The sequence below is a fragment of the Rattus norvegicus genome, chromosome 2 (genome assembly GCF_036323735.1).
Source record: "Rattus norvegicus strain BN/NHsdMcwi chromosome 2, GRCr8, whole genome shotgun sequence".
In the NCBI taxonomy this organism is placed as follows: domain Eukaryota; kingdom Metazoa; phylum Chordata; class Mammalia; order Rodentia; family Muridae; genus Rattus; species Rattus norvegicus.
The window spans coordinates 239,498,345-239,570,433 of record NC_086020.1 but is presented as its reverse complement, the minus strand read 5'-3'; the positions used below and the strand labels follow the sequence as shown (position 1 = coordinate 239,570,433).

At 41.9% G+C, this 72,089-nt stretch overlaps 2 long non-coding RNA genes across 2 annotated transcripts; one reads left to right on the top strand and one right to left on the bottom strand.

Annotated features, from left to right (window-relative positions):
• Positions 1–29,236: 29,236 nt before the first annotated feature.
• LOC120100968 (uncharacterized) lies at positions 29,237–62,761 on the bottom strand. The gene is made up of 5 exons (XR_005501398.2): positions 62,646–62,761; positions 41,648–41,785; positions 40,171–40,346; positions 37,984–38,025; positions 29,237–30,431 (listed from the first exon to the last, which is right to left on the bottom strand). It is a non-coding gene; the product is annotated as an uncharacterized LOC120100968 (long non-coding RNA).
• Positions 58,296–65,449, top strand: LOC120100969 (uncharacterized). The gene is made up of 4 exons (XR_005501399.2): positions 58,296–58,421; positions 59,163–59,244; positions 64,701–64,805; positions 65,285–65,449. It is a non-coding gene; the product is annotated as an uncharacterized LOC120100969 (long non-coding RNA).
• Positions 65,450–72,089: the final 6,640 nt, after the last annotated feature.

Below are 72,089 nucleotides of genomic sequence, written 5' to 3'. Positions count from 1 at the left end.
CCTTTTCAAGATGACAAGGTGTGAAATGCATAAATACAGGCCACAGTTTGATTCTGCAAGGCAACAGTTTGGCAAAGCCATATAGGTTGGGAACAGCAGAAGTCATAAAGCCAACACAGTGTCTTGACAAGGATCCTGCAGAGCTGAGCCACATGACACAGTTGCTGTCATCCTGTCTCTCAGTTTTGGTCTTGACCTCTATGTGTTCCCTGCTTAGGGATTTTTAATATTTATATAACTTGGAGATATTGCATTGATGGGAATCTCTTATGAATCATTTATTCCTTCTTCCAAGAGTACTGCTTCTAAGCTTCCCTGGGAAAGTCCTGAGTGTACTTCCCTTCCTGCTTTAAGAGAGATATCCTTATCTGGTCTATTTGAACGCCTTCTTCGAGCCCTTGAGGTTGTGACTCACCGGAAAATGCCAGAGATCTCCTTATGAGACTCTGAGTCCAAGTCACTCTTGGAACATCTGCTCTTTTCCTTAATTCAGGAACAAGATAATCAGAAGAAAGCAAAATTTAAAAGGTAAACAAGATTTGGTGAGCTATAGGAGTTAGTCCCAGATCACATTAAAAACATTTCTCCTATATATACCCAGGTGATTGAGTGGCATATAAGATTGGGGGCCCCACATGGTATGACCATCAGTGAAAAGGTGCAACAACAAAGTTAGATTGACCAGAGTTATCTCTACCCTACACAGACAGACAGACTACCCTACCATATACAAACAGACAAAGAATGGTATGGAAAAATAGTAAAAGAATGAGGTATCAGGACCTCTCTTTCTTAGAAAAGTTACCTTGTACAGGACCCCTGTGGTGCTGCATGGCCAGGGAACAAAAGATTACCAAGATTAGACCTCTAAATAAATGCTAAAAATATATATTAAAAAATAAACTGTATTATACCACACACTGAATAGTAACTATGGCAGCTTTGGCCTGAAGACTTTCCCTGGACCTACTGACAATTAACACTCTGACCATTAAAAGTTGATAATTCCCTACTTGGGACATGACAATCTGCCCAGGCGGGATTGGAGATTTTCTTTCTGTCTGGTGCCCTTGGAACTTCAAAAACTACCAGCCTGAGAATGGTTGGGCATGCTTTGGCAAAATATGCCTCTAAATTCTCACACATGGGACCATGGGGTTGATGAAGTAAAGTGACAGTGAAAGCTAACTTTGTTTTGTCACAGTTTATCAATAATGAGTAAACTTATGACCGCGATGAGATTAAAACATGTCCAAGGACAAAAATGATAAGATCTCTATTTTGAAACATGAATCTACACCTGCTTATGATTTCTGTATAAATGAAGCCCCTGATAGCCAGTCAGCCAAGCTGCAAGATTTTCCTGGACCCCATGAGTGACGGTCTCCTCTCTCACAGATTCCTTATCTCTTCTGTGGGACTTAAACCATAGCTGGGACTGGCCCCCAGTAAATATTTGCTTAGGAATTTACCTTTCCTGTGACTTCCTACTTTGCAGATGATCTGGAGGGATTATGAGAATATTCGGATATTCACAACGAGAACAGATATCAAAGCTGTGGTGGCAGCTTTGCATGACTTTTGCATCAGTAACTTAGTTTGACTTCTGTTTTTATGCCATAACCAAAAGCAACTTGAAGAGGGAAGAAATCATTTGGCTTTACTTATTTCCATTCCCATCACATTCCATCATGAAGAGAAATCAAGGCAGGAAGGCAGAGATAGGGACTGAAGTAGAGATCATGGAGGGATGCTTCTTGCTGGTTTGGTCTCCTTGGCTTGACTGCCTGCTCAGGAGAAGCACCAACCACTGTAAGCTGGGCCCTTTCCCAGGAATCATTAATCAAAAAGGTTCCCCTTGACTAGCCTACAGGCTAAATTGATGAGGGCATTGTCCAAACTGAGGTTCCCTTTTCTCAGATGATTGTAGTCTGTGTCAAGTTACAAGAAATTAATCAACAGAATGACTTGTAGAGACTCAGCAATGAAGAGAAGCCAGACACTGACATAAAGGGAAAAGGCAGGCAAAACCAAATTCTTGGTGTTCCAAGTCATAGCACCGGCTTTCCATGGAAAGGGAAATAGTGTAGAAGCCTGGATGAGTCCATCACATGTGATAATCTCCATGTGTCTCTTAAGCAGACACAATATATGTAACATATAGAAAACTTTTAACGAGAAGAAGGGAGGTGGGCATGATGTCTCACCCCTAGCTAAGGAGATATCAACAATTGATAGCTGCAGGGAGAGAGAATCAGTTTTCTTTTGAGACTACAGCCTCTCTGTGTTGACCAGTAAATACCACAGAGTACACAGGTAGCAAAAATTGGACCCTATGTGTTTAAAAACAAATAAAGAAGACACAGTTGCTTGAGTTAGGAAGGAAAGAAGGATATAGAAGAGATGTGGAGAAAGAGATGTGGTGAGTATGGTCAAAATACTTTTTAAATGAGAAAGATAATTACAAATTAAATTAAAATTAAAACAGGAGAAGTCTGGATATGAAACATGGGACTAGTGAGTTAGTTCCACAGATGAAGTAACTACTCCTTGCCCCCACACCCTTAGTCTAGTGACCCACACAAAGTATCCTCTGGCCTCATGTGCAATGTAGCATGCATAAATCACCACACACACACACACACACACACACACACACACACACACACACACGTAAAATAAATTTATAAACACTACAACTAATATCTCCCTGATTAAATCAAATGACTGTAGCATTGAAGAATTCTAGAGCAGTATACATGTTCATGTAATTAAAAGTCAGAATTTCATCTTCATCCTAGGATTTCAACTCCTGGGCATGAACTGAGGAGAGCATGAACGACTCTGTGTGCTCTAACGCTGATGATATGAAAGCCTTTCTATCTGCGTACACAGAGCCAAGACAAGGTGGTCAAGCACCTGAAACCTCAAGACATGTAACCTTTCCACTTTTCAAGGGGCTGAACCATCAGGGTATGTCAGGTGGCAGCCTGCTTCAGCAGGTTTAGAGGGAAGGAAGAATTGAAGAAAGTCCAGAAGGAAGTGGGAGAAGGGGATAAATATTCCAAGGGTAAAGAAAAAGAAAACAGCCTCTTTATTAGGCAGGAAACAGTAAGGTGTCATTCACCATCAAGAAGAGTGACCAACAACCCTCAATGCCTTTTTCCAGGAGGGAAAACATATATTGCTCAAAGCTAGATTCTCAATCTGGTTTTAAAAAGGAGTTTCTGCCCCTTTACACTCAGCATCTGCTATTGTTTGCCTGGCAAGGTCATTCTGTTTCAAAGGCAGGTTAACAAGATCAAAGTAGAACCTTAACAAGGTTAATGTGGCTTTTATGGGAGGAGGAGAAGCCCTTCCCTGAAGATGATACTTCTCTCTGTCCCTCTCCCTCAGAGCTCAGCGCTTTCCCCTAGCCGGAAGGTTAACTGCCTCTGGCTCCTGGGATTCAGTAAACCTCAGTCACAGCCTCCTGTGTTCCTTTCATTTATTTCTTCAAAGATGGCCTCATCCGATCCAATAGTTATCACCTATAAAAGGAAAAACTTACCTGTATGTGTGAAACTTTAAAAACACTGGGGTTGACCCAGAGTGTAGTGGCTCATGCCCTTGGGAGGTAGAGGAGGGGCTCTCGAAGTCCAAGGCCAAGTTCTACTACAGAGAAAAGTTCAAGGCCAGACAGAACTTCATGAGACACTGTCTCAAAACCAAGCGACCAATCATTAAACCTAAAAAGAAATGGGAAAGAAGAGTAATATAAATTGGAGAACACCAGGACAAAAATAAAGGAACAAACAGACGGCAAAATTCCTAAATGTGTCTGCCTCCCAGACTGCTGATTTTTCCGGCTCACTGTGCTCGAATTACAGATGATAGTTGTGACTTTCGCATGTGAAAATATTCTTTCAATGTCCAAAATGTTCTTTTCCGATGTTGAAAAGAAAATGAATATGGGGGAAACATAAAATAAGCAATAATTATAGCCATCAATCTTAGATGCTGAGTCTCAGAAATGCATTAGCAAGACCCAACCAAACAAGTTTGAACATAGGTAAATTGTCTTAACGCACAGCTGTAGGCATGGTCACTTCTCTAATGCACAGCTGTAGGTGTGGTCACTTCTCTCTTCCTACTTTGACGAATACCTGAGATAAACCATTTAAGGAAAGGGATTTCAGCTTGCAGGGACATCGGGCCATTCCTATGGACCTGTGGTGAAGCAGAGAACCCTGTACTAGGTGCACGTGGTGAAGGAAGCCTCTTACTTCATGACATAATCACACAATGTGTTCAGCATTGCCAAAAGTGCAATTTTGTTTTGGTTGTTTACATGATATTCATCCCATGTCTCCATGTAACACAAAATACAAGATCATGTCTGTGGTCAGCATTGTATGACTGGTCACAGAGATTAACACACAATAGGGATTCACTTAAAATTGTTGAAAGAATGAGCAAGGAAGGGCTTACAGGATTGTACAGAGGATGGAGGTGCTTGCTGGGCTTAACTTCTGGAGTTAGGCTCCAGGAACCATCTAATAGGACAGACTACTGCATGTAGGTCTCCTGGCTTTAGAAAGTTTTCTGTAACACATGTGTACACACAACATAAACATAATGAAGTAGAGAGCGTGGTGTGTAAAATATTGTTTCTACAACAGGACTGTAGTTAGATGCAGTGTAGGTGTTTACATTTAAACATTCTTCAGTGCCAACCTTGGCAGGTACTTCTGCTGTTGCTTCTTGTTCTTCTTATTCTTCTTGTTCTTCTCCTTCTCCTTCTCCTTCCTCCTCTTCCTCTTTCTCTTCTTCCTCTTTCTCAATTGAAAATAGTTTTTTTCATACATAATATATCCTGGTTACAGAATCCCCTTCCTCTACTCCCCTCCCCAACCTGTTCCTCCCATCCAGATCCACTCTCTTTCTGCATGTCTTTAGAAAAAAGCAAGCTTTTAAGTGATACTAACAAAGCACAACAAAACAAAATGTAAGGTAAAATGAAAACTATTACATTGAAGTTGGACAGGACAAATGAACACAATTTAAAAAAAAAACAGCCGAAGAGAAATCATAAGCATCAGAGACCCTCTAGTTTGGAGACTCGGGAATGCCATTAAAAACACAACTGGAAACCATGATATATACACAGAAGACCTGATGTAAACCCACGCGGACACGGTGCATGCTGCTTCAGTGTCTGTGAGCTCATATGACCTTTGTTTGTGTTGATTGAGAGAGCTGTGGGCTCTTGGTATTCTCCATCCCCTCTAGTTCTTACACTTTCTGCCTCCTCTTCCTCAGAGGTTCCTTGAAATCCAATGGGAGGGGTTTGATGGAGACACCACATTCCATGCTGAGAGTTCCAGGGTCTCTCACTCTGTTCACAATGTCTGACTGTGGGTCTCTGCGTTTGTTCCCACCTTTTCCAGGGGGATTCTTCTCTGATGATGGCTGAACACAGTGTAGAATCCATGAATATAGCAAAATATCCTTAGTAGTCTTTTTATCTCTATAATTTTTCTTGCTATGTTTTTGGTTTTTGTTAGTAGTGTTATAGTTGTGGTGGTGGTTGTGTAGTTGAGTTACTGTTGTTGTTTTGACCAGTAATATTTGGTTTGACTCTAGGTCCTTGGGTTATCTAATCTCCGATTATTGGTCACCCAAGCAGGATTGGGTATGTGTTGCATTTCCTGATTGGTTACTCCCACAAGAGTTGTGTGACCACTCCCAGGTATCTTCCAAGCAAGACGGTGTTGTAGTTCAAATGGGTTGTCCCTGGATTACTGTTTATATTTCTCTTTTGGGAACATATAAACTACCTTCCTGTAACAAAGACCTAGGACATAGGCATGAAGGCCCTATATATGGCCCGGCTCATCTATGTTCAGTGAGTTATGTAGAGGCTGCCCCCAGCAATTGGACCTTGCTGTCCATTTGTGAAGAGCAGCCCACTTGGCAATAGTCTGGATAGTTTGGGGATTCCCATGGGACCCCTTTGGCCAAAAACTCAATTACATGTAACCCAATCCCTGTACTAAAAGCTTCATTTGGTGACAAGAGAATTATTTGGCAATTAGATTCAGATCACCTGCATAATGTATATATTTTAGGAAGCTTCTACTGTATTAAGTTCCCTACAGTCCTTTAAATATCCCTTAATTTTAGCTATCTTTCTCCATAATCCCTGATTCAATCCATTCTCCCCCGCCAACCTCAACTCCCTACTTGACCCTCCATTCCTGCTTCTCTCCCCATCCATCCACAACTCTCTATTCTACTTCCCTTTCCTGAGGAGATCTGTTCCTTTTACTTTATGCCTATACTCTGCAGTTCTTGGTTATAATTGACTTAAAAACTGATGCCCACATGTAGGCCAACACATACCGTATTTGGGTTTTTTTAGGGGGGGGGTACCTTCCTCAGGATGATTTTTCGACTTGTATTCATTTGCCTGCAAATGTAATGGTATCATTTTTTTAAGTTGAGTAATATTTAATTGTGTAAATGTACCACATTTTCTTTATTGAGTCTTATGTTGATGACATCTAGGTTGTTTCCCATTTCTGGCTATTATGAATTAATCTGCAGCGAACATGGTTAAGCAAGTGTCTTTGTAGTAGGATAGATGATCTTTTCGGTACATTCCCAAGAGTGGTATAGCAGGTTCTTGATGTAGATCGATTCCCATCTTCCTAAGGAACTGCATCACTGATTTCTACAGTGCATGCCCAAGCTTGTGCTCCCAGCAGCATTGGGATGAGCATTCTTATTCCACATCTTCACCAGCAATAGACCAAGTGTTCTCCTTACGCCATATCTTCACCACCAGTGGGGTTAGTAGTATTCTTACTTCACATCTTCCCCAGCATGAATGAGTGCTCCCCTTAGTCCACATCAACACCAGCATGAGCAGTGATCTCAGTCATTCTGACAGGTTTAAGAGGAAATTCTTTGGGTGGTGGTTTAGTTCCTGGGAACTCTAAGTAGATCTGAGTTTTGATTTGCATTTCCTTGATGGCTAAGGATATTGAGTTTCCTCTATTGAGAATTCTGTTTAGATCTGTACCCCATTTTTTATTGGACTTTGTTTTTGTGGGCTTTTTTGATATCTACTTTTTTATATTCATTATCTATTTTGGATATTAGATGTTTATAAGATGTGGAGTTGGTAAAAATTTTCTCCAATTCTGTAGGCTGCTACTTTGTCTGAATGTTGGCCTTTGCCTTACAGTAGCTACTCAATTTCATGAATTCACATTTAGCAATTGTTGTTCTTAGTGCCTGTGCTAACTGCCTTCTGTTCAGAAAGTCTTTCTTTTTCTGCGAATGAGTTCAAGATTTCCCCCCACTTTCTCTTCTATCGCTTTAATATATCTGGTTTTTATGTAGAGTTCTTTGGTCCATTGGACTTGAGTTTTATGCAAGGTGATAAGAATGGATGAATTTGTACTCTTCTGCATGCAGCCATTGGTTTGACCAGAACCTCCTCATTATTTGCAAAGAATAAGTTACAGAAAAAACAGAATATATTAGCCAGGCAGGCAGGGATACAGATGACAGCCGAGAACAAATGTTGAATCTCTGCACACATCTTCACGTTCTTTAATAGATTTATCCATTTTTAAAATCGTATCTGCAGTGCCTTAGATGCCTTCTTCCAGCTCTTGTTTTCTGTTGCTGAAGCTTGCCTCTGCGCTTCCTGTTCCAGTTCCTAAATGTTTCCTTTCCAGATTACCTTTGGTTTGGGTTTTCTTTATTGACTGATTCTTCCACTTTCAGGTCTTGAAATGTTTTTTCATCACTTTCCACTGTTTATGTTTTCATAAATTTCCTTACAGGATTTACTTGTTTCCTCTTTAAGAACTTCTATTGTATCTGTAAATCCTGTTTTGATGTCTTTTTTTGTGTATGTATTTCAGGTATATTGCACTACTCAAGGCTAGCTATGGTAGCTATGGTAGTCTTGGCTGTTAAGATTATGTTTTTACATTGATGTCTGGTTTGATGTTTGTTTGATTGTGATCTTTTTTTTAGGACAGAGCTTCCCTATGTAGCTTTGGCTGAACTGGAACTCGATCTGTAGACTAGGCTGATCTTGAACTCACTGAGATCCACCTGCCTCAGACTCCCAAGTGCTGGAATTAAAGCCCTGTGCCACCATTACCCTACACTAATGTCTAAGCATTTGGATTTGAAAAGGTTGTAGTTATGAATGGTAATATCTGGTGTTATCTTTGTTTGGTGGGCATTTTGTTCTTTGGTTTCTGTACTGGCTGGTGTGTGTGTGTGTGTGTGTGTGTGTGTGTGTGTGTGTGTGTGTGTGTGTCTACTTGACACAAGCTGGAGATATCACAGATAAAGGAGCCTCCCCTGAGGAAATGACTCTCTGAGATCCAGCAGTAAGGCATTTATTTCCTCAATTACTGATCAAGGCCCATTGTGGGTGGTGCTATCCCTGGGCTGTTGGTCTTAGGTTCTGTAAGAAAGCAAGCTGAGCAAGACAGGGGAAGCAAGCCAGTAAGTAACATCCCTCCATGGCCTCTGCATCAGCTCCTGCTTCCTGACCTGATTGGGTTCAAGTTCTGACTTCCTTTGGTGATGAACAGCAATGTGGGTGTGTAAGCTGAATAAAACCTTTCCTCCCAAACTTACTTTTTGTTCATGATGTTTTGTACAAGAATACAAACCCTGACGATGACAGTTTCTGTTGCCCTCTCTGTTTCTTAGTAGAATTTGGTAGCTGTGTTTGATCCAGTGGGTTTCCAGGAGGTGCTTGACAGAGCTAGGGCCTGGGATAAAGCAGTAAGGGGGTGTGGTTAGGAGAGAAAGATCTGTGGAATCCACTATAGATGGTGGGATGGCTGCTTCAGGTGTTCTTATATAGATCAGTGAATAAGACTGGGAGACTACAACTGGAGTAGAGAGAGAAGTGAAGTTCTTGGTCAGCTTATGCATTTCCTTGGCAAAATGCCTTCATACCTTCCACGGTGCAGCTTTATAGTGATAGTTTAATAGCCACCCAAAACACTAAAATCAAAACACACATACAAACAAAAAATACCAAACAACAAACAAACAAAACCTTCCTGTTTTCCAATCATTTCAAAATAATTCTAACCAATGATCAAATAGAAGGAACACTTGGAGTTTTTTGTTTTTTGTTTTTTGTTTTTAACAAACACTAGAATGTTATGTAAATGAATTAGTCTAGGCTCTTATGAGCAGACCAAGAATGATCATGGATGAGCAAATGTTTCTATGGTAGAATGCACTACCTTTTGGGAATACACCTGAGAGTAATATATTTGGATCTCATAGTAGATTGATTTTTCAGCTTTTTGAGGAACATCCACAGTGATTTTCTGTAGGATGTCATACAGGTGAAGGCAGGTACAAGATAGAACAAGGCCTGTCATTGGACGAGAAGGAAGGATGGGCGGGAGAAAAGTTTGAGGGAAGAAGAGGAGACTAGAACGGAAGAAGACTGATGGGGAAGCCTGGGGGAGAGAACATGGAGGCGGATGTTAAGATTCCACTCTACACCTTTACAGGTTGTTATGAATGTTCTTAAGGGATGAATGTGTATAGGGTTTTGTATGCTTAGGTGGGCAATTTTATCTTATCAAATGGATCATAGGTTATTGTGTTGTGTGTTCATTCATGTGGCAATTTAAGTTTAAGAGAGTAAATGGTGGCTGGGACACTAAGCCGCCATGGAATTGAGATGTATATTTCTGGCATGGTAAAGACTGCCTTAGTAACTAGATGGGTAGAGAGATTGTTGCCAGGCTCAGAGAGAAAACTTCGGCAATGTGATATGGGATAAAGCAAAGTGGGTGAGAGGCTTTGCTGACTGAGATGAAGATGTCTACCAGATATCTTGGGACACTCCGGTGCCAGATCTAGTTCGGGATAAAAGACAGCCATTTTTTTTATAATTTTACAGCAACAATTTTCATATGGGCTGAACTAACACTAAAGGTCTACTTAGAAGGCCATGGAAACCAACTGACATTATACATATACATACATACATACACATATACATACATATATAAATACATACATCAAATATACAAGACACATTCACATACATACATACATGTGTACATACGTCTGTGTGTGTGTGTGTGTGTGTGTGTGTGTGTGTGTTGTGTTGTGCCAGTGTCTAGGTACTTGAGATCATTAAGATTATAATTTTAATTCTGATATCTGTGTTGTCTTTGTTGGGTGGGTGTATTTTCCCTTGGTATCTGTTTCCTCTCTTAGAAGAGTATAGTGACTGCATATTGCCTGATAAAAAAATACTTCTGAGGTCCCAATAGTTGTGGCTATTGGGGGTTTTAGGCCAATGTGTTTCTGAGTATTAACAACTGACACTTAGGAATAATGCTGGGCTACATGGGACTGTTGGGTTCCATAGGAAAGAGAAAGGCAAGGTGTTCTAGCAGGGTCCCTTTAGTCCCCTGGGAAAGGGGGCATAAGGTGACAAAAGTCCACAACAGAGCACTGCTACGGAGCTGGGGAGCCAAGCTGGTCTTTGGAGGAATAGGTAGAGATTTGAAGAGCTGCACTTAGCCTACCTGTCTTCCTGGTCAGAGCAGCCTGTGGCTTCCCAGAGCCTGGGTCAGGTGATTAAGTCTCTGTGATCCACTGGGGAGAATGAAGACTTCAGCAGGTGCGTTTCACTTCAGAGCTGGGAATGAGGCTGGAGATTAGATCTTGAGAAGCAGATGGAGAGGGAGCCTACTTGCTTCTCCAGCAGGAGTAGCCTATGTGTTTCCAGGGAGTTCCTGATGTACTTGGGGGCTGGTATAAATCAATGGGTCCGGGGAGGGAGGTTAGGAGGAGAAGATCTGTGGAATCTATTGGTGATGAGTACAGGGTGGAGGTGGGTGGATGCTGTAGGCAGTATGTTACTGCAAAGCTGTGAATGAAAGTGGAGGGTGGATTTGGAGAAGCTGAGGGAGAGGTGAAGTACTGTAGTTAGTCTACCTGGCAAGAGTATGAATCTCTTTACTCTTGAATTTTCACTTTAGGAAACTGTTGGTATATTAATTTATAAATCTAACTCTTTCACTGTCTGAAAATGTTACAAAATGTTGATAGACTGAGTAAGTGGGGCTGTGCAGGGGTTAAGTTAGCAGAGAAGGAATAGCAAGCCTTCCCCATAAGCTTTCAGTTACAGCAAGGAAGAGTACACGGAATATGTCTACAGCCGGAATTTCCTGATGATGGTTTAGAGAGGTGGCCTCCCCACCATCAGGGACTGGGATCCCTCTAACTATAAGCCTAAATAACCCTTTCTTTCCCTAAATTATTTTTAGGACAGGTACTTGATCGGAGCAATGAGATAAGTAGGGAATAGAAACGTCATTTCATACAAATCCAGAATACAAGGCCATGACACACATTGTAGTCTGGCTAGTCACCTAAATCCACGGGTCCTAATGTCACCTCCAATCATTGGTCCCCTGGCCATGAAGCCTACCGTTGTATGGCTTCTGAGGATTTCAAAAACAAAACAAAACAAAAAAGTCTTGACTATAGCACTGGTGATCTAGCTGCATCATCACAAGTACAAAAGTGTTGTAACACTGTTCACAAGTACAAAAGTGTTGTAACACTGGAAGGATGTGGAGTCCCACACAGCTGAGCAGCAAGGTTCAGTTGCTATGGTGAAATATCTTCCTGGTATAAAGTAATAGCTATCATATGGCCCATGGAAGCTATGGGAGGGATCTATATCACAGGGAGATGAGATGGGAATGTCTCCATCAACCAAAAATAACACAATTATTGGAGGTTTGTATGATCTAGAGGAGGGAACAGGCAATCTCAAATGAGTATTACCAGGATTCTGGCCAATCCTGAAGAGCAGGTGCTGAGATCCTAAAGTCTACATGCTCCTCCATGTTGTCCACTGATGTTACACCAGGGTGCCCCAGGGAGTCAAGAGATTTTTGAGACTAGGAATCTGAGTCCAAGTGTTTTCTTAATAGAGTAATTACAGCTAAAATTAGTCCCATCTATTCTAATGTTAAAATAGAGTTGGGAAATAACACCAGGCCAAATGGCTACAAGTTGAAAAAAAAAGCAAAGAAGAAAAAGAAATCAAAGTGAAGTTTAGCAGTGATTAACTGCTACAGTAATATAGGATAGGAGAGTATTCGATTTCACTGAAGCATTTAGTATTCTAAATTAAGAGCTAAACTGAGGCTTATGGTAGGATATGGAAAGACTGTCTCCTTGACTTAAAAATAGTCCCCTTTCAGGATAGAGATAATAGTCTCTGGAGTGGTCTCCTCAGCATCATCCCTGCCCGAGCCTCTTCTTCCTCTACACAAATATTAGAATGTGAGTGGAGCGATGACTCGCCTATGCTCAGAAACTTTGAAAGTCCTAGTTCATTCAAGGTCCGTCTGCACTCTCCTGTGAGGTTCTGCATGACTGTGTAACACACCCTGATCTCTCATCAACTCTCCTTGGCTTTCTGCACTACCTAAGCCATACTTAGGTCATTTCTAAGTCTCTAAGCATCCCATCCCTCCCCAACCTCAGGGCCTTTGCTCTACCCTTGCCCTCTGCCTGATCTTCCTCACAGTCTCAAGTGAACTTTGACTCTCTGCTCAGAAACCCCTCTATAAAACCAGTACTTAGAACCCTATTTGAATATTTCATCAAGCTCCAACACCCATGACTCCTGGCTTTCTTGTCTGTTTTACTCTTACTCACCCTGGTAATGCAACTGACACACCACCAGATGTGTCTGTTTAGTATTGTTCAAGAAGAAGCTCTGATTCTAAGAGTTCTTCACCTTAGGGTGACTACATATACTGTGAGTTGAACAATTGCTAAAACCAGATGTTGATTATTACTATTAGTGTGGACGCTCCAAGATCAAGGTGTTCGGCCCTTAAGACCCAGCTTCTTTGCTCCCTAAGTGGGGCCTCATTACTTCCTTCTCTAGAAAGAAACGGAATCGTGTACTGTAGAGCCAGAAAGGTCTGAGTGTTGTCATTTTATAATGACAACATAGCCATGACCCAGGAATTCAGAGCCTCCGACGGCTAAGCCACAGGAAGAATGCTCTGAAATGTCCTCTGGACATGGCATGGCCCCATGACAGCTGTGCTTACCTGCAGGACAGCAGGACAGTTTAACATTCCCACATGGCAGAGGGAGGGCTTCCGAGACACTATCCCTAGCTTATGCTTGTGTGCAAGTAGGAACATTTTAAAGAATGAATGCCATTTTGAAACTGAAGGTAGAAAGGTTTCTACCTCTTAGTTCTATGACAGGACGGTTCCATCCCCTGTAACTCGCCAGATAGAACCATGAAAGCCCCAGGAGCATTGACTGAGAGGCAGACACAGGCTGTCACCTCACACATTCTCATCTCGGGTTTCTGATTTCAGCTATTTCTGGCCTCTTCGCTGCTTCTGAAGGAGCTATTCTGCTTCTCACCTCAAGACTTCAGGCCGCTCCTCTCTCTTTCTCCTGTGCTTCCCCAGTTTCTTCCTTGGTTATCCTTTAGTGTTTACGCTAAGAGAAAGCCTGCTAGTCTGTCTCTTGACCAGCTCACTCAGTACAATGCCTTCAGCTTTGTTTTATTTTGTTTTGTTTTGTTGTTGTTTCTCCACAGAACTTAACATACCTGCAAATCCCCAGTAATGGATGATCTTGAGAATTATTGTCTGTTGGTTTGTTTTTCCCAATAAACTACCAATTCTATCAGGAGTTGACCTGCTGGCCATTGCCTCCCAACCACCCCTAAATTATTGTCCCATTATGGCCTTGTGAAACCAACATTGATCAGACAACTGACAGAAGTGCATTTTGACAGAGCAGCCACTAATTGAAATTCTCTTCTGTCATCATCCTGAAGTCCTACTCTAAATGTGCTTGGTTGCTCCTCGTAATTTTTAAGTGTCAGAAAGTTTAGATGTTAGTACTGTGAACATGATGGGAAAATAGATTCCAAGGAAAGAGTTCTTATACTATAGAAGAAGGCTATTATAACACTGTTGACAGGTCCATTCTCCTGAAGATCAAGTTGCACATGGATGCCGGAAGGCCTAACTGTCACACCCTTAGCCTTCCAGGCCCTAACTATCACTGCTTATTTATTTCCTAAGGGCAGAGTGATTGCCTTCAGCTGGCTACCCATTTGAGACCCTGTCAGGTTCCAGTGGATAATCCAAATTCAGTGGTCACAGGGGTCTCCATGGTCAAACTAAGTGGGTCACAAAACAAAGCCAAATGTCATGAATCCGGGAAAGAGAATGATAGGGATCAGCAGGGGTTGATGGGGATGAGAGGGAGACAGGAAAGGGTATGTGGGAGACGAGAGTAATCAGATTGCATTGATACACATATGAAACGGTCAAATAAAAATCCGACTAATAATGATTTTTAAACAAATATTAATTTCATATGTGATAAAAACATAAGGGTTACATTCATTTCTAGATCTCTTTACCAGATCTACAGAGAGTAGGAATCCCTGAAATTGAAAAGGAAAAGCACAGGTTTGAGTAGTTAGAATGTGTAGCGACAGTCCTCACGTGCAGCTGCCACACTCCCAGGATTCCTCATTGTGACAGGACCACAAATCTCCCAGGACCCTTCATCTTACAGGGAAGAAAATTCCACGAGTAAATAGTTACTCCTAGAAAAACAGCACCAAGCTAGGACCTTGTCAGTTGGTGAGTGGGTTCGAAAGGTAAGCCATTTCTTTATAAGCAAGTTGCTTCAGTTCCTCTAACTCAGGCACTGATAGCCCCTTCTGAGGGCCACGGCTCTTCAGCAGGTATCTAACAAGAGATGTGACTGGATCAAAGACAACGTGGTAACTGCAAGATCAGAGCCGGGAGTTGTTCAGTCTTAACGATGCTCTCTAAGCCTCTTGGTTTCTCTTCTTTTCTCCTAGGTGGCATGGTGCGGGCAGTTGGAGCCCAGGGAGCCAACTTTTTCCATAGGTATTCCTGTTGGGTGATACAGGCTGAGTGTGGATTGGCAGTTTCACTAATTAAGCCATATTCTGGTGTGTTCCCGTGGAATTAGAAAACGTTCTGCTAAGCATTGTTTCCAAGACATTCAACCCTCACAGGACAACCTGATTTCCTTTTCCCTAAGCACTCCAGAGTTCTCATTGTGCAATCCTGTGGGCTTAGAAAACATGGAAATAAATTACCACTACCCCCTCCTAAGGCGAAGGCAATCTGTCTAACTCACTAAGTACTAAAGGCATACTTCTGAAACTTACAGCTTTGTATTAACATTTTCTTTCCTTAATGGAAAGGCTGCTAAGCAGCCTCCTCATTCGTTGCAAAGAATAGCTTGCAGAAAAGCCAGGATATGGCCAAGCGGGCAGGGATACAGATGACGGTGCAGAACAAATGTTGAACCTCTGCACACACCTTTGCATTCTCCCATGCCAGAGGAACTCATGGAACTCCTTAAGATTAGAAGTAGGAGCTGAGGAAGAAGGGGTGTGTGTGTGTGTGTGGGTGTGTGTGTGTGTTACTTGATGGTTTCTCCCTTAGCTCCATACTCATGAATAGTTGTCTCCTCTCACACTGTCCAGCAGCCAGATGGGATAAACATAGTTTTCCAACTCAACATCATATCCCTTCCTAGTTGAGTGACTAATAGCATTGAGGCCTCTTCTGGTGTGCTAAGGAAGGATTAACTGCTCTGATAGATCGGGCCTAGGCAAAGGCCTTCCCCTTCCTCCTGGTACATCTCTAAGCTGCTCCTCTTTTACATCAAGGCTATCACAAATAGGCTGAGAAAGCCACAAAGAGTCGGTGTCTCTGCCCTTGCAGAGGCTGCAGCTGAGCAGGGCATTTCAAAGCCTTTATGTGGCGCCTTCTGAGCCGGACTGAATAGCTCTCAGCTGAAATTGCCAATGGATAAAAGCTCTCTTTAGAAATGGCTCTTCGATGAAAAGTTTTGGAATTCTTAGGATTATAGCCCTTCAGCCATATCCCATTATGCTTCCTCTCTGACTTTGAACTACAAGGAGGGAGGGAGATACGGCCATCCTGAAAGACAGAAAGGGATGGAATTTCGTTCTGGAGGGGAATGATAGTATCTTTGCAAAAAAAGGGGGGGGGCTAATTTTTGGTTGTTTGGTTTTGTTTTGTTTTCAGATGTCTCTGTGAAGATAGAACAGCTCCCTGGGAGAAGGTAGTCACGCTAATGCCATTGATGGCTTCCTAGAATGGCAGCTTCACCACACTGAGGGTAGAGAAGTCTCTGGTGACACACAGGAGAGAGCCTCAGGTCAGGCTCTGTGTTAGAAGATGATCAGCGCCATCAGTTACAGGGTGTGACCCTGCCTCATGACCTAACTTTAACATTTTTGTCTAGTTGTGGCTGTTTCCTCTTCTCCATTTTCTTGCCACCCATTGTTTTTGGAAGCATGCCCTTACATTTGATCTTTAGAGATTTTAATAGTCCTTAATTGGGTAATTGTCACATCACTGCAAGGAAATTCACTAATAGTGTCATCAGAGGGAGGACCATTCACTAACAGTATCATCAGAGGGAGGACCATTGGGGCTAGGGAAGAGGTTAAGTGTTCTATGCAGATTCATGGATGCCAGTAACCAGGGCCAGAGGGAGAATTTCTCCACCTCTGATTCGTCCTTCAATGAACCTGAGGACTGGGCAGCTGTCCCAGGTTCACATTTTCTCTTAGAGTGGTTTCTGTTTTTCGTGTGTCGTCTCGTTTTCTTCATATTCCAGCCGAGAAAGACTTAGTGAATCTTGGAGAACTATCTGTGGAACTGAAGCTTGTCAGACGTGACATTCATGGCCACCCACAATCCTAGAAATGACAGCTGAAGGTACAGACATTGCAGAAAGAAAATGCAAAGGTTTCTCTTCAGTGTGAACCTCTCCCACCTGTTTGTTTTGTGCAAGATACAGCCCTGTCTTAAACTAGCATTATAAGAAAAGTATACACGTATAAATTCCTGGAGTTAAAGGTGGCTTATAAGAATAGCTCCATGGAGTTATAAATATTATTAGTAAATCAATCTTTTTAAAGAAATAGTAGTTAAGTTTTCCCAGAACATATTTCTTCTTTCTGAACCGAAGCCCTATTTTAAATTCAAATTGGAAATGCAGACTGGAAATTTCCCTACATATATATATATATATCCAGAAAAAAATCATCTAAGCTCTTGGTAACTTTCCAACTCTTCTACCTTACTGGTTCCCAAAGTAACCCCTGTAGAGGGCTAAGATAAAAATTGGAATTCAAGTTACTATGGAACAACATAAAATTGTTTGGATAAAAGGTAAATAAATTTATCTTTCATCTAAAGATTAAGTGTGAGGAAAGCTCTTGAGCCTGGGGTAGGAGAGTAGATAAAACTAATTTCATCTCCACTGTGCATATGAGCTTTATGTCTGAAAACTAGTGATGAGTTTTAAAGGAAAAGGGTGATGCAAAATGTTTATGACAGGAAACACAGTGTTCCTTACATAAGTGAAGAGGCTCTACTCTGAGACTTTCAAGGGAGCAACATTAGGCAGTGGGTTCTGAGATTTGATACACTAAACGCATTCTGGAACAGTTGCTCTATGTAGGGAAGTGAGTGCTGTCCTGTGGGAATGTGTATTGTGTACATAGGTATAGGTATGGCCATGCCAAGGAATGAGTACCTTAGACCATGGGTAATGGCAAGGCCTGCCCCAGTCTAGGCTCAGGTAAATGACATAGCCTTCTCCTGCTTCATGTGTGAATTTTGACAGTGGATCCAGAAAATGACTGGTGAGGCTTTCTCCCCCCAAAGGGTTACAGTCAGAAGTCTGCTTGCCTACAGTGATCGCTCCTATGGAGACTAGCCAAAGTTGCCTCCTTATTCACTTGTAAACCATACACTCTGCTCCCCTGTTCAGCTGTATCCAATGACACTCTTCACCTGTACATAATGAGAAACTGAACATTTGGGGTCCCACTGCTTCTCCATCCAAGACTCAGACCACTCAAACCCACATTTTCTGTGGCCATGCGTGTCCTAGTTATGTTTCTTTTGTCATGGAAAAATAAATACTATGACCAAGGCAACTTACAAAAGAAAGCACTTCATTGGGGGACTCGCACTTCCAGAGGGTTCAAGTCCGCAACCATCGTGCTCAGTGTAGCAGCAGGCAGGCAGGATGCTATAGCAGTAGTCAAGGGCTAACATCTGATGGCCAAGACAAGGCAGAAGAGAGGGCTCACTGGGAATGAAGTGAATTTTGGAAACCTCAAAGTCCATACCTTGTGACATACCTCTAACAAGGCCACCCTTCCAAACCGGCCCCAAGCAGTCCCAACAAGCAGTGACCCAGTATTCAAATACATGAGTGAATGGGGGCCATTCTCATTCAGATCACCCCGCTGTGTCTATCTTTTCCTCATTACCTCACGGCCCTACTCAGACTTCTCGGACCCAAGCCACACAATGATGCAGCAGTTCTCTCAGAAACTTTTAAAATTCTTTCCATGACACTTTGCCAAGACAACTGAGGCATATCCACCTTTTATTGTAAGCCATCATTTTTATCCAAACTTCAAGGAGCTATCCAAGCAGTACATTAGCAGTGGCTCCAGTGGTCCTTGCCAGGACATTAAATCGAGAGTAACAGAAACTGGCCTCTATATCAATATATCTCCCTTGTCCAGCTTTACAACACAGCCATTAGCCCAGAACCCCTAGGATCATTGTCACACATATTCTTCAGGGTTGCTGAGCGTATTAGCCCTTTTAATGTAAAAGTCCTGTTTCCACAGCATGGGCCGCCTTGCCCAGTAGGGCAACTCCAGGCTTTGTCTTTGGCTGTTGACCCGAAGGTCAGGCTTATGGTGGATCAGGAGTGAACCAGAGCGTCAGCTTTCAATGCGTGTCAAGAGCAGCAGAAGCAGGGTCTGTAGGAGAGCGGAAGCTGAAACCCTGCAGCTCGTAATGCATGCACGCCAATGCCAAGATATAAGGGCTCAAGATTTCCACTAGGACTGACTCAAGTGTCCCGGGATCTCTTGGAGGGTTGTGGATTTGGATTGATTGCACCTATTGTTTCCATTCTCCATTTGTAACCGAATTCGGGCTGCATCATCCAGAACTCAACTAACTCTGGAGACGCTGCCTTGCTCTTTTGCGCTTAATGTTAGGCCTCAGCAATGATAACCACATTAACTTGAGTTTGCCACTGTCTTCCTGCATGGCCTTGATGGTTATGACAAATTAAGTACTCATATCTGATGTCTCTGTAGCTTTGATAAGATCACTTCAACTGTAGCTCTGAAAGCCATTTTAGCACAAGCCAGAGTCTTACTAATTCCTGATAACCACAAACCTCATATTCTCACTAGTTTATTCAACGAGGACACCTAGAAATTGTTTCCATACAGCAAGGAAAGAAGCCAGTTCTAGAATCCAGGTTAAGAATTTGCTTCCCTGAATGACTGCATGTGTAGTTTTCATTGGGCCTTAGAAAGCAGGTTCGAGCCTCTACCGTTTATTTGGGACAGTGAAACAGAAAGCACTATGTTGGGTCAGTTGGAGAAGTGCCTACAAAGAAGGCAGGAGGCCCACTTAAAACTGGGAATGGTAAGGGTTCCATGCTCTACCTCACTAAGCAACGCTCGGACTCTATGGTTCACGAGACTGAATTTTCTCACCTTAATCTTGAGCAAGCAGGAGTGTTCAGCCATGTCCTCAGTGCCCACAAGGCATTGGTTTTCAGTGACATTGCCACAGTGGTGATGAGTTCTCTTGCACTTCTGCCTTATCACCCCACACCCATTGCATGGGCAGAGACAAAGAGAGACATATTATCTAGGAAAGGCCTTAAGCAAAAAGTAGTGAGTCCCTACAACCTGAAATGGCAGCCAGTAAACACAGGATTAATTTCCAGGAGCATGTGGCAGGGAACCGGGATTACCTATTTGTGTTGTCTTTTTACCATAACATCTCAAGGCTTCATTCAAATCTGGCATGGTCTTCACCGTTAACTGTTCATCAAGCGTTCTGCCCACAGTGTTTTCTCCCAGGTAGGTGCTCCTCCACTTCCTGTCTCTCACTCACATGGCTCCTGCACGTGCAGTAAATCCATTGCCTTTTCTTGGCACAGATGGAGTCCTCTCAATTACTCAACTACAGGTCAGATTCATAAATCTTCCCTTTCTACATTTAGGACTCAGTTCAAGCAGGTATGGAGAGCTTCTGCTATGACTGGGGCCTTGCTCTGTACAAATGAGTAGGATATTCAAAAGTTCCAGATGGAAAAGAAAGGGTTCAGGCTGACTCAACAGAACGGAAGTGGGAAAGAGCACTATGGTGAGGGAGATGATTATATGCAAGCTAAGAATCTCCTAAACATGGCTGAGCCACTTAGATTCTACACGCCTAGATTGTAGGATGTCAGGAAGGTTACATCAGCAGGTTGGGGACGACTAGGTTTTGCAGGACCTTGACGTTTGTCAAATGGAATCTTGACTATATAACACAGGAAAGACTATTTTAATAAAATGAAGAATTTAACCATATCAATATTTTAGAAGTGTCTAATAATGAGTCAGAAGAATTGAACAGAGATGTGTATCAGGATGCTATTGCTATGGTTCTTGGAACCACAATACTTTCACAGTAATTAAAATTTATGACATTACTGTGTGCCTGTTTCTTTATTGTTAGAATATAAGACAAAAAACACTATTTTCCTGAAGATAAGTGTAGGATTGGGTCGTTCTTAGTGATCTTCATGGTTTCCTCCACAGGCAATGATATATAATGGGGGGAAATTAGAGCCAAACTCTTAACTTGTAACTGTTATTTCTTAATAATCATTCTATTTTAGTTTAACAGTTTAATGTTTTCTTAACATTAGGTTTCTCTCTTGAAAATATGAAGGAAACCATAATATTCTATAATTAGATTTTTTAAAAGGCAAGTGTATGAATTCTTAGTATACTGTAAATATTATATTATGAGACTGCTACGTGTGAAGTGAGTATGTGTCAGGTGCTGGTGACTTTTGAGACAGGTTGGAATCAACAGAAACAAAAAGAAGCCAGTCTGAGGGATCATTGATTCGAGACATTTCGTGCTTTGCTGAAGTTCCTTAAATGAATTGCTGACATTTGACTTTTGATCTGTCAAGTTTTAACTAGTTCAGTGCACATGCGGAACTACATAGGAATTACTCGGTGCTTTCATTTATTCAACGAGCCTTTGCTTTGCACTGTGTTTGGCCTTGATCCACATCCACAATCAAGAACAAAACTCAATGAGACAGCAGAGGTCTGTCCCACCAGAGTGTGTGTACATGCTCCTACCTCTGTGTGTGACAGTAATTGTAGAATATGGAACTTTACCTTGCCTCATATTTTAGAAGGCAGCATTCAAATCAAACAGGGATTCAAATAGTTAGGGTTCTTAACTATTCTCTTTTCCAAAAACTATGCAACCTAAAATGAGGGAAATAAAATTATGCTTTCTCAGTGAATGAGTTTGGGGGATGGGGTGGGGATAAACAAAGGATCCATGGGAACAGAATGATGAATGAGATGATATTAAGAGTTCTGGCAGAAAACACAGGACACATGAAACCCAGAAAGAGGGATTCATTCAGGTGCATAAAACTACGGCATCTCCATCACAGGACCTGCCCCCTGAATCTGTTTGATTGCAGAGCTATTAAATTCTCAGGCTGCAAGGAGCTTAGGAAATTAATTATGAAGATGCGTGTGGGGAAGGGTGATGTTCCATAGCTCTGTGCGCATAATAAAGGAAATGAACAGAGTAGAAAACGCACCTCCATTGGAGTTCTGTGGAGGACTGACAATAGGAAATACTCTGATATTTGAGGGACTGGGTATGACAAGCTTTTATACAACAATGAGTATGCACGAGAAGTTTACATACATACACACACACACACACATACATACATACATACGTGTGTGTGTATGTGTGTGTGTGTGTGTGTGTTTGACTATATTTTTAAAAGTTGTGTTTCAAGACTTTCCCAGAATTCTAGTTCTATGGCCATTTCCAACAGGACAATTTCCATATGGGGTTTGTGAGCGGGGTATGGAAATTTGGGGTACAATGATCCCACAGGATCCTGCTTTACAATTAAATGAAAATGAACCCTTGAATAAAGCTTTCTCTCAGACAAATGAAAGAAGCCCAAATGTGTACTACGAAGTGGTTTAAGCTGCTCTCCGTGATTTCTGCAGTGAGCTCTGATCTCAGATCATTCACGGTGACATCTAAATGTTGATTTTTGAGACTCCATCTCCCTTATCCACCCTCCCTCCTTCCCCTACCGCGCCTCCCCTTTCCTCCCTCTTTATTCTCTTGCCAGAAAGATAGATCAACGCATCATGGACAATGCAGGAAGCAGCAGTTGAAAGTAATAACATAAAAAAGAAAAGCGTAAAAAAAGCAGAAATTGAAATACAAAGATGAATGCTTATAATATAGTTCAGGGCAGGGGGTAATACAGGCAGACTCAACTGGGCACAGGGCAATGAGAGTAACTTTATTAAAGTCTTCAAAAAGTCTTTGGGGTCTTTAACACAAAGACATCACCAGAGGCTCCAATATGTGACACGTCATGATGCTAAAATTGAGTCTTACACCAGTAGACCAGGACTTATTAAAAAACAAGACATTGAGGCTGGGGAGATAACTTACTCCATATGAGAGTTGAGGTTGTTCTCTGGCTGCTTTAGGCACATGCGCGCGCGCGCGCACACACACACACACACACACACACACACACACACACACACACCTACATCCATATGAACACAAACACATGTTTCACAAACAATATAAAAATACAAACAACAACAAAACCCAAGACACCAGATAAACTGTGCCATGCTATGATGCTGACAAGCACATAAGAGCCTTCCTTTTTTTATTACAAAAGAAGAAGAAGGGACAAAAGACAAACATAGAACATAATCTAAAGCTATAAACAATGTCAGTTCTGCAATTGCTTCAAAAGAATTTATGTTTCATAATTCAATATGGATGATCAAAACCTTTCTGGCCTGAGAGTGCCCAAACAGCCCATCATACAGACTACAAGGTAAGCAAAAATGACTCAAGGTTTAAGGACAGTCTCCAGCCCTTAGATCAAATACCACATGAGACCTTTAATGTCATTACAAAGCAAAGGAGTTTGAGTTTATAAGTTCCCATCTGAAACACCCCAACACAGTGAAGTACGTGCCAATTGATTTATCCCTTCTGGAAGAATGAAAGGTTGGGTTGGACCTGGGGAGACTTTAACCTGTCATCCTTGAGAATCTTCCAGAGCTTCAAACCTGAAGTTTGATGTGCAACCTACTGGTTTAAAGGGACCTACATATTCGCACTAGAGAGTCTGACATGGTGGGTGGGTACATCAGACATCAGAGAGAGCAATTTAGTCAGCAAGACACTGGACCCTCTGTTCTAATCATGAAAAGACGATCGTTCCAAGAGCTACCACGAGGATTGTCACAGGCACGGAGGAAACGTACGTCATCTGGCTGGAGCTTTACCCTGCGAGCCTCAGCCTTAGAAAACTCTCAATCACAGCCTGGAATGTGTCCCGCCATGTTCCTAAATATTCAAGATGTATGTTGCACTGTAATGAAATTACTGTAATAATGTCAAGTACGAGTGTGAGTTCCAGTACTCATCTTGATTGAGTTACGACTCCCCAGGATCCCAGTCTAACAACACAGGGGTGCCTTCCATTTCCTGAAGCGGTTCGTCCTGCCAGGGATCTACCGAATATATAGCACGTTGCTCTTATGAGGAGTGGGGGTATAGCTCTACATGGCAACCAGCAGCAGCCAAAGGAGGAGACTTTTTAAAGACCAGAACACGGGTGGAGCCGGTAGCAATGATTCTGCTGAAGCAAAGAATCCATGACGAGTCAGCATGCAGCAAAGTGGAGGTTACTGGGAGGAGATTTATTTATTTTTTAAATGTTTATTCAAGCCTCAGCCCTGGCATCACCAGGGAGGTGCTCAGAAAGCATTTACCAAATGTGTGCTTTGGGCTTCTCCAGAAAGTCTCCTCCAGGGTCTCCACAGAAGCCATTCATGACACCTCAGCATCTTCAAAAGTTACTTTGTTTAAAGGGATGGTATTTTGTTGTTGTTTTGTTTTAAATTGTATCATTTTATTTTAGGTTTGGTAGATGGAACCAGAGGATACATTTTCAGGTTCCCTGGACAGGAGCATCAGCTGATAAAACCATAGACCTCAGGTATTTAAGGAGTCCTCACTACCTGCCTGTTTTGACTGTAGACAAAGCTTAGCGTCTAATCTGTGTGATTCTTTAAAACATGCAGGCTCACAGCTGGAAAAGCGGGGAGTTTAAACTCGCAGATCTAAGCACGGTCTGTGATTGTTTTAACATTCCCATTCGACATATCTCTATGGAAAAGGACTATTGTCTAGAGGGAGACAATATTTCTAGAAAATTTTGTGTTTTTTTCTGGCAATTTCTCCTCTCACCTGGTAAAATAGTTTAAGCAAACTCCAGAGTTGCTGGGGGTGGTTTCATGTGTTGCTCTGACTTGTCTCATCTCCCAACTTTGATGGGTTGACAGAGCTCATTGCTTGGTACTTGGGAATGAAGGCATGGAATGTGTGGGTAGAGAGGAAAAGAAGAACCCAGCCTTGCTTGCACCTAGGAATCTTCCTCGGAATCCTTGAAGGTATGGCCACTGTCTTAAGCAGCCCCTGCAGTGTTCCATTTCAATGGAAAACAGAAATCTCAAGTAAATAGCTCAGCTTATAATTCTATGAAAAAAACATATTGTTCACATGTATAGTGTAGCTAATAAGGAAAAAGAGAGTAAGTATCCACAACTATGTTTTCAAGTACCAGTCGGGTTGGAGAGGCACTGTGTGAATAGCATTTCTTGCAATGCAGGTATTCGTCATAAGCACATGGGTAGGAAAGTGGCCCCTGATGGTTTCACCTAATAATAATGTAGAAGAAAGATTAACCATGGACTTGCTAATTTGCTGGAAAGTTGAACATAGCATTATGTCAACCTTCCCAAAGTCTTGGTACTTTCAGATCAAGCATCCCGGAGTCACAGTTAAGAGCCTTTCCGAGTCTGCTGTCTCCAGCCCGTGATCCAGTCCACTCATTCTTTTAGCTTTCAGTGATAACAACCAGTGGCAACCACAGCAGTCGAAAGAAAGGGGTTGAGCCAACATGTTTAAGGTGAAAGAGGGACAATTTGAAATGATCTTTACATCTAGGGAGGTAAAGCTGATCTATGTAATGGCAATTACGTGAGGGGTAATATTTGAAGCACTTCCTGAATATTAGCTCCCTTGGTCTCTAACATTTCCAAGGATCTGGTGATGTAGGAGATTCTTTTCCTGTTTGTTCTTTTTTGCCCTTTCCACCTGAGGAAGCAGAGGCTCACAGAGGCCCAAGGCTCTTCTAAGGTCAGTCAGGCTATGATGGGCAGCCGGGGTTTAACTGCCATCATGATGCTTCTGTTCTTCTCTCCTTCTACTCCTGCACACCTTCTGTTATTTATTAAAGTTTGTTGGGTTTTGCTGTTTTTGGTTTGGTTTGGTTTTTAATTGTGTGCACACAAGTGCACACGTCAATGCATAAATGAGGCCAGAAGAGAGCATCAGTTCCCCGGGACTGGAGTTCTAAAATGTTATGAATCGCCCAACAGGAGTACTGGGAGTAGAGCTTAGATCCTCTGCAAGAGCCATCATCATCACTCTTAACCTCCGAGCCATTTACTTTTCCAGTCCCTTCGTGCAATTTCTAAGACACTAATAGATGAACCAATCCCTCAGCACGTCATTCAATAAAACACTTACTAAGTACGCATATTTATCAGACCTTCAGTCGAAGCACTGGTTTCAAACATCTAATGCATCCCTGCCTGTCAATTTGAACATCTCCAGGCGGGGTCTCACTGTGCAGCATTGGCTGGCTTGGAGCCAGCCGGATAGTCCAGGTTAGACTCAAACTCACAAAGATTTCCCTGCCTCTGCCTCCCAAGTGCTGGCATTAACACTGTAGCACCATGCCCAGCCTTGAAGCCCTATTTAGATAATCATCCACTTTCACCATTTTTTTATCTTTAGACATGAATCATGTCAAAATGAATCTTGCAACCAAAACAGCTCTAAAAACCCAGAATCATTTGGAACAGAAGTATACGCATCTAATTCTTAAGAAAGTACAAGAGGGGGGGGGAAAGTATCTTAAATTTTCAAAGTTTCCCCCACAATCACAATCATTTACGTCAAGTCACAATTACACTGTGACAGCGGGCTCATAGCGCGACAGTATGGGGCTTCTTTAAGAACTATAGCCGTTTGTTCTAACCGAAGTATTTGGTATATGACTGGGAGATCCTTTTATCACAAAACACTGTACTAACTAAAAATTACTGCAAGAAATAATCACTTTAATAATGATAGGAAAAAAATCTGGTTATTTAAAATAACACAAACACTGTCCTTTATTTTGGTGAGAGTTTCAAAATCATCAATTATGTTTCGGAACTTGCTGTAAATTGTAAAACTCTCTTGGAAGAGGTTTATCTGTACCATTACATAATTTCTGTAAATGGAAAGCCACCTTTCTGCATCCACTAAGCTTTAATAAAACAGGCAAATATACATCTCAATGGCAGATTAAGGTTTTTGTTGTAGCTAAGCCTAATTAAAATGGCAACATTCCAATGGTTTCTTTACCGGGGAGCAAGGACATCTGTAAGGGATAAAAAAGATACCCAGCATTTTGATGTGTTTGTTTCCAGTGTTTAAATGTGGCAAGAGAAGCCAGTTCCTGGCTAAGCCATGAGCAACATTTGAACTAGTGGCTTAGAGAAGAGCTCAGGAAATCAAGGTGGTTAAACCTGTTTTGAAAGTAGGTTGTTGGGTATGCTGTTTGACCATTTAATTTTTTTTTCCTATAACAGAGACATTTTACAAATCAGATCCTAGCATTTTATAGCTCCCTCCTGAAATTATCTCGCACAAGAGAAGTTCTACAAGCAAGAAACTGGTTCGCCTTTAATAAACCCAGCATTTCCCTGCAGCGGGGACTGTGGCATTCTTATTTTTCTTTTTCCTTTCTAGTCCCACCTGCACTCACCTGTGAGCCCCATTTGGACCACGTTGCTGGAGAATGCTGTCCCTTGTCACTTCACAGGTTTGTTTTATCCATCTGGGCACACAGTGCAAAGGACCACTGATGAGGTGATGGATTAAAAAGCCATGCAAATTTGATTTGGGACCTGGGAAGTCTCAAATCAAGGTACGAAATGGTTGGTGCCTGGTGACAAACAGCCCCTGATTCTGGGGATAACATCTTATTATTGCCCCGCAGAGCAGCCCAGGAATGTTGCCATGTCAAGGGAAGCCAAAGACAAGAGGGCATTCAAGGAGGCCGTCGTTAATTCATTTCTTCACTTATTTGGTTAGAACTTTGCCTCAGCCCCTTCGTGGTAGTTCAGGCCCAGCGCAGTAATTTTGGGGGGGATCCTTAGACATAGAGATTATCACTCACTCACCAATGTCTCAAGGCCCGTTTTATACCCTACACTTTCTCTATACACGGTGACTTACTCTGTGCATGAAGCTGCTAATCCAGATCTCAAAACAGGGTTAGAGCAGAAAAGCAAATAGGACTTGCTGGGCCCTGAGAGAAAACACACCTGGCTTGGTTTTTCTGTAAATGCCTGCCTCCCCCCCCCGGGGGGGGGGGCTCCAATAGTTTATTGAAGACATTTTGTGATACCAAAGCATGCTACCTCCCAGTTGGTTTTGTATCTGTCTTAACACCGAGAAGAAAAGAACCAATGGAGGAAGGGTTCCTGCATCAAATTAAAGAGCTAGGGTTTCCTGGGCCTTATTTTCACCTTGACTCACCTTACCTTGGATTTTTCTCTTTATGTTTTACTTCGGGTTCCTGTGGGGTTGATTCAGCAGCAGGTACCCCCAGAATTGGATTCCAAGTATGGAAATAAGGGCCTAGCATGGCGCAGATGTTTTAGCATCCTCAACTTGATCTGGGCACACAGTACAACATTTAACATTAACATACCGAGACTGGGAAGCTATTTTCAAAATGTTTATTTCATTGTTATATTTTCCTGTGTAGAGAATGAGCTGGGGGTAGGCAGGTGACTTAGTCAACTTGACCCACAGATTTTCTTTCAATTTAACAGCCTTAAATGCTAAGACTTTTACAACCGTCAAGGAAATCCACAGGTACTGCAGGGGCGAGGGCATTCTCCCTGGGAACAAGCATATCAGATGAACACACTGTGTTTAGCAGAAATACCTCAAGCAGCCATTTTTTTTGTCTTTCTCAGATTTCCACTTTCCCCTGAGTGTGACACTCAGTGGATACAGGTTACAGGTGTGGGATTGGGAAAGCATCTTTCACACAAACTCTGTGGCTTGTGTTCTAAGCTAGTAAAATCCTGCTTTTTCGTGTAGATAATGAATAAGCCCTGAATAAGCTCTGGACATGGTCTCCTCTCTGTTCTCGCAGAAAAATTCTATTCTGGCTGACAACTTTAAATATATATATGTATATATGTATATGTATTATATGATTATTATATGTTATGGTAGCATCTTTTTTAAAAAATTGTAGGTAAATAATTAAGCATGCTGCATGTGGTGGCCTATGCCTTTAATCCCTGCACTTAGTGGACAAAGGCAAGCGGATATGCATGAGTTCAAGGTCAGCCTGGCTTACAAAAGAAGTTCCAGGGCAGCCAGGGCTACACAGGGAAAACCATGTACCAAAAAATCTAAAAGAGAAAAAAAAAAAAACTAACAATCAAACAACTGCTACTTGAAATTTAGACACAAATGATATTTTTGATGTATTTTTTAAGGATTTATTCATTCATGTATGTGAGTATTCTGTCTTCCAGTCTGTTTGAGAAAAGCGGGCATAAAAACCCATTACAGACGGTTGTTAGCATCATACAGTTGCTGGGACTTGAACCCGGACCTCCGGGAGAATTGTTAGTGCTCTTAACCACTGAGCCATCTTCTAGCCTCACTGATGTATCTCTAACAATTAAAATAATCTGAATTGCTTTTTTTCATATAGCTCCAAATTTATATTCATTTGGCAAGAAAATACGTAGAGGATGTATTTATTAATATTTACCCGTCGCAGGGGAATAATTTTGGTATCTGCCCAAGTATTAGTAGCAATAGTTATCGTTAAATTTATTCAACTATTTAAAACTTAGGAATTTCAATCAAAATTATAATCGTGACTTTTAAAATTTAATTTAAGCTAATGTCTGCTTTACATTCATGTACAGCTTTATCACTTTTATATAAAATTAAAATACACCAGAGTTTGTGGTGTTGCTGTTCGTATGGCGAAGTGTGTTTACTTGTTGGTGTAGGAACGAAAACCTTCTCTAGATTCTTCAGTGAGGGGGTGGATGTAAAGAACCGGGGTTACAACAATGCATTGAAAGCTTTCTACTTTCTCTTTTAAACATAGCTTCTAAGGCAGGGATAGTCTAGGTTATCCTTGGCTACATATGTATCCAAGGTTAACATAGGCTACATGAGAGGCAGAAGCTACAGGAGTCTCGTCAACCGTCCATTCACAACACAAAAAGAGAAATACAAAACTCAGAACTAGATGCATGAAGGCTGTGGTGGGACCCTACTTCTGCCATTACCAGAGGAACTTGCAGGGGGCTCTGGGTTTTGCTTTGGCTTGATTGTCTTGGGTGTCATGGCTCTCCTCTGAGGTACATAAGGTTGTGTTGGTTGATTGCCATGCGATGTTTAAGCTTGTTAGGAGCAGACCCTGGGAGTGAGGAGGACCCCCACTTGTCTCTGACAAGCATGTTTATGTCAAGGATCCACCAGAAACCCCTGTCTTATGTCAAACTGGCCCCTAACCCTATGCCAGGGAGAAAGCAAAATGGCAAATCAGCCCAAGAATCAAAACGCCATGCTCTTGAAAGAGTTAGAAGGAGACGCCCTTCCCAGCAGAAATCACTATTGGTTATCCCAGGGTACCAGCATCGCTGTGGGCGTGGAAGCACACAGCCATCCAGGACAGACTGCTCGGCCCCACCCACAGCTTTGAACACATCAGGAGGCGGTCCCGTTTGCTTCATCCACCGGACATGCCGGATGCTGTGAATGTCTGACTCATCATTTAGTTCTCCTTCTGCCGCATCCGGCTGCCCTCGTTGTCTGTTCTTTCCTTTGTGCTTGCTGCGTGCCTAATAAACCCTCTCATTCCAAGGCTTTTAAAAGCCTGGCTCTCTTAGTCATTCTTCAGACGTTCCCCAACAGCCGCAAACCCGGAATTCTGGGAAATAAGGTCCCAAGCCCTCGGTCCTCAGCTGAGTAGCGGACAGAGAACAGCTGTAAACAATCAAACACAAGAATTACAGGAGACGTTGGTTTGCAGAAAGCCAACTGTTTTTGTTTTATCTACTAATAAAAAATAAGCTTGCATTTTGAAGGTAAACCCTTTCACCTTTAAACAGAATTTTCATACCAATTGATTGCTAGACAAGTATTTATTTTGTGCACCTAGTAAATGGCAGGCACAATTACAGACAGCTGGAGGGAATTTGATGGCAAACTTGCAGGAGAGGTGTTGGCCTTTCCAGAGACCGAGCCTAGAGACCTCCAGTTTACCGAGACTGGAACTGTGAGTCAGCTGTGTAGGCTCCCGTGACAGAGAACACCTGGGATTCCAAGCGACAGTTTGTGTAGAAAGTTAAGCACGAGCTTGTCAGAGAAAACTGCAAACACCAGGATCCCAGAAGGAAGGGAACAGAGGCAGACGGAAAGGAGGGATAAACCCATGAGTTTGAGATATCATTAGGGACAATGATAAGGTAGTCAAGAGACTATGTTTTAAACATATTCAAATTATTTTTTTTTCAAATTATTTTTTTAAACAAAAGATAGTTCACCGTGAATTTCAGTAATGGAAGATTATAGTTAAATTCTTCCTTATTTTCTGATATTATTATGTTCCTTTGTGATATGACCTAAGTTATACTTAGAGATATATGTTTTTAATTTATCGGTAATACGTATGTGTCTGTGAGAATACATGGAATATATGCCATCTGTGTTCAGGTATGTGGTACAGCCAGCAGAGCATATCGTACTCCCTGGGGTACAGATGGGTGAACTACGGATCTGGGCTCTGGGAAGAGAAACAGTGCTCTTAATCACTGCGCGCCTTCTCGCAGCCCTTAGGCCAAGTTTAACTGACTAATACTGGCCATGTTGGGGACAAAGCATCCGGAGCTTGTCCGTCTTTGAGGAAATACCACTGGACTCCAAGATGGAGGGAAACACGGAGAGTGGGGTGTGGCCGGAGGGGCACCTGGCTGAGCCTCTGCCTGTTACGGTGGTGGTTTGCTCGCTGGGCTGTTTGGACCTTGGGAAACTTTCATGTTCCATCGTGGATAAAGGCCCAAGCAGGGCAATGAGTCTGTCTACTTAAGGAAACAGTGTCCAATCAGTTTGGTCTACATCGTACCCCATGTCCTCATTTTGGTAACAGAATCCAGTTTTATTCTGCCTTTTTGCCATTTCGATTTGCTTGACTGTCCTTGTCGCACACAGTGGGTGTAGCCATCGGGACTGTTTTTTTTTTTTTTTTTGGTTTCGGTTTTTCTGCCATCGCCTCCCAATGGCAACTTAAGTAATGGATGAACATCCTATCCAGCAAAGCAGAGCCCATTCAAAGTCCTGCCACGAGGGAGAAAGAACACACTCTCCTCACAACACTTCTCAGTACCTTCCTCCTCACTAGCTTCCAACATTCTCAGCACATGGTGTCACCATCATTAAGCACAGGCGGGTATCATAAAGACACACAGGATTGATGGTGCAGTACCCCTCTAACCGAAACTTCCTGTTTCCTCATCCAGACTCTGTGTCCGTTCTCCCAACCGCTGTTACAACGCCATTCTATTGTTTGCCTAGATTAAGGTTTGAATTGTAGCCTCATTACAGCAACTGCAGACTTCAAGAGGCGGCATCTAGCAAAGGGAGACTTGTCAAAAGTCACAACAGAAACTTTGTCAAAACTCCTGCTTCGAAAGCAACCACCTCTCATTGGGTTGAAAAATCAGGATGGCGTGACACATGTGCATGCTGTCACGGGTATGCATACAGCATGCTAAGACTTAAACAGGAAGAGGCATTCTGCCTTCTCTCCTGCTTCTGCCAAACGCAATCTCTCATAATCACCTCATTTTAACTCTCTCTTAAAATAAAGATCTCCTAGTGCTCTGCTGCTTTTACGTGACCCACCAATGATAACCTGCTTAATGAAAAACATTCCCTGATAATTCCTATCATGAAAGAAATGTAGATTGTAGCTGCAGTCTAGTTTCACGATGCCCTAAATCTATATCCTTATCATTTTTCTTCAAGAGATCAATATGAAAGAATTTCTGATTCCAATAATAATGCTTCTATTGAATCTCAGATTTCCTTTCCGTTATTTTTGCATTTGTAATTTCTATGTACTCTTTACATTTTAAGGTTAATCGAGTTGACTTTTAATGAGAAAACTTCAGTTTTTTTTCAATTTCGCTCATCAATTGAATGTAATTGTTGGAAAGCAGAATGGAATTGAACCATCCGTGCATATCAGGATTCTGGGTAGAGCAGTCTGGACTGGCATCTGTGTTCTGTCAGAGTCTAGCAAATCTCTCCAGGCCTGTCTGGCTTGGAGAGTCTCTACTGAGAAATCAGATGAAAATTCCAATAGGCCTGCCTTTATATGTGACTTGGATTTTTTTCCTTGCAGATTTTAATATTATTTCATTGATTAGATTTCGTTTAGTGTTTTGATTGTCGTATGTTGAGTGCACTTTCTTCTCTGGTCCAATCCATTTGGTGTTCTTGGTCTTCAGGCTTCCTGTACCTTTACAGTAACTGCTTCTTTAAGGCTAGGAAAATTTTCTCCTAAGATTTTATTGACAACATTTTCTTATTCTCTGCTCTTTGACCTATGTTTTTTCTTGTGTTCCTATTTTTATTAGATTTTGTTGTTTCCTAATGTCCCAGATTTTCTGGATGTTTTGTTCCCAGAGTCTTTTAGATTTAACATATTCTTTGTTCAAGCCATCTATGTCTTCTATTCTGTCTTCAATATCTGAAGTTCTCTTTCTGTCTCGTGTATTGTTAGTGAAGCTTACCACTGTGCTTCCTGTTTCCGTTCCTAAATTTTTTTAATGTGTATATTTCTCTTAATTTAAATTTTCTTTATTTCTATATTCAGGTCCTGAATGGTCTTAATGTCTTTCCACTGTTTGTGTTTTCATAGATTTCTTTAAAGTATGTATTCATTGCCTTCTTTATGGGGAAATTCCTTCATCTTTCTTCCCTTCCTCGAGACATCCCTTTCTCTTCCTCCTCTTCCTGTCTTCCTTTTGGAAATTATTGAGGTTTCTGTATTTTTAGTATTCTAAAATTTTATAATGATATATAAAATATTTAATTTGTACTTTACTAATTATTTATTACCAACTTCCCAAACCCCTTTGGCCAGTAGTCTCTGAAACCATGTGTTATTTCTATTCTGGGATTGTTTCATTAAATATTTATGCAGTGTAATTCTGGCATTCTTCATATTGGAAGCAGGACTTACCAGGTAGAAGAATTGTCTTTGGGCATTCTCACCTTCTTAAATCCTTTTGTGATGTCATCGCATGCGCATTCTCACCTTCTTACATTCTTTTGTGATGTCATCACATCTATTTTCTTTACCAACTCTAACAAATCTATTAATGGCTCCTGGAAACTGGTAGTTTCAATTTTGATTTCTTAGTTCTTTTTATTGTGAATCTCCTTCCTATGATCCCATGTGTATATTTAATTGCTTGATTTTTTTCCCCCTCTGGTTATTGTAGACACTTTTAAATTTTCCTTTTTGAGAGGACTTTCACAGGAAGAGGATCCATCCCTGTTAGGCCACATTTTCTCAATTGCTATTGTCTTTTTTGTTTTTATTTTTTGCATCTTTCCCTTTATACATTTTTTCAAGTGACAAATGAGTCATTCCATTCAATAAACACATATCTGACCCTGTTGGCCTAAGTTCAGTCCTCAAAACTCATATAATGGAAAGAGAGGCTGGCTTCTGCAAGTTGTTCTCTGACATCCACATATCTGCATGCATGCGCGCGTGCGCAAACACACTCACACACACATACACACAGTAGTAATTGTAAGTCCATATTTGAGGCAAATCAACTCTGGGGCAGATGTAAAACGATGTGCACCCTGGTGAAATTTCTCTGCTGGGGCAGTGGGTACATGTGACCCACTGCAATGCTGTAGGATTCCAGTCCTTCAGTTTCTAGTTGAGTAGCTATGTTCATGGCTCATTTTCTCTAGGAAGGCTGTGTAATGGGGGGTGGGGTTGGAGAGAGGGAGGAGAGAAGAGAGGGAGACAGAGTTGTGGAAAAGATGTTAAGACCCATTTGTTTTTATGATGCACCTCAGTCCCAACTAGCCCTCCTGTTGATTCTCTGATTGGCAGCTTTCCCTGCAGGGAACGGGCACTAGGGAGCTGTGTTCCCCTGGCAGCAGGCTTCCACCCACAGCCCACACATACACAGGCTTCCGCAGCCCTCTGCTTTGTCAGTCTCTACTTCCCATCAGCTCCCATGTTCCTTCAGTATCCTGTGAATTCACATCATGTCCTGGCTGCCTGCCTTTTTGCTTTTCATGATGGAGTATTATCTTTTGAGCATCCTTTACTAACGTGATGCTAACACATACCAAAGCCGAGAGAAAAGGAGAGTCTATGCTTGGACTGTGCTCACTTTTCTGAACGACGCTCACTGCTAGTACATTTTATATTAGGACATTTATAAGCCTTGCTAACAACTGATGAGTTAGCTGATGAGTTTTAAAATATTTTTATTTTTAATTGATATGTGGTAATTGCCCCTTCGAGTTATACAGTAAGGCAGTTTAACATATGCACATAATGTGCCACAATCACCTGTGACCCTGTACACTTACATTCCTGCAGGAACATTCTATATGTTAAAAGCTCTTTAGTGATTTCTTATACAAAGAAATGCATGACTTAAGCACAGGCTTAACTATAAAAACACTTTGAAGAATATCTCCAGCTGACTGTAGCGGTTTGCCAAACAAAAGTAGTAATCCAAATTGGGTTACTAAGAACAACCGAGTTGCTCATTCCTTGGAACACTTTAAGAAATTCCCCCCAAATCTCTCCTCATAATTTATTGACCCAATAAACGCTCTCCATACACAAATTCATTCCTAAACTAAGATAGAAGTGTAGCATGCCCTGCGTGGCTTATATAATCAAAAAGCTGGCCTCTGCTCCCTTACAAGAGTGCCTGGGGAAGAGAGGTAGGGTCTGAACACACACACACACACACACACACACACACACACACGCACACACAGACCCACACACACATACTCACACACACACACACGCACACATACACACACGCACACACACACACACACACACACACACACAGAGGTTCTAGGGAAACAGAAACGCTGAAGAAGCAACAGAAATATCCATTTATCTTCAACCTATTTATAGCAACTAATTAATTAATGGTGATATATTCAGGCTATTTTATCATATAAAATGTTTAGCGAATTCCACAGGCACAACTATAGTGAAAATATTTGTTAGGACAGTGACCTTATTGCTTCTCGGCTTTTTGGCTAAGATCAAGTGTAGGACGGTGACCTTAGAAATGATCAAGAGGAATCTGGATATGTGAAGTTCTGTAGTGAAGTGTGACCACCAACAGAGGCTCGGTGGGAGGACTTGCTCAGTCCAGGCAGGACCAAGCACCCAGGCAGCCCTTGGCCAACCTTGCTTCCAGATCCCGGGCTTAATCTCTGAGTCTGCTGTGCATCTGATTACTGTGGCTCAATGCATGTGGCCACCCTAGGAGCCCGGGTGTGCAAATTAAACGTAGTACTCTGTAAAGAAAGTGGGGGTAGCATCCCTTTTGGAATTGTTTTCTCTTCATGAACTTAACCAATTGTGCCACTTCGAGCACCCTTAGAGAGACTGCATCTGCCTTCGCCTTGCTTCTGTCAGTGGACGCAGTCTGTTTAATCTATGCCTACCTCCACAGGATGATTCATTTCCCACATAGTACATAACGTATTTCTCTTCTATCACATTTTATGTTAAATTATTCACAAACTTACACTTCTAATTTTAGGAATTTTTTTTGTTGCAAAAACAAAGTACAAATAGAAACTAACATGAACAGGTAATGCCTAAAATCATGAGAATTTTTAAAATTCCCACTATTATGTCTTATGCATATTACACAGCTAATTATTTTCAAAGCTTGTCTGCTTATACGTATATATGCGTTATTATCACAAGCTGGTATTTTGGCTTCTGATAAGATTGTTTGAAATTTAGAATTTTTACTTCGGTCCAAAAGAAATAAAATAATAAGAAAAACCCCAAACACCCTCACCTTATCCAGTATTTCAGTGTCGCCGCCAGTAGCTAGCTCCTGAAATTTGACTAATCATACATGGTAAGGGGGTGGGCGGGTGGGAGGGGGGGATCCAGACAGGAAGTTCCTGTCAAAATTGTGCAGAACAAAAGCAGACACCCTGCAAAGGAATCTCTTCCCGGCAGGTAGATTTTATTCTGATTAGCCCATGCAAAATTTATAGAGTGAGATAATCTGTAAAGAGAGACAAAATAATATTTTTCTGTAAGACGCTGTCAGAAACTTTTCACGTGCCTCTGAGAGGTAGAATCCTCAGTCCTGGCTCTGTCTGGCCATCCGAGATGCAGAGGGCTGTCAGCCCAGGCGCCTGGGAAGACTGTTGTTGGGGGATTTTTGCTGCTCTTTCTATTTGCCTAATAGGGAGCCTTGTACTCAGCATTTCCTAAAGCAAAAGAGAGAGATGAACTCTCTGGGCACCTCACTGCCGCTGCCTCTCAAAGATTTCCTGTCAAAACGAGCCTATAAGGGGAGAAAGGTTTTCAATAACATTTTTTTTTAACCTGGCAGGATTTCCACGCCCGGCTATGTAAAGAGTTTGAAAGCTCTGTCTTTGTTAAAGTTGGGTTGGGGAAAGATCGGAAAAAAAGGAGGAGCGGAAATGCTGGCAAAGTACCACATCTAGTTGTGTTTAAAAATAAAAATAAAAACAGCAGAGCGATATAGTTTGTATTACCGTACCATGCACGGGTTGGGGGCGGGGGAAGAGCTTTGATTGACACTTTATCCGTATTTCATAGAACTTTAAAGGCAGGAAGTGACCTTGATGTTCTTTGTCCTTCACTGAAACACAGAATGGTGTCTGTCGTAACTGTCTCCAGGACACTCAGTGGCTCCTGCAGGCCACTGCCGTAAGAGTCTCCTCCTCACCTTAGCCAAGTTTGTCAGGCCGTGGTTGACCTCCAGTCAGCCCCAGCCAATACTGGGAAAACCCAGAGCTTTGGCCTCCAGGGTCTGCCTGCTGACTGCTGTGATGGGTGGTGTCCCCCAGAGCTTCCAGGGCATGCATACCTTTTCCACTAATACCAAACAAGCTGTAGATATAAATGCTCCCGTGGTCCCATCCCTGAAAGCCACCTCAGCCTTCAATACAGTACACGAGCAGTCCCTAACACACACATACACACACACACACACACACACACACACACACACACACACACACACACAGCAATATGCTATACCGTTGAATAGCACAAAAGAAGAAAAATCTCACTAAAATGTTTCAAAAGCTGTTGGTAAAACAGAAAACTCAAAGGTCCCCATGAACAGGACCCATGGCAAGATTTGGGGTTATGTCTCTGGTCTTGCTAAAACTATGATATTAGCAAGGTGAAAAATGTATTCTCACAAAGGAAAACAACACTAATACAGGAATCAGAATGCAACCTTACCTCTCCATGGTATGTTCTAGACAAGCACAGAGGTCACAAGTCCTGAGGGCAACAGAAAGTTAAACAATTGATTCTTAGGATAAAGACCCTGAAGTCATTAGGAAAATATTAAATCAAGCTGTCCATATTTTGTTACGATATGAAAACGTGCCTTCTACCCAAGAGCCATTTTTAGTGAAAGTGTAGGTATCAAAATAGGAACATAATTATGCCTCTGTTATCTGGAAATGATGCCTATGGCATGCACTCCACCAAAGAGATGGGCAAGTAAACTTTTATTATACGTCAAAGTGAGCCATATTCTTCTCAGTAGATTTATTTCATATTATGAGAGGTATCTTTTTCTGCAGTTAAATTTTAAAAATTTACAGATTAAATAAACCCCTGGGATGTGAACATACAAATTAATACACTAGATAACATCCCACCCCACCCAGAAACAATGTTTCACTTCAAAATCAGGCGTAGTTATACACAAAACACTTGACGGGCTACAGGGAAAGTACGGCTTTGTCATGATGAGTTCCCAGATGGAGGGCGCTAACCTGGAGAATACCGGAAGCTTTTCATTCAGGATACGTTTCCCTAAGGACAGGAGGACGCGTGGCAAAGAAGGCCACGAAGCATGTGAGTTAGGATGACAGATTATCAAGGAATCTTCTGGGAGCACAAGGACGTGGATGTAAACAGATGAGTCAGTTACATGTCACTGTGCAGAAAAACGGACACTCTGTTCCCTAGGAAAGACTGGGGTCCTGGGGAAAGAATCTGACTCCTAAGACCAACTTTATGTATGAAAACCTCTACCTACTACAACATGTGGGCATAGCAATATTTTGCTGTGCCCCCACACTGAAATACCTGTTATTACTATCTATGAACATCTAACAGGATTTGAAACAAAACAGCACACAATGATGTGGTACCGTGCTGGCTGCTATAGCAGGAGCTGGAGAGGTGAGCGAGGACAGCGGTGAAGGAGGGAAGAGGCTGTGGGAGTCGCTCATCCAGAGCTGGAGAGACGGCTTAGTGGCTGAGAGCACTTGCTGCTCTTGCGGAAGACCCAGGCTCAGTTCCCACCACACACATGGTGCCTTACTGTAGCTCCAGGTCCAGGGTGACTCAAAGCCTGCTCTGGCCTCTGTGGGCTCTTGCACATGGTGCACAAATAGGCATTCTGGTACACATATGTACACATAAAATTATTTTCAAAACAATATTCAGTCCACTAATTTTCTAGACACTAGCAGCCTCAAACGCTGTCCTATGAAATATTAGTGGAGAACAGAGCAGATGGGTGTTGAAATTCAAAGCAAGCTTAGTTCACTTGAGGTTTAGGGATGGGACAGGGGTAAAGGTATTGATTCCGTTACAGGGGATAGTTAAAAGAATTGGGATCATAATTAATGTGCTGTCCAACGTCTTTCTGTCTTTACTTCTTTCTTTCTTTTTTTCTTTCTTTCTTTCTGTCTGTCTGCCTTCCTTTCTTCCTTCCTTCCTTCCTTCCTTCCTTTCTTTCTTTTTCTTTTTTAAGCAAAGGTATTATGTTAGATACCTAGTTTCCTTGATTCTAATTGCTACTAGGCCTGCATTTGACATTTTTCATGAAGCATTATCAAAGACTGAAGAGGCTGGTGTACCTACTGGACAGCAGGGTTTAGTATGACCTACTTGCCAAGTCAAATCAGTAAGTGGGTAGATCCTTGCATCCTTTGGAATACTTATCTTTTTAAAGAGCCCTTTAATTATTTATACTTCATACCTGGAGGACAGATGCTGTCTGTGTAGCCGTATCCTTGGAGGCCAGAGACATCAAGTCCCCTGGAGCAGGGGAGCAAGAGGATGGGTGCTGCCCTGCCTGGGTCTGGGGAACAGAACTCCTGCCCTGTGTTCTCAAGCTCTGAGCCTTCTCCTTAATTTCCAGACTCCTTGCTCCTGAATTTAAAAGCTTGCAGGAAATTGTGTGAAATGTGGGAAACGTATGTAAGGGTGTGTGTGTGTGTGTGGTGTGTGTGTGTGTGTGTGTGTGTGCGCGCTTTGCCCATTTTGTCTCTTAAAATTATAAGTACAAAAACAAAAACTGACAGCAAACCAATAAAGATTTGTAGATGGGACTGACTTAATAAAGGGCTGAGCAAAACCTTCAGCTTCAATCAGTGGAGATCGCCCCACCCATCCAATACATACCCAACTAATGGTCGAAGTAGGAAGAGAGGGCAAGAGATGTGGCCTTGCCAGACAGTTGGCACTCCATTCTTCTCATTGCTCATCCAGAACTAATGAAATGTCACAAACAAGGTAGGGAACGGGTCCCTAATTTGCCTTGTGATGAATCAAAAGGATTTTAAAGCCACACGTATCTCCTTTCATATAAAGAGAAGACAATAAAAGAAAGAAAAGAGTTACACTAACCATCATGGGACACAAAACAATTGCAGGAGGAAGGTAGTGGAGGACGACGCAAGGCTCCGTGGACTCTTTAATGAATAGTGGCAAAATATCCTCCCAGACAAACAGCACTCCTCCTACACTGAAGACGGGAAACAGACTGTTTCTAATCAAACTTTTGTAAAAGGATCTGTGTGGATTTTCCCCCCACTGGCTTCAAATCAACTTTTGGAATTAATCGGGCTCCGTCAGGGGACGTGTGCACACATCACAATGGTGCCCGGGCCTTTTCAGTCGCTTCATCTGGGATTGAGCACATCCCAGGGAGTTCCCCCATTCACCTGACATCAATTTCCCAGCTCCTGCTGACATCCATTTCATGTCACAATAATTAACTTGTAGCTATTACAACCAAGTTTCATAATTAACATTTTATTTGTCAAAATTTTTCCATGCATATGTTCATTGTACAAATCTTACTGCCCCCATCAGAAATCCATTTACTGTACTGTTCATAACCTGGTATAAGAATTCATTGCAGTGGAAAATGTAAATGCCCATGAATTTCAATTTTGATATGTATTATTTATTGTTAACGGTGAGCAAAGTAATGATGGGAAATACATTTCCTCAGTTTTAAAGAATCCAATACGTTTAATTCACTATTATTTCATATCTCTAGTGGAAAATTGTAGATCTCACATTGTAACCTCTTATCATCTTCAACTCCCAAGAATTCTATGGACAGACATGAGGTCAATGTGAAATCTGGAACAAACCAAACAGATTACTTAACATTTTTAAAACCTGGAAGAAATGTTTGGTTACAAACTCTGACCAGTTTGGAATCTGACACACGTATACACACATTGAGACTGATCTCACCCACATAATTCACCAATTCTATCAATGTACAATACATAATATGTCTAAAGAAAGATATTTAACGGGATAAGCTGCCCACTCCTCTGAGCTGGATGCCTGACTGACAGTCAATTTGAAAATAGCCTATAAACTGACAACTTGAAAGAGTTTTCTATTACAGGTGATAACTTTATTTGATCAAGGGATAACTGAAAAATACAATTTCACTTTTTAAAAAGGTACAAGTTGTCATCTGAGAAATAAGTGACCTCTGGGCCCTACCTACATAATTAATGTTTGCTTAGGTCGCAGACCTGTTACAATAACTGTTCTGGGAAAGAGTACGGACACTCGCTTCTCTTTCCTGTTTGGGTTAATATGTATTCATCGATTACAAATGTAATAAACATACCAAGATGTAGCTTAATCAAAGACTCTTCTAGACTGGGGTAGTTTATGCTCAGTATTAGAAGATCATGGGGTTGGGGATTTAGCTCAGCAGTAGAGCGCTTGCCCAGCGAGCGCAAGGCCCTGGGTTCGGTCCTCAGCTCTGAAAAAAAGAAAAAAGAAAAAAAGAAAAAAGAGAGAAGATCATATAATGACATACAAAATTAGATAGATAGGTATAGTGGTATGCACCTGATTTATACCTACTTGAACCTGTGTGTGTGTGTGTGTGTGTGTGTGTGTGTGTGTGTGTGTGTGTGTGTAATTAAAGGAATGACTATGTTGGACCGGGAGTCTCTGATGAGGAATTAGAGGCTAGTTGCTAATTCTGATCATTTGTACATATGTATCAACTGACTTGTAAACACAATCAGAAATAAGAAAAAATGGGAGTTCAAAGAAATGATCTGTGAAAGATTTCCTGTCTTCAAAAGTCAAAGCAGAGACTCAGATCTTTCCCCTTATCCGAGGCTGCTGTGCTCCCCTTCCGTGGTGGAATGTGTATGGTGAGGCTGCCTGGAGTAGCATAGAAACAGAAGCACGGCAAGCCTGCCCACTGTTCTCAGCGTTGGAAGGAGATCCCTGGTTACTGGCCCCTGGAATCTCGGCATTTGCTCTGTTCTTCCACCGCCAGCCTTCTGAACTGCTGTGTCTCTGGCCCTTTGTTGCCTCAGGGAAAAGTGGAGGACCATTTCAGGGACTCCTTCTGTGCTCTGAACCACCAACTCTTGGGAATGCAACACTAAAATCTTAGAGAAACTCTCTAGGGAACTCTCCTCAGTGGCAGAATGTGAACATTCAAAATTAGTAAATACTTGTTTCTTCAAACCTGGTAAGCATGGCCTGGTTGACTTGGCACTGGGCTTACCCAAGTAACCCTACTCACTATAATCTGTTTTAGAAAGCCTTAAATCTCTCCCATGTATGCAAACGTTTTTTGTCTTAATCAACAAAAGGCTTTCTTTGAGGCCATGTATTGGATTTGTCATCAATGAATCTGAAGGCTGAGGAGATGACTCAGCTCCTGCTCTAGCCTAAGATCTACATTTGGTCCCCAGTGTGTGCACAGTGCCTCACAGGCATTCATAGCTCCCAGTTCCAAGGGATTCAACACCATTTGATTTCCACGAGCACCCAGCCTGCATGTGCTATACACACATTCATCCAGACAGAACACTCAGATGGACAAAGAAGGAATAAATCTTTAAAATACAGATCTGAGGGTCCCAGTGGTTAAAGTGTTGTAGGAAAGCAAGAGGGTGACGTTTGGGTCAACAGCATCCAAAGCAATGTCACTCGAGCATGGCAGCCTTTCTGAAGTTCCTGACTCAGACCAAGAGAGAGCAGAACCCAGGATCAAGCTGGTTAGGATGACAAGCTGTATCGATGAGCTCTGAGTTTGATTAGAGGACTCTGCCTCAAAGGAAGAACAATCTAAGAAGATTCCCAACATCATTCTCGGGGCTGTACACACATCACATCTCACACACACACAAAACACACACACACACACACACACACACACACACACTCATGCACACACACTGTATGTCCATATATTCAAATACAAACATATACATATACACACACACATTCATGCACACACACTGTATGCCCATATATTCAAATACAAACACACACACACACACACACACACACACACACATACACACAAGCACATACATGCACTTACATAAATAAAATAAGTGATATGTATGTACCATATTAGCCGGACTCCTGTTTCTGTACTATGGACTAGCTCTGCCTCCTGTACCCATTGTACAGATGGGTGAACTGTGGAGCCATGGTTAACTGAGAACTACCACCTTCACGAGCAACCCCCACATTTAACCACAAACTGGAATAAAAATAAAGGTCAGACTACCAGCCTTCAGGAGAACTGTGAATCAAAACAAAGCAAATGCACATTTAATTCTCTCCCTCGGTAACGTATTTGCGAAACCTATTTTCAAGACATTTTCCTTAAAAGAAATGAGCATTTTTAAGTTTTGTGAAGTTTGCTTGTTTCTCCTTCCAATACGAACGGGGGTGGGGGATGAAATGCACCCGCCAGGCGGGCTTCTTCCAAGACTTGATTATTAAGCGGTCGTTTTCATCAGATTTCTAATGTCCCTATCCGTAGCTAGGTTGGGGACAACGATCCATCTAAATCAGTGCTAGTAGACAATTAGTGGAGTCTGATGTCGCAAGCCAAGATTGGCCGACTCCGGTGCTCTGGTAATCAAACTCCTCAGGCTTCAGTACGGCAGGACTGAGTCTGGGCATTAATGCTATAAAGCAGCAAACACAAATGGCTTCATCTTCCTCAGCTGTCACATCCTCCCACACGGGTCCATGTAATTAGGAAAATACTAAATCTCCTGCCCAGAACTATGAATACAGCAGACTGTTAATCATTGCATTTACATGGTTTATATGAAAAGTATTTAAATTCTTGAACACTCTAAGATTTTCTTCAAAGAATATTAATAGGAGGACAAGGCCAAGATGTAGATTATCAGGGCTGTGGCTTATTGATGTGCATGCAGTCTTTGCTTGGGGAACTGTTACGTGCTAAATTTGCTTCAACATGTGCACACGCGCACGCGCGCGCGCGCACAAACACACACACACACACACACACACACACACAAACACACACACTGTTCACATTTACATATATTCTGTGCATCCCTTTATAAAAGTAAGGCTGAAATTCATGAATTTCAAGGAAAAGGCCTATTCACGTACACATGAAAAAATTCCCAAATCAAATAAAAATGAGGTCTATTACAATGTGTCACAAAGCATGTTGAGTAAGGCAACTTTATAAAATTCATTCCGTGCCGTATTTTATCTATGCTTTACACCAATGTAATATTGATTTCTGAAAAAAATTGAATAAAGGACTTTTAAGAAGTGTAACATATCCCATTTGGCCAACAAACCATAACTCTTCTGCATCTGCCTTACGCACAGAAAGAACCCATGGTGATGTTTCAGTCTTTCAGTAATATTTTAGTGACTCACCTGTGCTCACCATTTAACAATGATTAAGAGAATAGGAACAATAGCAAGTGATTAATAAGAGTGATTGGCTTTACTCCCTATTGCTCATGCAAACAACAAAATTATGTACGTGTGTATAGCGTCTTTATACATAACCAACGGGGACTTGTAACTTCAAGGATATGATTTACAGATAATAGAGAAGAAAATGGTGACCAGCAAAGGCCATGACTTTTAAAATGAAGTAAGTTTTATTTCATAAAATAAAGGTATATTAAGCAACAGCAAGATGTAAAAATTATAAAAAACAGAGAAACTTGACTCTGCGGGTAAAGCTTACTGGGTCTTGCAAGCAAAAGTTTGCAAAAGCACTCTGGGTAGAGTGTGAGAAGAGCAGATCTGGGAATAGGGAACCTGCCTCCTTTTTATCTCATAACCTCCACCACGAGTTGTCACCCTGGACTTGGGACAACAATCAGGAGACTGACTTCTGCCACAGTTGTCCTTTCTCCTGCCCCCATTCTCTCGCATAATTAAGCTGCCTGACTCACTCATCTTCTGATGGTATCTGAGAAATTGGCAGGTTTCCCTAATTTCTACAGCTATCACAGATCAGTGTTAAGGAAATATTTCATTTCCCAAATGAAAAGCAAACAGTCAGAGCACACGCAGGAAATGCTGAGATGCGGGGACGTTAATAAGCCTCGCCACTCTTGGAGTCAATGAATTCAGAACCCTTAAAACGCAAAGGCTTTTCTCCTCTCTCTGGTGGTGCTGAGGCTGAAATGCAGAAAGGTTAAGTGATTTGCTTATTTATTTATTTGCAATGCATTTATTCTGCCCTAGCAAGTGAGTAATGGGGCTGGGAATAGGAGACAAATTTTCTGATTCCTTGTTCTCCCTCCAGCCACTCACCTTGCTTAAATGCTCCTGGTAGACGTTGGTGACATTCGCTACTGTGAGCCTGACTTCATCTTGACTGAGGTGACATGGCTCTGCTAGACTTAGAAATGGTGCGAAAGGCACAGAGAACGCCGCTTCAGAGCTTTGGCTTCACAGCGAAGATGGGTTCCACAGGCGTTCAGGGAGTTCCCCCGGGTCTTTTCACTGTGCAACAAGCACTAGGCTAAGGGCATTGAGTTCTCTAAGTAATGAAGACATCTAACAGACTCTCCAATCTGCTACAGTGATGCAGGTCTCCGGAAAAAAGCTAGGAAGCTGGAAAGTGATTTGGCCTAAGCACGGATCAAGTAAGGGCTGGGGCAAGGGGTCTTAGGATGGATGAATCAGACTTCTGTGGCTCTGATCTGTCCTTCTTTGAAGGACACTGCCCCTCGTTACATCCCTCTGCCTCATCGAGATGGAAAGAACTGGAAAGGTCTTCAATACACATGCATGTTAACTTAGTACAAAAATTAATTTAGGTCTATCAAACTGTTTAATTATATATGTGTTTATATGTGTATATGTATATATGCATATTCAATATCTAGCAAGGTTTTATTGAAGGGGAAGAAGAGTTTTAAAGAAAATAGTACTGCCAAGTGTAATTGCACTTGGGCAAAAGTCAGATCAAACCCTGTGAGTTTGAGGCCATCCTGGTCTATATAGTGAGCTCCAGGCTAGACAGAGTTTCACAGTAATATCCTGTCTCAAAAATAAAATAAAATATTATTGCACATTCTAGTTATTGTGACACAATTGTATCTTTTCTGCTTTGCGTTGCTCTAACGTAGGGACCATTTTGACTAGGCCATTTAATAAAAATGCACATTTTAACGCCAACCTAAGCTTTTAACTGATGAAGTAAAAGTTTATTTCACTATTAATTCCTAAGCGATTCTATCAGACACTGTCTAAATTTAACATATGTGAGGAATGTATAAAATGTCAGCTCAAACTAGTACACTGATTCTAAGGTAAGAGCGTACATCTTTGATGTGTTATGTGACTGGAGGGGAAGGAAATCACACCTGTGCACCCAGACTTGAGTTCAAACGAGTTCTAAGCAGACACTGCACTAAGCTCTGATTGATTATTACTCTTACTGACTTCCCGTTTGCCTCATCGCTCAGTAATGTCCTACTGAGCATCACTCCCAGTTTCTTATGGATGCTAGGTCTACAGTTACTGATTGGACGGTAATACTTCATACTTGCAACTTGGATTCTCGGTTTGTTTTCTAATACTGGTAACGCTTCAGTCATTTGAGTGTTACCTGGGAAGGATTTATCCTGTTTGGAAGCTGGTGAGACGCCATGCCACATTTTGGAGAGTTTGAGTACATGTGAAGACCTGACATTGCCGAAGTCCATGGTCTGTTCACAACAACAGCCTTAGGAAGATAGACATTTATTACTGCTGCCTGAGATGCCTGTCACTCAGGGTAACATCGCAATGGCCAAATGATATACGTACAACCAGTGGCTAATGTTTTAGCAAGCTGGCTAGTACGTACTGGTCATTTGCTCCAGACATAGACAGTGTCTCCACATCCCAATGTGAAATTACACCTACCCTGTGATAAGCAGAAACCATATATACGGAAGGAGACTGTCACCAAAAGCTCAAAATTACACCACATATAGATGTGTGACCAAAATGTTCATATAATACCTGTCTGGAAAGTAACAAGAGAATCTCATCATCTTTCAGTGCTTAAGGATACATTTAACTCGTTAGAGACCTTGGTATCTAGACTTCTAAATAATTTTAGAACTTGGTGAGCACATGAGTACCAGCTAGGGAGGTAGAAGTACGTATTCTCTGAGCAGTATCTTTACTGAACGACGGCACCAGACGCGTAAGAAAGCTTTTATCCATGAAAAACAGAAACCGAACTGAGGGCTAATAATACAGGACTCTATACGGTGGGACATTGCCATATTGGAAATTGATTTTAGCAGTGGACCATCTCAGGCAGCAGCCCTAATGGGATAAGCTTGCAGGGATCTCCATGGGCAGCTTTCTCAGATTATATTCCTATTTTTCTACAGTTGCCACTGCCAACCTGTGAATGGAAAGGTTTACAATGATTACCTTCACTTCTTTCAAAACTCATTTATTCATACCTTAATCTCTCAATGTCACGCTTTGGTACTAATGGGTCCAATGAATCCCTTAAATATCGGCAGCGAAGTTTAAATAATCCAGTGGCTCCCTGGGTCTCCCTCCACTTGTACTTTGAGTTATACTAATCAAATGACTCTGCCCTTTCCTTTGTATATCTTGTTTCTCTTTCCACTGAAAATGGAACTTTCAGTCCCTTTTGTCTTGGTTCTCTTTCCCACCCTACCTTTTAAACGCGAGTCTCTTTGAGGTCTTCTGTTTTTCTTTTGTAAGCTCCCCCCTCCATCGATGATTAAGATGTGCAAGTCTTGAATTTATATGAAGAACATTGAAAAGTTTATCTCGGGTCAAAGGAGAAGGCTGATTCAGTAACGTATTTGCCAATCAAACACAAAGACCTGGTTTTGGATCCCCAACATCCTCATTAAAACCAAGTGCAGGACTTTGATCCTGAGTTCCTCATACTGGAGAGGTACACACATCCCTAGAGTTCACTGAACAGCCAGCCCAGCCAACTTTTGAGCTACAGGTTCAGAGAGAGAAATCATCACAAAAAATTGAACTCTGTTCTCCATGTGCAAACACACACACACACACACACACACACACACACACACACACATACACACACACACAAGCATGCACAATGCACACACAATTTCACCACAGATCACACATACAAGAAAAGCAAACCTCCATTTAGATTTTTTCCACCTCATTTATTCTCCAGTTTCCAGAGCTCTAGAAACCTGCTCTTGGATGTCCGATGGGTTTCCCAGACTCAGCTCCCAGTCACCCACCTTCTCCATCTCCTCCTCCAAATGTTTGGTGCTTGCCTCTGTCCACTCAGTTCCTTCTAAGTCCAATCTTGCCAGCGAGCACAGCCCACGGCCTCTCTCCAGGCATCATGTCTAAGCTATCCTGCTGTTTTCCTACAACGTCAATACTGCGCAGGTTTGTAACATGCCAGCCCGCTCTGTAACAAGTGCAGAACAGTCCTAGCAATGCTTCCTCCCCTCTGCTTCTGTCCTTCAGGTTTAGAGGAGACACTCTGCAGCCATCTGCTGCCTATCAGACAAGCTCATGCCTATCACTTTCGTATCGTTCTACATCCTTCCCTTCCTTAACACATACTTAACAGACAATGATGCAGTACACATCACCAGACGTGGCGCCTATGTGGCGTGGATACAGGGAGAAGAGGAGAAGTGGCCTTGGTTTGTTAACGGCATCGCAAAAGTAATGCTACATTAAGTTGTGTTCTAGGATTATCTCCGAGGGCTCTTCGCTACCACGTTAGACTGCTTGGGATCTAGTGTCTGTTTCCTTTTCCCTCTCCAAGTAATTGTACGCTGTATCTTTTCTAACTTCCCTTTCCTCCAGATTATCTTTGGAAGTCTTTCTTGTTCATGGAGCCCAACTCAGATGCGAATAATTGCTCCTCAAATTTATTTGCCGTCTCAAACACTCCCGAACCAGCTAGAGACTTTTGTCTATGGCATACATGAAACTCACACACAACACCCAGTCCCACCATGTATTGCACATGGCACCTGCCTTTGGCCATTGGAGCAAAGCTCAGGAGCTGACACCACGTTTTAACATTTCGTTCTAAGCTCTGAAGCGGTGGCTCTCAGTTATCCTAATGCTGCGAACCTTTAATACAGTGTCTCACGCTGTGGTGACCTCCAACCATAAAATAATTACATTGCTACTTCGGGACTGTAATTCTGCTACTGTTATGAATCATAATATAAATATCTGATAGGAAGTGTATCTGAAATGCCATCCCAAAGGGTCGCAACCCACACTTTGAGAACTGCCACGGCTCTATAGATTTAATTCAAATAGTAGCTAGGCCATAGCAAACCTTCAATACTTGTTGTATAAGTGAATGGATTAACAGAGCATCTGTAAGAGCTGGGGTCTTTTCTCTGACAATCTTACTTCCTATAAAAGGAATCCCTTGCTGGTGGGAGGGGAGACGGACCCTCTGCTGGTAAAGATGCTAACAAGGTATTCTGGGAGGCAATGTCCCCGTCTGGAAAAATCTCCATCCAGCCCTCAATTCCACCACAGATCTGTTTGGAAGGAGATCAATTTTCCAATGAATCGGGGGGTGGGCACGAAGTTCACTAGTGCAGGGGTCCCTGTAACATACCATTATCACCTCCTCAGGAACCCAGTATTTCTAGAAAGGATAGCATCAAAATCAATTGCGAGCAATCCAGCCCTTACCACACAATTCTAGGAAATGCTGTTTGCAGGAACAGTAAACTAGACAAAGCTTTGCTTGGTCTCCAGACGCTCTTATCCTAAACCAGAGGCCTCCAATTTGCTAAGCTCATTAAACCACGCTCTAATTTTATGCCTGTAACATACTGCCGCATATGTAGTTTAAAACAATCATAAGATTTAGCATATTCTATCTTCAAAGCTCTTTGCACAGATCAAGCAATTATCCACATAACACCCTTGTGGGGCGGGTGTTATTATTCCCATTTTATAGATAAGGATATTGAGACACTAGAGATCTAATAATTTGCCCATGGCAGTAGCGTCGACCAGCTGCGGAAATGGAATTAAAATAGAATTTTCAGAGTCTTTGTCCCGATTTCTTACTCAAGAATACACAGGGTGCCAGGCAGGCTTCTGTTTGCACGTGTCACAAAGGCTACATGGATGTGGAGTAAACTTGGGAAAATGAACATCCAGACTATGCATACAACTTCATATGGCACACGCAAAATAAATAATATCACTCCTCTACATTGAGGAGTTACCCAGCAGCTGCACAGTTCTGTTTAATAACATGCTGGTCTTAAAGACAGAACATTCCACACTGCTAGGAACGTTAGTGCCTTTGCAAAGCGATGATTAGAAGCAAAATGGCTGATCTGAAAAAATATAAAAACAAAAACAATTTCCAACCACGTTCATTTCAGCTGTAATACCTCAACCCAGTGCAAAGGACACAGTAATCCTACACCTCATGCAAAATCAATTACATTTCAGTTCAAGCCGCTCAGTGACTGAGCAGGATATTATTTTATGTCCTCAACAATATGTTGTTCCAGTTACTAAGGAAACCAGTAGCAAAAACCAAGTTTGCCATGATGTGTTCTCAAGAAACGGACTACAACGTCAGTCTCTGAGGTGTCATTACAATGTGCTGTTTGCATTCAAATTCCATATAACCCTTAAGCAACTGATGTATTTGTTTATGAGCATGAGAATGCACTTTTTTTTTAGCGAAGAAAAAAATTTTAAGCACCCAGACAATGCATCAATATTTAACCATTTAGAGGGCTCTGAGGTGAGCATGTACTGTCTCCGTGCTGGATGATTTTTCTGCTGATCGTGTTTCCATGGGTTTCCACGGAGTCTTTCATTCCCAGCTCGTAACGTGCCACCTGCTAATCGACGCTGTTCATTCTGCTCCACACATGCTAACGAACGGGCAAGATCATGTTGGCTTATCCTGTTGGATGTCACACATAACAAGGGTCTACAGGAATCAATACAGCTCTTTTGCACACGAGGTTTCTGGACTCCGCAGCTATTCAAGACGGCCTCCAGGTTCCTCCGGGAAGGAGAAGGGAAGCCTGGATTTTTTTGACAGACACTTGCCTCTTTTGTCCAAAAGAAACAACAAATATTCCGATGAGTTGCTGATGCTTTTATCATTGAAAACTCTCCTGACAAACCCCTCTCCTGACTGGAGATGACAAGGCCTTGACACACTCCCGTCGCCTTCAGACTATACAGGACTGTGGCAGACTGGCCCAGCTGAAGGGAGAAAGATGGAGACAACGGCGTTGTCAAAGGCCCACAGTGAAAGCAACAGCCATCCATTCTCCTGCCGGAGTTGCTGTCAGCATCCTTTGTCTTCGGGCTTTTCGCTTAGAACTTTGTAATTATTTTTATATAAATAGCGTTCCTTGGACTTCAAATCTAGTCTATATTTAGTGAGATAAAACCACAAACAATACAAAATGAACTCTTGCTAAACAAATCACTTTTATGACTGAGCAATTTTGTGCACTCGCCCCCCAAAGAATATAAAACCCAAACAGAAGAGGCAAGATGTCTAGTTTGAAATTGCAGACGAGCGAATTCTGGATCCAGCCCTCCCTTACCGAAAGAAAAAGAAAAATCCAATCAAGTGACATGTTAACTTTCCAAAGTAGGCCCATTGATTCACATCAGAACTTTTTTCTCTTTTTAATTATTGGCAGAGAATTATTTTAACAAAGTAACTGTGGCCCAGTCTTCCACATTCACCCATTAGGTGTACTTTCCCAGTCTGCCCAGCAGTACCCTAACTGACCCATGGTTTGTTCTAGTATACTAAGAAGTTACAGGAGCAAGACTAAGAAGTTACAGGAGCAAGAAAAGACATTCTTGGGTGCCTGGAAACCCCAGCTGGAGGCTAATTCAGTGTGTGTTTCCCCGATCAAGGCTCCAGAAGCCTGACCTGAAGGCTCCACGCAACTGACCCAAGGATCTAAGTAAGTCTCCAGGCTCATCCCGACCTGGCTCTGTCCTGTGCAGACACTGTGCCGTGAGCTAGCTTTCAGTTTTAAAACAAAGCCGCCTGTAATGCAGGGTTAATCATTCAGGCCTGGCCTTGTGCTGTTCGCCGTGGGTTTGACCCTCAGAAAACAGCTGGGCATGAAGCGCATCTTTCTTTCTTTCTTTCTCTTTTTTCACCATTTTCGTTCAGTTCAGCCTTCTTTGGCGTCACCTGCTTAATCTTCTGGCATTCTTTGTGTCCTTTCTTTCTTGTTACTCATCCCTCCTTTTAGTAAATGTTGGAGGCCTTTCCTCCTTGGCTTAACCCTTTGTCGGAAAAATCAAATACCTCAGAAACTGCATGAGCAGTTTTCAGATTTCATTGAAAAGTCTTGAACCCTGAAAATCTCTTGCTCAGGTTTAAAAGCTCACTCTGCCTCTCTGAGAGGAGGCCTCTCCACAGGCCCCCTGTGAGCTTTCACAGACCTTGGACTGCGGCTCTGTATGTACTCCTCAGCTAGCACCTTGCTCTTGGGTTAGTCTCAGGAAAGATTCATTTTCAGACTTTGTTTTTCCATCCTGAGATGGAAGTCCTTTTTGTCTCCATTTAGACATCTGCTCACTTCCCATGATGGTTCGAAGTTGTGTATATTTGGTGGTGTCAGGGAGTTGGAGTCAGACCCGTGGCAGCCGTGTACGTGTAAACCACACTCCACTGTTCAACTTCGTGCGCTCACTCTGACTGCCGCCTTTAACACGGGATTAAGACATAGATAGTATTTTCGAGTTTAACAACTTGTACATGTTGCTGTTAGGAATGCTGGCTTAAATATAAATTAGTAGAACTTGTAACACGTTTACTGAAAAGGAGAACAAAACAAACAGACCGACTCCCGTAGGAGCGAACACTTGGTGAGCGGTGCTCCAGCCAGCCACGTCTGTGTGAGGGACTGAGGACCAGAACACCGTGTGCATGGACCAACAAGTCTATTTTCAAAGCCAAAATTCAGGGTCCCTATTTATATTCTTTTTTTTTAAGAGGCGTCATTTTAAGAGATCTGAAATAATATATGCATTTCAAAAATATAGATCATTAAAATATTCTACTGTGATTGGGGGAAAATGGCTACATTTTACTGTGACAGAAGAACAGAACTGCATACAATTCCACAGAAAGGAAAAAAGTTATACTGGTGAATACAGTTCAAGACAGACATTCAAGCACGCTACTGGTGAATAGCATGCCGCTCTGGAAGACAGCATCTTTTATGAACTCAAGTGTGACTTTGTGTGGTACGTGCGGCACAGCCAGCCTCACACAGCACCACCAAACGGTGTTTATAGGAAGTCTCTTCTACTCTTTTTTCTAGTATTTATTTGGGGTGAGGGTAGAAGTCAGAACTACTGTGACAAAGAACCAGCTAGACCGAGCACATCAGGAGCTCCGCTGTGCTCTAACCAGTTCCCTGCACACAGTCGTTTGGTGGTCTGAACACATGGTGACAGAAGTCAAAGACACATGAACAATACTTACAACCCAGACTCACTCAGGACACAAGTGGGAGCACACCGGGGAGCTGCACGAGGCCTCCTCGTAGGAGTTCTACCCAAGGAACTGAGGGGAAGGGTCCGGGTTTCTTACCGGTTTGTATTAAATTCTTTTACCATAACTCTGTTTCAAAGTCATAAGAAAAATCTTCAATCTTAACCTTGGCATGAGGTCAGGAGAAAAGACATCACAGGGCACGTTTATAGTTCTTATCCCTCAGCCTCAGGGGCCTGTGCACTCTCTGTACCTTTTGAAGTCTCACAGAGGCTCCGTCCTCTTTCTAGTTAGGATTTCCTTGTTTGTCCTCTCTTTTCTCTCTTTCCCTTTTTAAGAACCAAACTGATTAGTTGGCAGTTGCTGGTTGCTTTAAAAAGTGTGTGTGTGTGTGTGTGTGTGTGTGTGTGTGTGTGTGTGTGTTTCATCTGAAGCAAGTGGCTCAAAGCTTAAACCACTGTATATTATCAACTCTCCCTTTCACACTAACAATATCTTTCCTGCAAACCCACCTCTGAGAACACCCCCGAGCCTATACTCCCGTGTAGTGCTACACAATGGTAGGCAGTCAGGAATATAGTATAGAAGAAAGTGAATCCATTCATATTGAAAATAAACCACTCAGAGAAGAGACAAGGTATTTTCTGCTTTCAGGGTAAGGAACCGCCATGGCCAGAGATTACTGTTTCGTTCAGGATGTTTGAAGCAAGAGCAACAAGCAAGAAACATCACGCTACCAAGAGACCTGGCCACATTTCAAACTCACTTTGCATAAGCTCTAACATTAGTATCACATATTTCTTTTGGAGCGTGCTTTGTTTCCTCACACACGAAGGATGAGACAGTCACAATTCTGAGATCCATTCAAAGGACGGCATTCCAGTCTCCATTAATTTAGGGACAAGTGCACCCCTCAGACTGGTCTCTCGTAGCTGGAACTGGGAAAGTGTGTTAAGTTAGGGTCCGAGCCCTCTGGATACTAGTCTCAGCTTCCAACATAGTCTTCTCTCCAACCCCCCTCTGCCGTAGTGTAAAAAGACTCACCCTCTGCTGTGATGTTATTACTTGGGGTAATTCTTTGTGTGAAACTATAAAGTAAGAGAACAGAACAAAAACTAAAGGGTAATTCATAATGGCTAAGAAGTAAAACCATCAGCCCCAATTCATTTGTCTGTGGAACTAAAAGGAGGGTATAACCAATTGAAAATATGTACAATTTTGTGTTTATTTTCTTTGCTTAATTTCAATATCCAAAAGTAAGAGAACATTAGAATCACAAAAAACTCAAAACAACAAAAATGATAGTCCCTGTAAGCAATTATTACTTTAAATTATATATATATATATATATATATATATATATATATATATATATATATATCTGGAAAAGCTTCATAGGACTGTACTAGCCAGAAATATAAAAGATCTCTCTCTCTCACCCCCTCTCTCCTTCTCTCTCTCTCTCTCTCTCTCTCTCTCTCTCTCTCTCACACACACACACACACACACACACACACACACACAAACACACACACAGTGTGCACACATGCATACAAGCACACTGTGTAAACGGCTTTCGGTTTATGAAAGAAAGCCTCGAGACTTCCCCTCAACAGATCCACAGAAATGCAGCAGCAAAGAAAAGTAAGGAGAGGAGAAGGCTTTAATCTTCTCAAGTTTGTGTCAGGATGGACTCCTTCCGAGTATCTCTTCTAACATCAGGCCAAAATGAAGTCTAACCTATTCAGGGCTGCTAAACGCTGCCACACGGACAGGTGGAAGCAGCAAACTTGATGTTCGCACAGTCAGGAACTGGATGCGGTCAGGAGAGCCCTTTGCATGGGAGTTACCCATATTTTTTAGAACTCTCAACGTATTTAGAAAGGAACTCGCAAGTTGTATTGTGAGGAAAGTTCCAACTAACAGGAGGCTGGATTTTCTCTGGAAAGGATGTATTTGAGTAAAAAATAATAGTGATAATAATAATAATAATAATAATAATAATAATAATAATAATAATCTCTTCCCCAGTCATTCCGACTGCTAAAATATACACAGTCCCTCCAACTCTCCAAGCTCACACGGGCATCTGTTGAAGCACTTCACTCATTCATTCTAGAAAGTTGCAAATACGTTTTTCCCTCTTTGTAAATTCAAACGTACTGCGACAAGAGGTGAGCGCTGGCCACGGGTGGCACGAACTGCCCACCGCTGTTTATGGAACCCTGGAAAGGTGAGGACACCTTGACATTTGGGTCAATTCACCTGATAACCGAATAAAACACCTTTCAAGGCTTCTTCATGAATCAAGTAAAATGGTGGATGTGTACGTTTGGGACCGTGGATTATATGAAACACTTAGGTTCCTTTCAAACGCTCTGTCCTACCAGTTTTCCATTTTAAAGCATTGTTTGATCAAGAACAAGAGCCTTTTATTCTCTAATTTGTTTCAATACTTTTTTTTAACGTTTGAAGAACTATCTACAAACAAAAGCAAAAAATGTCCAATACATAGCTGGATAATTAGTCTATTTTAACAAAAGGTCCTATTAGGAGATTGTAAGGGCATCTGGTACAAATTCGCTTTTACTTGTAATTAGAGTATACAACTTTAAGGCCAAAAAAGTTACTTCATTAATGATTTAGCATATTGTAAAACAGATTATCATAACATCAAGTTAATGGGAAAACTTAAAACCCACAAACATATTTCTTGTTACTGACATTCACTCTAATTGGTTCCAAACTTTCATTTTTGGACAAATGTGAACTTATTTGGTGACAGCATACGTGGTTTTATTAGTTGAATAACTCAGAAGCTAACTGTGGTGCTCTAGTTCGGAGGAATCCTTGGACTAGGATTCAACCTGACAAGACTCCAGAGGACTGCCTGTGTCCGAAGAAAACAATCAGAAAACGCTGCAAAGGGAGTAAGAACAGAGAATGCTTAGTTCTTCCAACCTGGTCTCTTAATGCACAAGAAGAGACAACAAAGTCAGAAGACATTATTTTCTCTTGTACATTGAATCTTGTTTATTTTTCTAATTTAGTTTATCTTCCAACACTCTGATCATTACTTTCACAACAATAATACATTTTTACTATAATATCTGCCACTGAAAATCATTGAAGTTGGACTACATTTAAGGGTGAATGTGTTATGCAGAAAATATTTATCATTTCTAAAATATTTTCTTTTCATGAAGTGGTTTGTAATTATATGTATTCCTCAGTAACACTTTTTCCTATGGCTATAGTTATATGACTTAACTGGCCTAACAGTTTATGCGTTTGTGTAAAATTTTTTCATCATATGCAAACTGGTTATTTTCATTATTAGAGAAGACGCAGTTTGAATGAATGTAAATTCATGCTTTTCAATTTTGAGTTTTACTTAAACATATCTGTACTCTGTTTTCATTTAAATCTTGTATTAAAACAAAATTCTAGAATTTCCAGGGGAATACTCATGACAAATTAACCTTGTTTATTAAAAAATGTTTGTTGCTACAGAACAAAACAAATAAACCATGTAGCATGGTCATACTTTTTGACATTGATACACAGAATTCTAAGAATCCTAGGACCTCAAGACTCAGGATTTAAATTACATTTAAGAAGAAATTAACAATAATTCGACCACACATTTCTCTAATGTGTCTGGAGGGTAAATGTCATTACTAAGTTCTTTCTAAAGCCCTCCGTGACAGGCCAACAGAAGTGCTAAGGGATTCTTTCTACTGGGAGCAAATGCTGACTGCCTTTTAACAGTTGGTGGGGTTGGTGATAGGAAGAGGTAGAATTTTTAGTGTTTAGTGTTACTAGTATTCAAAGCCTTCATTTTGTGTGTGTGTGTGTGTGTGTGTGTGTGTGTGTGTGTGTGTACCTCAAAAATATTAAACCCAAAGCCTAAAGATGTGGAAATCTGGTAAAATTATATCAGTGTGTTGTCTCTGTCACAGAAAAACAAAGCAACGGATCAGATAGTAAGAGTAAGATATAAACACAGCTCCCCCTGATCACGGAGGACCCGTGGATGCTGAACTCTTCTAGACCGTGGAACAGGAGCACAAAAGCCATTAAAACAACAGCTTCAACAACTTTCACTAGCATCTCTCCTCGGTATCACACCAAAATCAAACGGGCAATGGATCGCATAGACGTCTGAGAAGGGAAGGGCAGGACACTGTGGCATTGTTTGTCACAGGCACCTGGCCTTGCCACGTCTGGGGAACCTTGGGCGCAGGTTTGATTCAGTACGCCAAGGAGCCAGGACGTACCTTACTTCCTATCTGAACGTTTGACCGAACTTAAGAAACAGCACCCCGGCACCCTTGTCATTTCAATTTTTCACACTTTGGTCTGCATGTGTTTTATGTCGCAACAAAGACTTATCTCCCCAACCCACTGCCACAGAATAATTCTCTGTGACAAAGCTCAGTCTGAGACTCCAACCAAATGAAAAAGGCCAAATCCCCAAAGAGAAAAGTCACGGTCACAGCCATTAATACGGGTCCCAATCACACAGACTAAGGAGGAGCCGATGAGAGTTCACCGCTACCATAGCTGGGCAGGAGAAGCCCCAAGGGGGATTGGCGGCTCGGTAAGGGGATTTCCAGTGAAGGGTATCTTCCTGAGCCCCCCAACAGAGACAAGCATTTCTTACAAGTGAGGAAGCTGCGTTACCACAACAGACAACATTTTCCAGCTGGGCAGAGATGCAAATTACCACCCCTGTGAAAATATTAGTGCCTGTAGTCAACAAGGCCTCCTGGCCATTCTTTCTTTCTTTTGTGTGACAGCATTTCCAAGGCAGAAAGAAGACAACATCTGGGAGACACATTTGCTCCGTCTTTTTACAGCTCTCCAAACATCAAGAGTCCTCAAAAACATTCCATGCCCTTCCCTCCCGATAAGGCTTAGAAATCAATGAGGCAGTCACGAGAGCCAAGGCAGACAGGAAAATGATGGCTGTTCAAAAACCAGAGCAGGCTTAAAATTGCGCATAGGGCACCATGGCCCATTTCTCCCATACAATTCTATTCATAAAACAAAATTTTATTTAATGTAGCATGGTTATGCCAAAGTGCATCCCCCAATGCTTATGCATTTAAATAATGTATCTAATACCCCTGTTGTGTGGTGATACAGTATCCCAGATCACTGGGAGTCCTGAATTAATACCCTATAATGATCTCTCCCCAGAGGAGCCTGGGAGTGCCTTGTTGCTGGGCAGATTACACTGAGGGATTTGGTGTACCTTAATTAAGGGGAGGGGGGATACTTGGCAGCTGACATTCTTCAGTGATTCTAATTTTCCTTTTTTTTTTTCTATATGAAAAAGAAATCTAGGAAGGACAACGATGGGAACAAAGTACAAATCAGAGGGATCTTTGGACTACAACTGAACACCTAGGAATTTCAATGTAAGGAGTGGGAAGTTACGGGGTCCTGATAATGGACTGTAAAGATGTCCGCTCTTGACGATGGCGCATTGTTTATGGGTTTACCTCTTGTAACATGTTCCAATGAAAAAGGACAGAAGCTTAGCTCTTAGTCACCTAAACTTCTTCCTACAAATGAATCCAATCTGGAGCCCTCCGACTGGAGTATTTCAGGCAGCTTCTATTACACCTAGCTTGTGACCCCTGAAACCCTCAAGTCCCTTGCGTATGACTGCTCCAGCTAATCGCTGAGCTTTTGTCTCTCCTCATCTGCCTCACTGTCTCACTAACACCAAAGCCAGCATCGGAAGTACGGAATAAATGTGTTAAAGGGCGTTTAAACTGAATCCACAATGATATAATCATTTAAAGGAGTTGATGTAATCATTACAAGTAATTTGTCCTTGCCAAGAATTGAAAAATGAGGCCTAACAAGGGAGAGCCCATGCTGAAGGCTGCATCTCGCCTTGCGCAGAAGGACAGAAAATGCCCCTTAAATATATTTTTTTTTCCGTGCGTTCTTCCACTGCCTAATTGGGCATGAGAGCAAGACAGAATTTATGGGTCTGAGTTCTCCTGAGCCACAGGTGTGGAGAGGAACTGGGAGAGCCAGCGAGCTAATATTAGTCTGGAACGCAGCTTAAGTGTCTCATTTCTAGCCGGTGGACAGATGTCACACAGTCCTGGGTTGCAGAATGTGCGGCTCCCCTTGCCACAGAGATTAGCCACAGCCCGTGATGCCTGCGACTTTACTGGATGGGATAGAGCGCGCACGCACGCACGCGCGCGAGAGCTCTCGCCGCTGTGTTATTATCTGGGCTCTATTATGTTTTTACATTTTTCAAAAAATCTTTAAGCTAGATCTTTGACATTCAACTGCCTCTAAAGACATGTGCCACCCGATGGGAGACTTTGATGTGCGTTTTGAGGATTAAATAATCTAGAAGGAAGGCACTGTTTTCAGCCAAGAAGAAAACCATGGTGAAAATTTTGCCTCCCGCAGCTAAGCTCTGTTGGCACTCAGTACCTTTTAGCTTACCCTCTATATTTGATTTCATACATATTTACAGACTATTTTTCCTCTTAGTGCTAATTCTTTTGAGACCAAATTAAGAACAAAGATAGCAGGAAAGGCTTCATCAAATAAAAATGTAAATACACTGCATCTCATTTGTGCTCCGAGAAACTTTATTTAAATATTTTCCTGGGAAGTGGAATGGCCCGGCTGTGTCTTTATTATCAACGACTGGGGAAGTCATAACCTAAGGAGTTAAGGAAAACCATGAAAGGAAAATTCAGCTCAGGGGTCTGGGAATCTGGCCTAGTTCAGAATGAGATCTTTTTTTTCCCCACTGCAAAGGAGAGTGAGGGCAGTGTTGATGTACACTTTGATGACAAGCACCTTAACTTGTCTTATTGCCCTTCTTTTGTCAAGGCAAGAATTACGGGGCTGACTACTGAAATTTTGCAAGGCAGAGACAATATATTTGTAAGTGAATAAAAGAGAGTACAAATGTTGGACTGTGCCTATAAAAATCTACACATTGCTTATGACTGTTCTTTAAATTACACTTCATATGTAGAGACTAATTTCTGAAACAGCTCTTGTGAGTGCAGAGTCAAACTCCACCACCCAGTTTTATTTTCTCTGTCCCAAGTACTGTACTCCCTAAACAGCAGTAGCCAGGAAGGAAACTTAAAAGCCACCCTAGCTACACGAAACTGGCCATTTATCAGATGCCGCAGTAAGAAAGAAGTCTCTGTAGAAATGACATCCAAAGAGAATTCCAAACCTCAGAGTTAGTTTGTGATTTCCTCGGGTGTCACAGAACATCACCTTCGAGGCTTAAAACTGCTCTAATTTGTTCTTTAGAAAGAACCATTTAATTATTCCGAAAATGAGCATCTGTTTTGCCACCGGTCGTGGGCTAAAGTTTCCCATTTAAACTCCGAGACTCTTTCTGAGCCGTGTTCTACCTGGAAAACAGTTATGTGTTCACACTGTCAATACTGTGAACAGCCTGGTCCCTCCATCCTTCTTCGGGAACCCCATCTCTCTCTCTCTCTCTCTCTCTCTCTCTCTCTCTCTCTCTCTCTCTCACACACACACACACACACACACACACACACACACACACACAGACACAGAAACACACACACACATACATACACAGACACAGAAACACACACACACACACACACACACACACACACACACACACCTCCTCTTCTGCAGGTCATTCCTAGCAATAACCACATAGAGTGCACGTTTCTTACTGCTGTTGTTTTTCTATAGTGTTTGTTCTATTCAGACACTTGCTCCAGATGCCACTTGTTAACTCAAAGGTTTTTATCCTTCCTGACTTTGCATGAACATCCTAACTACTCAGGCAATGAAGCAAGGAGAGGAGGCAGGAGTGTGCATCCTTAACACCATATTGAATGGCTGGATTATGCCATGGTGTCTCTGGCTGTGTGGCAGCCTCAAGTGCTACATAATGAACTCTGGCTTGAAAGAAAGACTTGTCTTATTGTTGAGGGTAAGAACAAGAGACTCCCTGGAGAAAATGCTCTCACTCAATACCTTTGTACATGGTTGAATGACTATCCTCTCCAGACGAAATATGTTCGTGTTAATAAAAGGGGAAACTTTAAACATCTCAAGTATGAGAATAATGAAACCTACCAGTTCTCATCTCCAACATTATAAATCAAAGGACTCTGAGAATACTTTCTGCTGTTATTTCTACAAATGCACATTTTGAAATCTCAAAGGTTCCACGGCAGTAATTAAAGGTATAACTTTTGCATTTATTTTGCGAGTTCTGTCTCTAGAGGCTAATTTAGAATACTCTCCACAACAATATTAATTTCTTTGTGCCACATCTTACGTGATTTAAAGTTAACATCTGGGATGCCCTTGCTTTCAAATGTAGATTTTCTTTGGTCTCTCTATATCTTGCTTGCCAGTAGGACTGTGTGTTAAGTACATTTACAAACCCATCCCCAGTTTCCTTTGCCACCCCCTCATTTCTACTCGAACATCACCAAGTACACAGAAACATAGGCTTTTCAGGGTGCTGCTGACATCATCCCTACATTCCAAGGTTGCCAAAAGACTTGAAGTAAACATCCCAGGAAGAGTCCACGAGTCTTAAGACTAACATCCTAATTGCAAAGACATTCAAACGTTTGACTGTTTGAAATCAGTAAAGTGGATTCTTCCAAGTATCTGAACTTTATGACCACCTAACTAAACCATTTCATAACTATAGTAGCTGAGTACAAACTTAACATCTCTAGGTTAGAAAAGGAAAAGGGGCCGAATGTTAAGACCACACGCTCTGGTGTGCCAGATAACTCCCTTTAGCCAGCTGTCTTACCGATCACTTCCTTGGGAGTTGGAGAGAAGGCCTGGGATCTTCCGGGACTTTTCGGTCCTCTGCAAGCCTCTCTGTTGGCCCCCGGATTCTAAGTAGCCTACTTAGCATATCCCTTTGCATGTAAAAAGGAATACAAACTGTAACCTGAGGCCAGGCCCATCTTAATTAACATTTCAAATCAGAGACTCGGAGCAGATATTCTAAGGAGGTGAGGAGAAAAAAAAGGGCTTGAAAACTGGCTGGATGGGATAAAACCAAGCCTACCGAGGCCTAATTTACTGAGCATTATTAAACAAAGATTTCCTAAAAAGATAGCAAAGACAGAAATGGATTTCTACGTAGAGTGATGAGCATTAAGGACATAAGCTCATGTCTTTTAAAACGGGAACGGCTGTGGTTCATTTCATTCTCTTAAGTAGGTTATTCTACAGTAAGAAACCAGACAACAACTTAATAGGGGCTACTTCTCAGGTCTTGCATAAATATACACCTATCCACTTCCTGCAGAAGAAAAAGAATCCTAAGTAGAACCAGTTTGCAATCAGGGAGCAACTGAATGCTTGAAGTCACTGAAAGAATCTAGTTTTTATAGAAACCTATCATGATTGATCAGATCCTGAAAGGTTTCGTTGATGTGTGTTTTTAATTCTAAATGTTGTTGGTGTTGGTGATGGTGGTGGTGGTGGCGGTGGCGGTGGCGGTGGTGGTGGTAGTTTTTGTTGTTTTTCTATGCTTTCTGAGCCTAGAGTTATCTAGAATGGAATAAACTGGAGTAGTGTTTGAGCCGCCAGTCAAGCTAAAGAGAAAGGGATTCCTATGTCCCATTCATTACCAGAGCTTATTACAGTGCCTTCAGTACCAATCAAGTGTATAGTATTGTGACTTTGTCTTCGCTGTAGCACACTTTTTTTTGAGGCAGGTGGGGTATGAATTATACATAAATAAGTAACCAAAGTGTTTGTCTCTGAAGACTTGGAACTTCTAAATGTTTCACGCATGTCTGATGAGCCTACAGTCATAAACTCAGCCACCACCCAAGAGAATAATCATGGAGAGAGGTTTCAATTATTCAGTTTCTATAAAAAATTTAGTTGCTCAAGAGTTTCTCCCGTCCCACATCATGATTATCATGATTCAGACAACTTATAGGTGGCTTACTGTAGTCACTGAGAACATGGATAACACATGATCTTGCCTATCTTGCTATGATGACATAGCTGAAGAGAGCTATTAAATGTGTTCCAGTTCACCCTCTGGAATGGTAGAAACAGAACTGTGGGAATGTAAAAATGCATCTGCTCTCATCCATGTACCTCTTATCATCCGAAGAGCTCCAGTGCCAGGAGAACAGCTAAATCAAGATCTTAGACCTAGAAATTTCCTTGGACTATCAAGGTGTAAAGAATAAGACTAAATGTTACTCATACCTGCCTCATATCCTCTTTTGGTCTTTTATTTCCTATGATAGGTCTTTAGGTCAGAAAGGTACAGTGTCAAAATCCAGTCAGTCACAGAACAATTATACAACTTTTCATGCTAATATTATTTGTCTAGTATTGCTGACTGTCTCATTTCATTATGTTCCATAAGAAAAATATATATGAATCTTTAATATCTATGAAGTCAGGGTTTAATCATGCTAGCTATGGGCTGGGAAGACAGATCAGAGAGTTCGATCCTCAGAACTCACATAGAAAAACCGGGTGTGGTAGGATGTGATCCCAATGTTCTTAGGGAGGGATAGCAGTTAGAGATAGGAAAATGGCCCAGAAGCTCCAGAGTCAGTTAACCTGGAGTATGTAGTCAGACGAGTAACAAAAGAGATGGCCTGCCTCAGAAGAAGGCAGAAGCCAAGAAGAAATCCTAAGGAGTCAGTGTCAATGACTATATGTACACTGTGGCAAGCCTGTACCTACACTCAACAACCATATAGCCTTCCACATACGCAGTATACAAGAGGCTATTATGCATTAAAATATACAATCATTAAAATAGGACGGTATTGTGCATGCTCCCAAAATATCACATGGTATGCCACCATTCTTTGCATTTCAGCAAGAAAATACCAACATCCTTACGGTTTGACAAGAACTGAAAATCATCCATCAGTTGCGACGGTGGAGAAGTGCCGAGTCGGTTAGCCAGATCAGTCTGTTTCTGGTGAGGCTCCAGCACCAGGTTGCACACTGCCAACTTTTCCCCATGTCCTCAGGTAGTTTAATAAGCTAAGCTAGAGTTCTATTTTCCCAAAGTACAAATACTATTTATTTAGGGTCCTTCCCCCAAATTTTGTCATCTCTAAAAAGATCCTATGTCCCACTAGCATTTCTTTGCATTTCTTTGCATTTCTTTTTTTTTTTTTTTTTTTTGGTTCTTTTTTCGGAGCTGGGGACCGAACCCAGGGCCTTGCGCTTCCTAGGTAAGCGCTCTACCACTGAGCTAAATCCCCAGCCCCCCCACTAGCATTTCTTGAAGTTTAATATCCTCCTGGGGTATCTAGGATGGAATAACCACAGAAGGGTGTTGGAGCCATGGGTCAACCTGAAAAGAATTACCATGTATCACTCATTACCATAGCTTATTACTGTGGCTTCAATGCTAATCAAATATATATTATTGTGACTTCTTCTTTCTTGCAGGTCACATTCTGGGGCATTAGGGTATGAATTATACAGGAAGAAATAACCAAAACATACATAAGCACACACGTTTTTATATGGATCACAGTATTCAGACCATGTTGTGTCCCAAGTCCCTCAGACTCAAGTCATTTTCATATGCAAAATAGATTCATTCCATTAAAACAATCGCCAAGTCTTTTTGTTTCAGCATCAACCCAACTTAAAGGTTCAAGTTGGATCCAGAAAGCATCAAAATCAGGCAGTATTCCCTCTGGATAACGTGGACTCTGCGAACTGGTGGAACCACACATGCCGTGTGCTTCTACGACAAGATTCTGCACGACTGACATCTCGGCCACACGAGAGGGGGAGAGAAATGGAAGAAGAGGTATTGGGCTCTGCACAGGTCCAAATCCAATTCTCTGATTTGTGAAGTTGCTAGAGCAGAGGCCTTGCCTTCTTAACTACATGGCATGGTGACAGGTGCTGCCCCTGTGTCATTCAGAAGCCCTGTCTCCCATGGACGATTTTTGCCCTGGTTCCACCTCAGGAGCAGACTTACTCCTTCCTAATGTTTCATTCCCTGGTCATGTATCTGCAGCCATCTTGGTCTAGAAGTGCATATTTTTATTATTTACTGATTTGAAGCCTAGGAGACAACCACAATCCCAAGAGGTTTTCGAAGTGGACTCTGTGGCTCACCAGGGCATCTTCTGGAAGTCTCTGGTACCCCTGCTGCAGAGCTCATTGGAGCCATAACCAAGTACATTAAGGGGGACATTGGGAGCGGGATGGGTAGGGTGGCCAGTTCATAACTCTTCCTTTGAAATAACTCTCAGGCCCCAGCAGCTTGATGCATGTGGTAGCCTTGATCATTCCTGAGAAGTATAGAAGAGTCATTTTAGCATTATATTTCCGAAAAGCAACTGGTCAATGCTTCCACACTTGCTCATCTCTTTCCCGCACACTTTCTCACTCCCACTTGGAAATATTGAGCTAAGAATTACCTTCGTATTCTGATAAAGAACTCCTGTTAATGTTTATCTTTTTGCATTTTGCTCTAAAACAATCCAGGAGAAACCTACACCTTATCATTAACGCCTTTTAAAGAAATACCATCATGCAAATATCCTAAACTTATCACTCTCAAGTTGATGCCTTGCCCAGAAACACTGGAACACAGGTGCAGTGCGGCCAAGGTGATTGACATTCTCTGGAGGCCTTTCCGTCTCTCCTAGCCAAAATGGCTTTCCCTGTCCATGTCTCTACCCATATTCCTTTCCTGAGCCCTTGCATCGTCTCTCATGCTGTTGTGGGCCCACCTGAGAACTTTCCTCTGTGGTTTGTCCATGGAGAGCTGTGCTTTACACAACACCTATAAAACCTATTCCTGTGACTACTTATTAGCCCAGTTTCAAAACTGCTCTTACATTTCAGGGCGCTTAGGGTGCTTGCTAAAGCTGCGTTCTCACTCCATGATACCAATTTTCTTTTCCTTCTCTCAGACCACTAGGAATGCTTTAGCAGAATATTATTAATTGGGTGGTGTGTGTGTCTGTGGTGTGTGTGTGTGTGTGTGTGTGTGTGTGTGTGTGTGTGTGTGTGTGTTTCTCAAATTTCTGAAGGTCAGGCCATTCACATCTAAGCTCCTGCATATTCACTGTGTGCCGAGGACCCAATTCCTGGTTCACTCCCAGTGATTATTTTATAAGGCCCCTAAGAGCATTCAGAAGGTCTCTCCCTCCATGACTTAAGCACCTCCTCACTCCCACTGCTGTTATAACCATTGCCACGGGATTAAGATTTCAACATATGAAGGAAGGGGGGTCGGACCGTCGGATCACAGCAACTGGGTTTAGCTGATTTGTGGAGAATTGAGAGAACAAGGGTGACTCCTCACCCCTGTCAGCCTCAAACTCACCAAATCCGTACAGCTCGCACACCTTCAGACAGATGGAAACCATTCCTTTGAAAACTTAATTGCACACAGTCTCTGTCCCGAGACTTCTTTTTTCAATTTACCTTTCGGGAAAGGGGATAAGAAGCAAGGGGGGAAATCCTTTGAAAATATAATAAAAAAATGGTCGTGAAATTTTTATGAAAATATTTTATATCATGTAAATATAGGAGAAGACTGTGCAAGAAAATATTAAAATATTCCTTTACATGTGGATGTTTGTGTCAGTCTTCTGGGTCATACGAAGGTCACAGTTCAAGTCAGTGTTTTCTTATAGTTCTCGTTTACCGGTTTCTGATGACACATTCTTAGGATGCAGCTAAATATAGAACTATGTAAGTTCACGGTGAGGCCACTTTATAAATAAATCTCTAAATCAAAGCAAATTTAGGATTATTTACATGTGGGGCAGTAACGACTACCAGAGGCAAACCTCAGTTACACAGTTCCTAATACTCTTGGTATATTTTCTTCAGCTGTACCCGGAAATCAAGATGGGGTGATTTATAAAGAGCAGATATTCATTCTGTTCATAGTTCTGCACAGTGGGAATTTCAAAGACATGGTGCTGGCCTCCCTTGAGAGCCTTCATAGTGTGTCACTTCCCTGCAAAGGCCAAAGGGCAAGAGAGGTCAACCGTGAGGCATGAAGTGAGGACTCTCCTTAGCTTCCTAGGAATCCACACTCCTCGTGTGTAACAAATTCTGCAAGAGCAACATGTATCCCTTCCCAAAGGCAGAACAGTCAGGATCAAATCAGCATTCTTCCCTCCTGTCCATGGTTGCACTGCAGATGCAGTTTCCCCACACGAGAACCTGGAGAAGCATTCAGACCTTAGAAAGTCTCCTTATTCCTTCCTCCTAAGGAGGAAAGTCTCCTTGGGTATAGAATTCTGCCACTGCAGGGAAGCTGGTACCCGTCAGACGTAAAGTCCTGCCAAGCCCCACCTTAAAAGCACAGAGAACATATACAAAACTGTTTAAAACATATACAAAGCTGTTTTAAAAATGGTTCAGCAAGCGAATGAGTTTAGATTCAGCCACAATGGTGCCCTTTACAAGTATAACTCACTGGGGCAAATGTTAAGTTCATTTTCCAAATGACGATGTGAGACCCTTTGTAATTAAACAATTAAGAATGTGTTTAGTCAAGATAGTGATCAGATCAGCAGAACAGAAACTCCAATCTAGGAAACTGACACACCTGAAGGGCTCCTGGACTAGCAATGCCATTCCCATGCAAGGAAGAACAGCTAAAGTGATCTGACTAGATCTGTTGACCAGTTGCATTGTTTGCCAATTACAAGAAACTGCCTATTAACTTCGAACATAGTTTTTAATTATGCTTCAGAACTTCCAAGCCTGCAGATTGCTAGCATCTGATTTGCTTTGATACAATGTGAATGCAACTTAACCCACAAAACCTACAAAAAAAATTTCAAATAGTTTAAGTCATGGGGGAGGGGGGCGGTTGTGACACAGCCGTGTGATTCTGATGATTAATTTGAGAATGAGACCATCTTGCGATTTCAAAAGTTTGGACACATCTGAGTATGATTTCTTCTATTGAGCAGAAGATCTGGCCTATTAAAAAAAATTTAAAGTGGCATTTAGAGCCCCGAGTTTCATGAACTAAACATAAAACGGACACCAGATGTGACTGCAGACAATAACACAGGTATGAAAACATTTCATTTCCTTTTATATTAAATACTCTTCATTTTTCTTTTTCTAGTCAATTTCAGAGGGATGTTTGAAACGGTTCTGTTTCCTTTAGGTTCATCTGAAAAGCACAAGAGTTTTGGTTTCCGACTTAAATTTGGAGCCTGCTCCAGTCAGCGACCCACCTGCTGCCCATCACTTTGGTTCTCCTGAGATAAATTAGATGAGGAATCTGCGCGCGCTGTTTTCCCTCGTTGAGAGCGGACTGGTCCATGTACCAGCATGTTTATTTCGTGGGTCCTCTGCCCTGGGTCAGGTCAGACCGCTCACCTCTTTTTTTTTTTAACAGAGCGGAGGGAAGAACTCCTTAGCAGCTGAAGGTATTTAAAAGAGGCAACCTGGAGACAGCTAGGAGGTGAAGTTTCCACAGCACTTCACTATTACCTACCTCCAAGGTATCAAAGTACCTGCTGTGGGAACAGGAGGTTGGAAACCCATCCTTGAGAGGTCTGTGTGCCCTGCCCGGAAACCTGGTACCGGGGAGCACCCGCCGGGCTGGTTGGGTGGGTTTCTCTCACTGATTTCTGTGGAAGGTTGCAGATGTTTGGTCTGACGGCGCTACTGTTGTCTGTGCTTTTAGTTTACTAAGGCATCGTGTCTGATGGATGTTGCATGTGACCATCTAGCGATCTTCTGTCCTCTTTCTGCTACCAGTTGCTTGTTCAAGCATTTTTACTGGGTACATAATGAGACAGTTTTGAACATGAGCATGCAATCATCACGGGACACTGACAGGACAGCTCTTCATGTCATCTGTGAAATGGCCTTCTCTTCAGGCCAATAAAGGGCATGCCTTGAATGTTCAGGATAAGAGAACTGGCTTCCCACGGACAATTCCTGCTAGAAAAGCAAGCACTGTGAACAGACTTTCACAAAACTTTACAAACATATCTTAAAGGCTAAAAGTAAAATGAAAGAAAATGGATAAATGCAAAAAAGATTTTTGAAGTTCCAGTTACAAGTAGTAAACATTTAAGTAGAAGTAGCAGGAAAGATAAAATAAGAAAAAGAGAGAAACATTATTTGTTATTCTAGAAAGCCTCTTTTTATAATCAGAAAATGTATTGTGCTTCAACCAAACCAAAAACTGAAACCATATTTTAAATTGCAGCTAGAAATGAAGGCAACTGCACCAGTTCTTAGTCCTACTGTGCATAAGGCCTTAGATATAATCTTTAACGACAAGGAAACACACACACACACACACACACACAGTCATATACACACTCCAACACAGATATCCATGTACACACAAACATATATACACTCTCTTACAAAGAGACATAGCACACAAAACACATGTATTTACAAACTCACAAACACACACACACACACACACACACACACTCATTCAAACACATCTACAAAAGGCCTAGAGACAGTAAAAAGCTTCAAATAGATCATATAAGCATCTAGGAGTCAAAGCAATAATATTTGTGTAAAAAAAGAAATCCAGCTGTGCCTTAATATTGGTGGAATTCTAAAGGATAAAATATCGGTAATACTACAGCGCCTAAGGAAGAGTCTTTAGCCCCAAGAATCATGATTCTTCTTTTAAATTTGTTTTTACATGTATGTGTTGGCATGTGTTTGTGTGTGGGTACTCACATGCCGTGACATTCAACAAGCTTGGCAGTACCCTTTCCCACTGAGCCATCTCATGAATTCCTTAAGAATTATGTTTCTAAACACTGCCATCCATTTATAAGTAAGGGAGACTTGAGGCACATGTCTACTCAAAACAGGCAAGGAACGGATGGCAGACCCAAACATGGATACCGCCAGAGTCCGACTTGGTGAACCCATTAGTTATGTTTGGGTTACGTAAAGCAGTGTGAATGAGGGGTTACTTACACCAGCAGAAATGACTCAAAGACAACTGCAAGTCAGGCCAGCGTGGGTGACAGCTCACAACAGTTGGAAACCTGGAGTGCACTGCACAGCCCGCAGGCAGCTCAACAGGTTGGAGGGCGTCCTTTCCTCCTGCCTCAGTCGGTCCAAACCTTGTCCAGCCAGGTTCTTAGCTGATTTCTGCTCCTTCCAGGTAGCTGGTCTGACCTCTTTGCAGCTTGGCTTTATTCAGTCTGAGGAAAACTCCCATTTTTATCCCTTCTCTGGTACGAAGTGGTCTCGGGAATCTGCTTAGTTTCAGGGACTTCTTCGGAGGAATCTGTGATACAACATAGCAACATGAGAAAGCAATGCCGTGTTTTGCAGATGGATCTAAGCAATGCCATCCAGTCCTGTTCTTGGTAAACTACTCAACATCCAGATCTACTTCAAATTGATTAAAATAAGAATCAAATTATAAAGAGAATATTGTAACTGAAAATAAATCCAATAATGTCATCTAAGCATCCTGGGATCAAGGTTAGTATTTTCTTGAGTACAATTAAAATTCTGGAGACAGCTTTTATTCTCAGTAAGAAAAAGAGAAAACTACAGTTAGAGATTTCAAAAAACTCAACTGGAAAGCAAGAGTGAGACAGTGTGTTGGACGCGGGCACATTAGAGAAAACTCAAAAGCCCTTACATTCACAAGGTAAAACAGAAGGCAAAATCAAACTGATTCCAATGACCAAATTCATTCTCTTCTTATAAAAGTTAAAGATCATTGGAACTAAAAGTAGAAGTTATTGTAGAAAACTGAACTAAAGGAAAGGAGAGATATCTCAGTGACGGAGGGCTACTCTGGAGAGGACCTGAATTCACTTCCCAACACCTACATCAGGGTATTTATAAACACCTATAACTCCAATTCCAGGGGTCTGACATCCTTTTCTGGCCTCTGTAGGTTACTGCACAGAGTGTATGTACACTCTGGCCCAACACATACACACCTACAATTAAAAACTAAAAATAAATCTAAAAAAGGAAAACATATATCTGAATTTATCTTCTTTTCTTAGAATGCGTCAGAATTCCAAAGGAGTTGATCCATACAATGTTTACAATTTGGCAATTCTTAAGCAAGTGCCTAGACAGAGGACCCAGACAAGTCAAGTTTGTCTTGCTGTGACATAATATGTGTCACAACTGAAGGGAGGAACATTTTGCATTGATTCATGTTTGCAGAGGATCTCTCCGTTCATCACAGGGGAGTCAGGCATGGTAGAATCACTTCATCAGGGCAGAAGGTGCCTAG